This window comes from Thalia democratica, chromosome 1 (assembly GCF_965202585.1).
Source record: "Thalia democratica chromosome 1, ktThaDemo2.hap1.1, whole genome shotgun sequence".
NCBI classification, from domain to species: domain Eukaryota; kingdom Metazoa; phylum Chordata; class Thaliacea; order Salpida; family Salpidae; genus Thalia; species Thalia democratica.
The window spans coordinates 42,912,831-42,984,919 of record NC_139165.1 but is presented as its reverse complement, the minus strand read 5'-3'; the positions used below and the strand labels follow the sequence as shown (position 1 = coordinate 42,984,919).

General features: G+C 25.5%; 1 protein-coding gene across 1 annotated transcript; it reads right to left on the bottom strand.

The window, feature by feature from the left end:
* Window positions 1-36,854: 36,854 nt before the first annotated feature.
* LOC145848276 (speckle-type POZ protein B-like) lies at window positions 36,855-63,383 on the bottom strand. Its single transcript, XM_082953856.1, has 9 exons — window positions 63,225-63,383; window positions 62,297-62,418; window positions 61,684-61,835; window positions 58,944-59,071; window positions 55,611-55,788; window positions 46,504-46,682; window positions 43,288-43,430; window positions 38,325-38,405; window positions 36,855-37,600 (listed from the first exon to the last, which is right to left on the bottom strand). Exons 1-9 carry the CDS (start codon window positions 63,351-63,353, stop codon window positions 37,480-37,482), a joined length of 1,233 nt encoding a protein of 410 aa, XP_082809982.1. The 5' UTR covers window positions 63,354-63,383; the 3' UTR covers window positions 36,855-37,479.
* Window positions 63,384-72,089: the final 8,706 nt, after the last annotated feature.

The window sequence follows — 72,089 nt, the reverse complement described above, 5'->3', positions numbered from 1 at the left end:
TACTACTAATGAACTGACTGATTAAAGATAGATTTTAACATTGTTTTGATATAACATTTCAAATATATTAAATTTGAAGATATGTACAAATATTTTTTATATAAATCATTATCACTGTAAAAATTAGAGATTTTAAATTTCATCAGGTTTTATCTAAACCATGGATCGGCAAACAGGGGCCCACGGGCCGTGTTAAAATATTTTATTCACCTTGTTTTATTATATTCCAGTGAACTAGTTTCACTAGGATCTTTTGTTAACAAACACTTGGACTTATATTTTGAATAGTTTAATATATTCAAATTATCAAAAAACTAAAATAAAGTTTGAGTGTTATCTTTAAAGGATAACCCATTGCCTAAACTTTTTTTGTTCAAATAAATTATCTTTAAATATAGTTTTTAAAGCACATAAAAAATGTTCCTTTTTTGACCTGCCAACCCCTGATCTAAACTGTCTAAACATTAAAACAAAAAACTATAAACAAAAACTAAGCAAACATTCACTTAAACATACAATTCTTCTAAGTTTTAACTTAATCAATTAAAAATAACCATATAACTATGTATTAAGGAGATACCAAACCAGGTATTTTATCTAGCTAGGTGAGTTTTTTTAATTAAGTTATACAAAATCTAACATTATTTGCTTCATAAAGTAAAAAATTTCAAATAAGTTATAAACATATTGTTTAAGGGCATAGGGGAGGTAAATATTTTTTTTTTCATAATTTAATATTATTTTAAAGAGTTTTTACTAAGCTGCAAGATGCTTTTTACATATTTTTAAAATTCAAAACAGTTTTCAAGATATAGCCGGTCAAAGTCAGAGGCAGCAATAGGTTGCTTAAAACAGCAAAAAAAGACTATTTCTTTAAAAATCTATCTTCTCCTTTGTTTTTTGAGATAAACACTTCAAACTTTCAGGAAACATTCCTTGCAATATTTAGAAAACTCTGTTGGAAGAAATTTAAAAAAAAAACTAAAAACTATAATTTTATTAAAAAAAATAAAGAAAATAAACAGTTTTTGTTTTTGTTTTTTTTTTTTATTTTTTTTTTGTTGTTGTTCCAATAGAATTTTCTAAATATTTCAAGGAAAATTTCCTGAAAGTTTGAGGTAGTTATCTCAAAAAACCTAGGAGGAGATATACTTTTAGTGATTTCTAGTTATTTTAGTTTGCGCCTCCCATAAGGAACCTATTGTAGTCCCCAACTTTGACCGACTATATCTCAAGAATTGTAAATTTTAAAGTTCTGTAAAAAGTAACTTTTACATAAACTAAAAACTAAGTTAAAAATAAACAATAGACTAAATTGTGAAAAAGGTGATTTGTCCCCCTATGCCCTTAATACTATTTCAAATATTTGATCTCATGTTTCATCATGTACAGGTAAAGATTTATTTTATCAATTTAGGTTCTACCATCATGATATTTACAACTCGAACTAGTAAAAAAATTTAATTTATTGTTTATCAAACTCAACTAAAAACAAAACCTAAAACTCAGACAATCTCATTTAGTTCAACTTTTAAAAAGGTAGTAAAGCAGCTGTTACTTTCCCTCTACAATGTATGGCCTAATGGCGCAAATGACCTAATTACAGCTTTGTAAACTCTCTATGACCCAAACCTATGGTTGAAACATATACAATAAAGCAAGCTGCATTTAACATCTACTTAACAACAATTGATAACTTGAAAAATAAAAGTTAGTCATAAATGATCTAACTTTTTTGAAAATATACCAAATTGTAAAAAAAAACCATTTAGTTTACAAAATTTCAATTTCATTTAAAATTTATTTAACTTATGTAGTTTTTATTCAATAACTAGAACAGTATAAGAAACTTTTTTTTGTAAGTTATAAATTGCAGAATTTTATTAATTTATTTTTGTTTTTAAGGTAGAAAATATTTTGCTAAAAGTAATAGTTTTTCATACAAGTGAAAATTTAAAAACTTTTTTATCTTAACAGTGTTTAGTTAAGTAAATATTCATATAATTGTTTTAATAAATGTAATGCTTGTTGTCATGCTATTAACAATTTTTAAATATCATTTGTAAGTGATCTTATGAATCTTTAGCATTGTTTTGAATTACAAGTTTCTAATCGTTGAACCGTAACCTGTATTGTGTAATAAAAACAAATCCAATATTCGTCTCTGACTTCTAGCTCTTTTTATATCATTTCGTATTTTCAACTTTATAGTTTGTTTGACCACAATTTGTGTTTGGTGATATTTAGAAATATAACTTAAACGAAATTATTGTAAAAAAAGACTGCGAAAAAAAACTACCTCATGATTTAATTATGATAATTAATGATAGTCTTCAAAATAAAAAAACTAATTGTTAAATTTTCTTTTTTTATTAACTTATTGAAAAAAAAGTAATGATTTTGTTTTAAGTTTATGTGATGAAATTCACGATAATCAATCAATACGATTAGAAAACATAAAAATCTCAATTTATCCCAAAAAAAGTAAAATTAAAATTAGAATCAACCAATTTAGGAAAATAAAAAGTATTTAAATTTTTTCCTTTTAAATCTTACTAAGACTTTTGTTGTTTTTTAGACTGCTTTTTTACCTTAATTGTCGACAAAGCTAAATATATATGCTATAAATACAAAATAGCAAAAAACAAATTTTCAATTGGCTAAATTTAAGCTTAAATTAGAAACTTTAAGTAGAGGCATTATAAAATGACAAATTTAATTACTTCAGTTTTGTAATTATATTTTTTCTCTTCTTAAGGCGTGTTTTGACTGGTATCCTGTTTTTTTATTTTTGCGACCTCAAAAAAAGTCTTAAAAAAAAAACGTTATATATATGCGAATTAATATGGTTTAAGTGTGAAAAAAAAGCTCCTATTTAGGAGTTAGACCTATTTCATAATACCGTAAAATATTATTTTGTTTTAATGATAATCGATTAACCTTGTTATCAAAGTCCTAACTTAAAGTTTTTAAATAAAAAAATAAATTTCCTAATACTGGATGTACGTTAATAAGTTAAAATTTTTCCTATACAGTAATTAGTATTATAAATATTTATAAAAAAAAGTAGAATATAGCATTTCGTATCAATTTACAACAAGTTTATAACTAAGCTAAGCCTTTATAGTATCATTTGTTTCATAATCGTAAAATTTTTTTTAAATCTTAAGCAAACACTTTATCCAAATAACAATCCATTAAATATGAAATAATTTTTGGTGTATCTAAAAAATAAACTTTTATCAAAATCTTTATAATGCTGGTACTAATAATTGCAAGTTCCGAAAATTATAACTTTCACCCAAAAAAATAAATCATATATTTCGTTTAGTTATTTTTTATACTATGTTGACAAAATGAGTTTTAAACTAGATAAGTCTGATTAATATGAGAAAAAAAGAACAAAACCTTTAGTTCATAATTATGAATGCTTGCTTGTACAGTATAATAAATATTAACTGAAGTTATACATTTTATTATTCAATAAGTTAAACTTAACGCCATGCATGACTGTCCATTTCATGTCTTATACCAGTGATCTTCTTTTACCGGACCCTTATAAACTTTAATAAACAAAGTTTTATTTTTTTGTAACATTACTTACCAAGAATGAAAACAAGATGAACTTGATAAATAGTACACGATGATAAATTAGACGTAAAATTTTAATAAAATTTTATGTTAAAATAATTTAAAATGTAAAACATATTTTCTCTTGTCCTGGACAAGACATTAAAAGGTATCCAAGTGGTGTGCGACTCGATAACCGAAAGGTTTTCGTGAATTAGGTTCTAGAATCAAATACTTTAAGCGATTTTATTTTTGTCAAACCATAAATAATATATTCTAACTAATGGTCTAAATGTAGTGAATACGAGATAGTTTAAAAAAAATTCTTTTAATATATTCATGTCGGTATTGTGTAAAGTTAGTTTATATAGGTTAGCTTTTGCGACGCCTGTGAACTTAAATGTTTAAAAAGAAGTGGTTTTACTAAATCTGTAAGTTATGAAAACTTTATTTTATTAAGACTTAGTTTGAATTTAACTGCTAAATTAACTGTTTAGTTTTGTTTATTATGAAATAAAAAGTATGTGCAGGTTTTCCATACCAAAGCATTTTATAAATCTACAACTAACTTATTTTTGGTAGTAAATTTAAGATGTATAAAACACATCAATACTTCATAAAACCAGTAGTTACAATTTATCAATCTACTTATTAAAAAATGAACGACTATTTGTAACGTGAAAGTAAAAAATCTAAATAAGGTTTATTTTAAAACATTGTAAAGTTTAAACTAATCGTAAAAATAGAAATAAATAAGAATAACATTTTTACTTTTTATAAAAAAATTATACCTTTACTTAAGCATTTAAACAAGTACCGCCATAGTCTAGCAGTCCGATGCTGTGGTACCAATTTCTTATTTGTTTTTGTTGTTTTCTCAAAAAATAATGTTTAAAATAACTAAACCTTATCTTTATTAAAACTATTCAGAAAATACACAAAAAAAATATAGAAAAAAATAAACGAGTACATGTGTTAATCAAAAAGTCAAAATAAAAATTAAATTTGAAAGCAAGGCCCGTGTGGCTACTTTTTATCAACTTTCAGAATGAAAAAAAGCGTGGACTAGAACTATTAGTTTATTAGGATGTGGTAAATCTGTTTTGCGACCTTCTATAAACTGTAGTACAATATGCTTGCTTTCCTCGGCGTCAACTGGTAATGCGCCGTCACGTATAACGTGAAAATGTACGCTGTAGGCGTAGGGTCAACAAGTGTACGAATCTCTTCCCCTGGTGCACAAAATGTTAACTGAATGAAACCGTTTATAGCTGTGACTATACTCATTTGCAGTTGTTGATCTAACAACAAATAAATTTCTCTTTTTACAAAAATCATCTTGTCATTTAGGTTGAGGAGATGTAGTTTTACATAAACTTCCACACGAAAATTTTGTGAAGTGTTTTTGGGACTGGGGTCAACAGCAAAAGTATTAAGCAACATGACTAGTGTGTTATCCTGTGAACAATGTTCTCTTTTTTCCTGGATAAAACAAGACACTGATTCATTCCAGTCGCCGCTATCAAGTGTAATAACCGAAAGGTATTTAGCGTCTAATAATTGAGGTAGGCAAGAAACAGGACCAGATAAATGTAGATTTTCTTCTGCAAAAAGCTGAAGAAGTTTTTTATAGAATGCGGATCTTCTGATGCGTTCACAAGCAATACTGTTCCGTGTTTAAAACTCTGAACGAAAGATTGAGTTGTAGAAAAATTCTAGCGAAAAACGTGGAGCCTTATTTTGATGGCAGTCATGGTATAAAACTAATCAAAAACCTAAAGTTACAACTGTATTATAACTGGTTATTTTTCTTATTCTATTATTATAACATTAGAATTATGACTATATCTTAAGCTAAGTTAAAAAAGAACGAACTGAAGTTTAGTTACATACCAAAGTAAAAGTCAAAAAGATATTTATTTTGTTTTAGAATTAAAAAGAACTTTTACTATTAAAATGTATAAACTTTTTAAAATCAGTATATTTTATAGCTTAGTATTAAAGTAGACTTTAAATGAAAATCTAAACTTATAGCACTTAATTTTAAAAGTGATAACTTTTAATTTTGTTGACGATATAAGTATACAAAGTTCAGTTAATAAAAGTGATAAAAATTTGTTGTTTGCTATACATCAAATTTAAAATGGTGTTTTTGAATTGTAAATTTTTATTGAACATACTGTAGCTCGTGTATTTTAATTAACTTACAAAAGTGATTATATTTTACAATTAAAAAATAACTAATACTTTTAAAAGTTTTTTTCCAGGGACAGTCAGTTTAATTTAGTTTTCTACTTAGTTAACAAAAATTTAATTTTCAAATTTATATAAGTTTTCCAAATACAATTGTTTAAAATTTATTTTATTGTACTTTAATAAATTTTAAATCTATTAAAGTTCCCAAAAGGTTTATGTTCGTTTTTTCAATTTTAAAACTTTAATTTTTAGCCCAAGTAACGTTCAACTATCTAGGTTGAATTTGATTATTTAATTTCTTATTAGATAGGTTAAAAACCTAGTTTTACTAGTTTTTACGTATGTGGTGTACGACTCGATAACCAAAAGGTTCCTTTGTAAACCAGGTCCTTAGACCAAATTTTTTAAACGCTTTTTTATCGGTCAATAAACAATATGTTTTTTTACTATAAACTTTAAACGTTTTGCTAACTATTTCAACATCATTACTTTTTAAAGTATAAAGATATTTTTAGTGAGTTACTATTATTTGTTTTAAATGATGATACAGAATGATGTTAAAAGATCAAAATAGTTTGCAAAACGTTAAAGATCGAATTTTCATTTAAAAGTGTTAAAACGTTTGCTTAAATAAAACCAAATTAAAAAAATATATTTATAATATTAATTGGTTTAGTTTTTATATACTTAAAATTCTCTATTAATTTTTTTGTGTAAATTAATTGTTTTCTACAAATTGAAAAAAAAGTCTTATTGATTTTTGCTTTACTATGAAAATGTATACTTAAAAAAACAGAATTTTCAAAACTTAACAATTATCGTAAGCATACCATTTATAACAAACACAGAAACCTTTATCAATATTTAATTATGAATGCTTGTGCAGTATATTAAATATTTACTAAATTTTTACACTTATTTTATTCAATAACATGTTAAACTTAACACCACGACATACACTTTACCAAGGATTTTCACAATGTGCATAGTGAAATTTAGTATGGCAAAAAATAAGCCTTAGACCACGTTTGCTTGGCCTCTTTCCATAAAAAAAGATAGTTGTAACTTAAACCCGTTCTTAACAGGTTTTTTTTGTTAGGCACTCAAAACTAGAAAGGCTTATATGAAAATAATTGTTTATAGTTCATTTAGATTAAGATATGATCTTTTTTGCACAGATTTTGTGTTTTTTACTGTTCACAGGTTAATACCACTGTATTACACTACTTTTATCTATTTAAAAGTAAACAATCGACTTAAACAGTTAAAATTCTCAAATGATGACAATATACAAAGCGATGTTTTAAGTTTATATTTTGTACTACATTTTTAATTTACTACGAAATTTTATTGATAACTACTATATTTGTTATAGTACATAAGGGTATTGCTTTATTCAATGTTTTTAATTTTATATATGTGAAAGTATTATTTCGTAAGAAACAAAGTAGGTTGTACTGTATGACTATAATTATATAAATACCTATTTTATAAACATAGAATTAACACTTTTACTAAGTAAAATGCAAGCCTTAATTAAGATAATTTCAAAAGCTTAGTAACATAATACAAGTTATAATCTTAATTTGTATTTTATTGTTTTCGAGGTTTTACTAAAATCTTTAACAAACTTACTAAAAATTATTATAACCTTAATACTTTTGGTAAGCAGTATGCAGAAACATCATTATAGTTAACAATTATTAAAAATGTATTATAAACTTGTGTCAGTTTACTTGTCTTCAGTTTTAATAGCAAATTAATTTTAAGTAAAAGTAGTAGTTTTTAGTTCTTGTTTTCCATAGCATTAAAAGCTGACTACAGACAGACAATTCTTACATGGTGTCATAGAGAGACATGCATGTGTATGCGGTATATGTGTATATCAGGGTTTCCAAAAAATATTTTCAAAAAGCCCCTTTTTAAGAAATTAAAAAAGCTATGTCCCCGTGCAACTAGATTTCTCGAAAAACTACCATTAAAATCGCCTAAAACCTTTTTTTGGAAATTCATTATTAACTCTAGAATATCTAGTGTAAGATGACCTCATTACCCCCCTTTGATGCTCATGGTTTCTGTTACTGCTCCCAAGAAGCCACTTGACCCACTTTGGGATAACTTGGTGTATACACTACTATACATATGTACATTAGTTATATTTTAAACAACATAAAAATTGTTTATTAAGTCTAGCTTATATCAATTTTATGTTAAAATTAAACTGCAAATAAACTAATTAATAAAATTAATATGATAATATAGATAAATAAAGGGATTATAAAAAATACTCAGTCATTATGGTTAAAAAAAGTATTTTTGATCTGTATTGAGGAAACAAATAAGTGAGATAATTTAAATTCTCACATTTTTGCCTGAAAGTATGTTTAAAATTATGTGTTTTATTTAATTAGTGCAGGTTAAATGTTCTAAAACTAATTATGTAGATTTGAATTACTAATTATTGCTGACTTGCTTTAAACCATTTTAATTTAATTTATTTTTTCGAAATAAAAAAAATAAAATTTTTGAAGAATTCAATTAGCCTAAAAGTTAAGATTTCAAAAAAGTTATATAAAAGTTAAAAGCTTTAAATGTTAATATTTTTTTATTTTTATATAAGTTTTTATTCAAATCCTTTAGAAATTATTTCTAAGGTAACAAAGTTAAGCTTGTTAATCATGTCTAAATTTTTATCTTTTTAATTTTTTGTACATCAATAACAGTATTTGTATTTTTTAGCTTTTATTTTCAATGAGAAGGAACTAAAGGAGTTTGTTGAGAAAACTACCAAAACTACAAAAATTATATGTTTATAAGAAGAATTTTTTTTAGAAAAATAAAAAATAAAATAACCAGGTTGAGAACATATTGAAAAAAAATTAAATAAAAAGAGTTGTGTAATAAAAGGAGCTTGTAAAAATAAATAAATAAAATAAAATAAAAATAAAAAGTCTTGTAAAAATTGATAGGCGTTTTTTAATATGTTCTGATTTAAATGGTGAGCATTTAAAATACAATCTCGAGCCTTTACAAGGTTCTGATAAAGATAAGAAAGATTGTGAGCTTTAAGAAAGCTCAATTGAAGCTTATGAATTAAGTACGAATAAAAAATTAAAATATATTAAAATTTAATGGACCAGACGTACCAAATTTTAGTTCAATATTTAATGCCAAAAGGCAGATTTGAAGATTTAGTTCATATTAAAGACTTTTTTTTTACCTTTTATTACTTCAGTTGTAGCTACAGTAACCTTTCGCATCTTTACGTACTCGTGACGTTACGCACTCTCGTTTAGCTACGCATTTTAAAATTCTAAAAAATTCAAAAAATAAAATTTATATTTTTTTTAAATATTGCACACATTAGGTTTATTGTATATTTTTAATTTAAAATATGTTTTTGAATGCTAACTCACCACTCTATATCTTTAGACTTTGTAAACTTATGTTCCTTGACTAATTGATAAAATTTAGTTATACCTCAGTATATCAGAAGTTTTGTTAACTATAAGTGATTAAATTAAAATTCTGAATGAAATATGACTGTGTTAAATAGTGAAAGTATAATGAAATAATGAGAGTTTAAAACACAAATAAAAAACACAGCACTCATGCCTTATATTGGATAAAGCAACAAAAATTTTAATATAGACACGACACCATTTCTTAATTGTAAACAAATGCTTAATTATAAATTGAGTTTGCTAAGTAGAATAGAGTATAAATGTTAAGTATCAAATAAGTCACATTTAGATAAAGATAAAGATAAAATATACTTATTATAAAAATTAGTAAAATTTTATATAAGTATTATTAATTTAAATAGTTTTAAATCCTTTTTTGTTAATATATGTATAGTTTTATCTTTTGTTTTCATATTTTAAACAAAATAAACAAATTGTTAAAAGTAGGAAAGTCCTCAGTCTGCTTTTAATTAAAAGCAATATCAAAAAACAGTCATTATAGTAAGTATATTTGGTATCTCTCGTACCTTTACGATCTCTCGTATCTTTACGCATTTTTTCTGTGGAAACAGTGTGCGTAAATAAGCGAGAGGTTACTGTACTATAAAATCTGTTCATGAACAAAAGTATATTAAACAAAACTAATAGTAACAACAACAAAATAATCAAAGTACATTTAGTGTCGATTCTGACGAAAAAAGTGTTTGGTAGTTTAGTAGATTCTGCTTATCTATATTAATTTTAAGTGAAGTAAGCGTTAATGACTTTATAAATAAAGTGCTATACAGACTTTTACAAGTTGAAAGATTTAAAAGGTCCACACTTGCTTAAAAAGTTCACAAGCCTATTTGAGAAGATTTGGAGATGTTTCTTAGAAAATTAGTTACAGTTAAATATGAATGAAGAAATAGATTAATATATAAAAAGTTTGATAACAAAATGAGATTGAGTTTAGAACAAATTAGTTTTAATCTTTAAATTCTTAACAATTTTATTAACAAAAAAGGAAACAAATACACTAAAGAATCTCTAAAGAAAAACTAACGATGTTTATCAGTTTATTTTACGGTACACGTTTATTTCAGAATTTACTCCTAGGTTCGAGCGCATTTTCAAAACTGATCCCACGGATAAAAATGTATTCGAAGTAATACAAGGCAGCGACCTTTTTCTTCATGGAGTTGAAACCAAGTTCAAAATTCATAAAATATGGACATAGTGATGAGTGTGGGAGCCTGAATAAGATGTACAAAAAAAGATTGCTTCGACTGCATTGGACCAAGTTCTGCTCGATACTCAAGTAAAACTTTGCCGCTAGAACTTGTAAAGAACACCAGGCTTTTTGGTAATTCATATCCAATGGGTTTTGAAAAGAATATTGAAAAGAAAGGACTTTGATTACATTTAAGTTGTTGCTGTAAGACAGTCCGATAAGATAACTGTTACAATAAATAAAAATAGAGATAGTAAAAAAATTTTTGTTAAAAATGTTTGTTTTATAACTTCTATTAAGAAAAGTTGGGTTGTTTTTAAGCCTTGCACAAAAACAGTACTTGTTTGTTGTAAAACGTCCAGGTTTCAGTTGTTAAAATGTTGAATAGTCAAAAATAATAATTTCACAGAAAACTAGTACGTCAGTACATATTCACTTTGGGTAGGTGTCAGAAAAGCACAGCGTCACTTTAGCACGGGGTGACACTTTAGCATGGTGTGACACTTTAGCACGGGGTGACACTTTAGCACGGTGTGACACTTAAGCACGGGGTGACACTTTAGCACGGAGTGACACTTTAACACGGGGTGACACTTTAGCACGGTGTGACACTTTAGCACGGCGTCACTTTAGCACGGAGTGGCACTTTAGCACGGAGTGACACTTTAGCACGGCGTCACTTTAGCACGGAGTGTCACTTTAGCACGGGATGACACTTTAGCACGGCGTCACTTTAGCACGGAGTGTCACTTTAGCACGGGATGACACTTTAGCACGGCGTCACTTTAGCACGGAGTGTCACTTTAGCACGGTGTGACACTTTAGAACGGAGTGTCACTTTAGCACGGCTTCACTTTAGCACGGGGTGATACTTTAACACGGAGTGTAACTTTATCACTGATTGATTCTTTTGCACAAAATGGTTCTTAAGCACCATTCTGATAAATTATCAACTTATTTTTTCATGATAAACTTATTTAACTAAAATTTCACTTATAAATACCTTTTGTTTGATTGTTACAATGTTTGATTGTTTTGGCAGTAACTTGTTGCCGTTGTTATGAGCTCATTTTGGCTGTGCTTTTGCACAGTTAACTTGACGCCATTATTATCTTGCTCAGTTGTTCAAGAATTTAGTTTAAACGAAAATTTTGTGTTCTGTTTCTTTGATTCGGTATTTCGATTAGTTGGCATTCATGTTCTTTAGTTTTTTATCATCTTTATGTTTCGCAGTTTATTAATTGTAAATACACCATTTCCTTGACTCGATTTTATTACAACTAGTCTAAATTTAAATAGTTAACTGTTTTTTAAATCCTTTTTTAATAAACAATAGTTCGTTTAGCACCTATAAAATATTAAGTTAATAGTAAAAGTTTAATTCGGATTTAATACATCGACTTTATTAACATGTTAACTTAATTTAAAAGTAACTTAAGAAACTATCTACGACCTATCTTATAATAACGTGTTAAGTCATTTAAACGCTAAACCCGCATATATAAAAGTAACAATATCGGCAGATGGTAAAATGCAAACATGAGTACAAACACTTTTGAAACAATCGGCTTAAAATAATCAAATAAAAATTTTACTGATCAAACTTCAAATTGTACTATTTCTTAAAATTTAAAAGAATAGAAAACCTAAATAGACAGAGAAAATTGTAAAATAGTTTTATTTACTTTTGTTGCCGTCTATGTATAAATTTTACACATTTACACTTTTATTTAACGTATTTACTAATATACTAGTATTTATTAGTATTTATACTTTACTTACTGAAGTTAAATTAAGCTATATTCTTATTAAATAACGTTATAAAAAACCTTGAGCTCGTATATGTTGCTAGGTTTAAACAAGTAGTTTTACGTTTAAAATATGATAGTAAATATTTAAATACGTTAGTTAAAATATCTTAATAAAATGATTTGATAGAATTCTTAAAATTATTTTTGTATTGTTATTATTAAGTTGAGGTTTGCCATAGAGTAACTAGTGTAATTCTATATTAAATACAAAGTTTTAGTTGAAGCTTTAACTTGAAACATATTAAAAGCTTGTAGTATTATGTTGCATAGTTTATTTTTATATTTTTCAACATAACATATAAGCATAAACAAATGTGTCATTCCATGCTAAAATGACGCCGTGCGAAAGTGTTACTCCGTGCTAAAGTGACGCCGTGCTAAAGTGTCATCCCGTGCTAAAGTGTCACCCCGTGCTTAAGTGATGCCGTGCTAAAGTGTCACCCCGTGCTAAAGTGTTACCCCGTGCTAAAGTGACACCGTGCTAAAGTGTCACCCCGTGCTAAAGTGACACTCCGTGCTAAAGTGACGCCGTGCTAAAGTGTCACCCCGTGCTAAAGTGTCACCCCCTGCTAAAGTGTCACACCGTGCTAAAGTGTCACACCGTGCTAAAGTGTCACACCGTGCTAAAGTGTCACCCCGTGCTAAAGTGTCACACCGTGCTAAAGTGTCATCCCGTGCTAAAGTGTCACACCGTGCTAAAGTGTCACCCGTGCTTTTCTGACCCGTTCCCATTCACTTTATAAAATCACATTAAATTTATATTAAAGTATATGAATTTATAACTGAATTTGTACTGAAGTGCTAGTTTTCTGTGAAATTATTGTTATTGAGTATTCAACATTTTACAAAAATTTTTTTTTTATTAATCAAACAAGTGAAAACTGTACAAAACAGAATAAACAGCTTTAAACAGTAGTAATACTTCGTTAATATAATTTTAGTTACCTTAATACTAGTATAATAGTAATTAAAAAAAAACACTTCACATAAAAAAAAAGATTTAAAAAAATATTAAAGTTTTTATTCAGGTAAAAAAGCATTTCAAATAGTAAAAATACAATCAGTTTTTTACAAATCAATTAAAATTGTTGTTTATTGAACGATAAAAAAGAGCTCAAAAAGTTTGATCTAAGGATCTGGTGTACGTAAAAACCTTTTGGTTATCGAGTCATACACTATGCTTGAACAATTTTTTACGAGCTATAAAACTAAAAATGTTTAATCTGAACTTTTAAATCTAAAAAAATAAAACAATAAATAAAGTGAAAGAATTGAATTAAAACTTAAACGAAAATTAACAAAGTTATTTGTTTACTTAAAAAAGTGTTATTCACAATGTAGCCAAAAACTTGTCTAATAAAATAAAAAAATAAAAATACAGTCTAAGCCTAAAACTCAAAAGAATAAATGTAGAAGTGAACAACATTTCTAAACTTAGATTAAAAACTAAAACTTAGTTTAAAAAATGAGATAAACAATATTGATAGCACGCATGAAAATACTTGAAAAATAGGTCACAAGTCACAACTTTTAAAATAAGGTAAAATTGTAAAAAGCTGAATTACTTTTACGTTGAATTTTATCAGTATTTTACGCTAAAAGTTTAACTTTTTTTCTCATTTTAATTGGTTGAAATACTGAAAGAAGTTAATATTTGAAAAAAAAATACCTACAACATAATTTTCATTACTTTATAAAGAAGTGAATTTGACCAAAAACTCAATACAACTTTTATAAAAATTAATAATAAAATAAGTACTGCTACATTTATACACTTTGCACTTAATGAGATAAAAAACAAAAACAAAAATAAAGCAATAACAATGAATGATAATAACAACATTTTTTTTTTCTTCTATTATTATCTATTTTTCTGAATACTTTTTTAAGCTCAATAATGTAGCTTTAAAGAAGTAAATAATATTTGATTACATAAAAAAAAGGTTTTTATGTTTCCTCAGAAAAATAGATTAGTTGATTGTAAGTTAACTTGAGATAGTAATCTCAGCTTACCATTTATTTATAACTCTCTGTTAAAAAGTACATCTATAACTTAGTTTTTATTTGGGCTTACTAGAGAAATAAATATATAAAAAGAAGTTTGTAAAATTTCTGAAGTGATTTAAAAATAATAATGTTTACAAACAATCTAAAGTATAGCCAGATAGAAAATGCTGTAACTTAGACTGAACCACTGTTACTGTAGCCAAACAAATTAATTTTTAAACTAATTAATTTGTGTAATACATGACAAGTATTATTAACTCTCTAAAAAAAAGTGAATAAACAAGTAGCAATTAATCATTTACGACCTTGGAACTTTCCAAAAAGACTTTGATTTTATTAACAAAATAGTTGCTCAGTCCATAGTTTACTACCTTGGTAAGCTAGCATTTTGTGACCGATCTTGTTGTTGAATCTAGGTAGGAAACAATTTGTTTCTGAAGACTTCGTATGATAATTATTGATACTTTAAATACTTTTAAAATAATCTTTTTAATGAATAAAAGAACACTCAAATTTTTTCATTCCAATATATTTCGTCAAGTTCTCTTCAGGGAAACTACAATTGAAACAATAAAATAAAACACAACACGTATATATACAAAATGATATTTTTTTTACAAACTAATTAACTGATCAATTAAGTAAACATAAATGTAATCAACGAAAATGTAATCAACAAAGCTTTAAAAATCAACACAAAGTGGTCTTAACTAATCAAAGTGGCTAGGGTGTAATCAAATTCTTTATTTTTGCATAAATTTGGTTTGTTTAAGTGTATTAAAATGGCTTCAAGTCTGATTAATTCCAATGTATTTGAACATTGTCGCATTACACTGAAATTAGATAATGCAAACTTTTTTCCACAACTTGGATTATTCACAAGGTGTTCTGCTATCGCAGATTTTTTTATTGCATTTTTGACTGCAATACTCTTTTCGTCTTTTTCACCTTTAATATATGAAGTGATACACTTGGGAACATGTTCTTTTATTCTAGTTGTGAGGTGTCGAGAAGTTTGACCAATGTAGCTGCTGTCACAGCAGCATTTAAACTTAAACTACAAGGCTCTTTTCTTGAGGTGTCATTAGGTCTTTTCCCGAACGTTGAAGTATTGGTTTTGACATGAACAGAACCCTAGGGTTTACCGCATGGTATGTTTTACTTGTTATATCCACTATTTTCTTCTCAATTAGTTTCGATTCGACACCAATATATGGAAGTTTTAACAAAATTGGGCATTTATCCGGTCCATAAGGTTTGGCTATATTTGAATTGGTAGATTGTGACTTAATTACTCGGTTTACCAGCATTTCGGGATAACCATTGAGTTTAAGAATTGACTTTATATTGTTAACTTCATCGGATAAGTATTCTGGTGAGCAGATTTTTTGTGCTCTACTGTATAGAGTCTTAATCAAACCAATTTTTCTACGTTTACTACAAAATGATTGGAAGTTTAAATAGTTGTTGTTGAAGGTAGGCTTTCTGTACACTTTAGTTGTGAATTTTCTATCTTTCTTAACAATCAGAACATCGAGAAAAGCTAATTGGTTACTTGTTTCAGATTCTTTGGTAAACTTAATGGATTGATGTGCTTTGTTTAGTTCTAGGAATAAAAGATTGTTTTCTTCTTCACTGGTTCATAATAACAACCAGTGAAGAAGAAAACAATCTTTTATTCCTAGAACTAAACAAAGCACATCAATCCATTAAGTTTACCAAAGAATCTGAAACAAGTAACCAATTAGCTTTTCTCGATGTTCTGATTGTTAAGAAAGATAGAAAATTCACAACTAAAGTGTACAGAAAGCCTACCTTCAACAACAACTACTTAAACTTCCAATCATTTTGTAGTAAACGTAGAAAAATTGGTTTGATTAAGACTCTATACAGTAGAGCACAAAAAATCTGCTCACCAGAATACTTATCCGATGAAGTTAACAATATAAAGTCAATTCTTAAACTCAATGGTTATCCCGAAATGCTGGTAAACCGAGTAATTAAGTCACAATCTACCAATTCAAATATAGCCAAACCTTATGGACCGGATAAATGCCCAATTTTGTTAAAACTTCCATATATTGGTGTCGAATCGAAACTAATTGAGAAGAAAATAGTGGATATAACAAGTAAAACATACCATGCGGTAAACCCTAGGGTTCTGTTCATGTCAAAACCAATACTTCAACGTTCGGGAAAAGACCTAATGACACCTCAAGAAAAGAGCCTTGTAGTTTAAGTTTAAATGCTGCTGTGACAGCAGCTACATTGGTCAAACTTCTCGACACCTCACAACTAGAATAAAAGAACATGTTCCCAAGTGTATCACTTCATATATTAAAGGTGAAAAAGACGAAAAGAGTATTGCAGTCAAAAATGCAATAAAAAAATCTGCGATAGCAGAACACCTTGTGAATAATCCAAGTTGTGGAAAAAAGTTTGCATTATCTAATTTCAGTGTAATGCGACAATGTTCAAATACATTGGAATTAATCAGACTTGAAGCCATTTTAATACACTTAAACAAACCAAATTTATGCAAAAATAAAGAATTTGATTACACCCTAGCCACTTTGATTAGTTAAGACCACTTTGTGTTGATTTTTAAAGCTTTGTTGATTACATTTTCGTTGATTACATTTATGTTTACTTAATTGATCAGTTAGTTAGTTTGTAAAAAAAAAACATCATTTTGTATATATACGTGTTGTGTTTTATTTTATTGTTTCAATTGTAGTTTCCCTGAAGAGAACTTGACGAAATATATTGGAATGAAAAAATTTGAGTGTTCTTTTATTCATTAAAAAGTTATAAAATAAAGTCTGATATTTAAAATAATCATTAAAGCTAGCTGGTAGCAAATTATTGTTGAATTAAAACCAAATAAGACCTACTTTGTATAAATATAGACTTTTAACATTTAGTAGTTTTTTTCGGTTTTTGATTTTCTAACACTATCATCATATTTCTTACAATGTTTACATCTAAATGATCTGTTTATAAAAACACTGATATCATTTATACATTTTTTATTTGCTCTTCCCCAGCACAACAAATCATATCTAATGTGCTCATAAACAATGAATAAAAAATTAAATATAATGCTTTTTCATTTAAGAAATGTCTTGTTTTATATAATATACCCAATGTTATTTGTAATTTTGTTTTTTTAGTTTCAATATGTTGTGACCAATTTAAATTTCGGTCTATAAATACTCCCAAATATTTATAAATACTTGTCTTTTTTATAACTGTTTTACCTATATTTACATTAAGATCTATATTTTTCCAAAAACTATTTTTTGATTGATGTAGAAGCATACTTCTGGTTTTATCAAAGTTTAGTTTGAGTTTGTTGACTATAAGCCAATGTAATATCTTACTAAGTTTTGCGTTAAAACTTTTAATGTCGTTTAGGTAACTGTGTCTTTTGTGAACGTTTTGTATAACATTGTATTATCTGCAAAGTTGAGGACGTTAAGACTAGTATTATTATGTCAGTCATTTACATGTATTACGAATAACAACGGCCCTAATACCGAGCCTTGTGGTACTCCAACTTCACATTTTCACAGGTTGACTGATATCCTTTAAAGCTAACAAACTGTTTGTCTTCCATCTAGATATGAACTATTTAGTAGATGCATATTTCCTCTTACACCATAACATTCCAATTTCCTTAGTAAAATATTTCTATCCAAACTATCAAATAATTTACTTAAATCCAAAAAGACTGCACAAACTCCCCTATCAAAATTGGACAATACCTTATCAACAATATCTTACACAGCCAAGGTGGTGGAATGATTCTGTCGAAAGGTTATAAGTTTCTTATAAACTTATAAGTATATTCTGTGGAAAGAAATAAAAGTATCGAAAGAGTTATAAGATAAAAACAAACAGTAAAAAAATATACATGTTTACTGAAATTTTTTTTTTTAATTTTTAAATTATTTCATTTAACATATAAAAACTAAGCCAAAAGTACTTAGTCTCAATACACATTAGGAAAATACTATTAATAGATCTACGTTATATATAAAATGTAATAAGTTAAACATTTTCACACATTGAAGCAAAAGCATCATATAAAAAATAGTTAAAAGTTTGAAGTAATTATTAGTATACAAGCCAGGGATGATTGTAGGATTAAAAATTTGAGGTAACACAAACGTAAGTAGTGCTGGGTTAAAATAACTTTTATATTAAACTCTAAATAATCGTTTAAAAAAATATTTGCTAGTTTTTTCGCGACGTATTTTGTATTTGAAAAAAAAAGTTTCACTCTAAATTATCAAGAGATCATCAAATGTTAATTTAATCTCATTACATTAAGTTTAGATTGATGATCTCTTTAAAAATTAGAGGAAAATTGCTTTGTTTTGATAATTTATTAAATAAAAATGTTATAGTTTCTCCCTTTTTTGTTAATATTTCGATAATTTTTTGTTTTTTAATTTAGAAATCAATTACAATATCTTAACCTGAAACGATTGAGTAAAAGATAAAAACTTTAGTTTTTTTCAATAACTATCTTTACAAAATAAACATTGGATTGTAATAGCATTGACCAAACTCTATACATTATCAGACTTTTATCTATTCTTGTATTACAATTTAAATACTTAGTGCTTGTGGTCTTACCTTATGATTTAAAATGTAAATTAAAATATTTTAACTTTATTTTTCACGGCATGTAAAAGACCAAGCTTCGGCACTGACAAGTTTTTATATTTTGCTGCTTTTGTTAGTATCACATTATAACAAACTTTTTTATGGTTAAAAATGTTCATACAAAAACCACAAAGTTTATATTAAAGTAAATTTATCTGATTAGACATCTAACAAGATACGTGAGGTATGAAGCACCTGATACAGGTATATGACTGCCTATTTGTTAAAACAAACAACGTCGATCTAAAAATTTAAAGTAATCTTCAGAAGTTTGTTTGAAAACAGTACGGTGTTTTTATCCTACAGTTGGTTTAAACTATTTTTTGGTAACAAATTTATTTTAAACAACAACATTATTCAAAGCTACAAAAAAAATATATATATAGTTTACATTTAAAAACTTTTATTTTTAGTTAGATTTGTTTTGATTAGGCAAAAATACTTCTAAAATTTTCTTTTTTTTTACAATACTAAAATATGTATGATAGCGCTGTTATTTTGTCTGTTTATATATTTTCTACTACCTTATTGGTAGTTAAGTATGAAAATTATACCATAAAAACGCGTATATGACTGAACTTAATTAGGTTTTAAATACCATTTGCAACTCAATAAAAATTTTCATTTCATTTTCAAAAAAAATTTTAAGCTTGGAGCATTTCAAATCTAATTGTTTCCTTTTCAAAAATGGGTATTCTTCCTCTTAAATTGGTACTTTTATCAAAAAGAAAGTGTTCAAAATTATCGTTTAAATAAACTTACAAAAATTCCTAAATAAATTGAATAAAATTTAAAAGTATAGTTTTGTTGTTTTTATGCTTTTTTAGCTTTAAAATATGCGTCTTCTAGTGCAGTAATTCTACCATAACACATACCAACTTATTGGATATTTGAGGAAACATTAAAATCTTGAAAAGTCAATGCTATAAACGTTTTTATCGAAATTCAGCATAAAAGCTCACTTAAACTCAAAACTAAGGTTTTTTTTTCTTAAAACGCCAATATTTAATGTATGCAAATAAATGCCAATATAAATAAATCTTTAGACTTTGTTTAAACAATAAAGAACTATATGTAAATTTAGGAAAAAAATATTTTACGAAACATTCTAAAAATTTTTAAATTTTATCTAAATAGTTCAATAAAGCTTTGATACAAAGAATGTTCAAAATTATGTTGAGTTTGAGAAAAATTTTTAGATGAATTTAACACGTCGATGTATTTCAACATAACTAAATACCCTATCTGTAAACAAAGTTAGACCAGGAGTTCACATTTATAGGCTCTGTTAAAAGTGCCTACTTAAGAGGAGCAGTTCTGTACTTGTTAATATTTACATTGTTGTATCTTTAAAAATAACTAAATTAATTACAAATGTCTATTTTTATTAAGATAAAAACTTTACCACTTTAACACTATGAAAATATAGTTTTTCAAACTTCTCATCTGTTCATAAAAATATAATGTTGTAGCTTATACCATTATTTTGCTGTTTATTTTTGACAACAGCGAACTTTGAAAGCTTATAAACAGTCAAGAAGTTTGTTTAATTTTGTCAGTAGTGAAAAATTTACATGGCGTTTCACTTTATTTAATCATGATAAGTTTTGCAACTTATTTACAATTTAAAACAAAAAGAATAATTTTACAATTTTTTATTGTATTGATAATTTTTGGTTAAAAAAACTTAAACTTGTCTATTAGTAATTGTAACTATATTTTGAAGAAGCCTCATCACAAAGTTTGTTTGACTCAAAGTATCTTTAAAATTTCAAAAATATGCGCTACCGAAGTGCCGCGTTTGTTTTAAAATTGTAGTTTTTAAATGTTTCAGACCTAAATATAAGTAATAAAAAAATTTAAAACATCAGTTTAAAAATAAATAATTTATTCCCATTTTTAAAAACACTTGAAAAGGGCAAAGTGTGCAGCATAAAGTTAAGCCTAAAGTTAACATCAAAATTAATTTTATTAAAAGTTTCACATAATTATGTAAACTAAACATTATCTACTGTATAATTAATCACTAAATAAAAATAATATATGTCCCAAATTAAAAATCTATACTAAATATACTTCATCTTATCATTTTTAACAGTACAACTCATTATTTTAAAGCAAGAATTCAAACTTTAAGCGAAACAAGTAATGGCAATAATAAAATAAACTTGGTATAAAAAGAATAAATAACCTAAACCAACTGGAGGTAGTAAAGTAAATGTGAAAACGATAAAACAAGCATGATCCTAATCAATCGGAAAAAACTGATCATTAGAAAATATTTGTTAAAATTTTTATGTAAGTGAGTGTGTATGTAAAACCTAAGCAGTTTTTACTACTTAATTAAAAAGCTTTTACTTAAGTTTTAAATATGTTTTTAAAAGACCGTGTTTACCATTCTATCAAAGCGATGTTTCAAAAAATTGTACAAGTCAAGGCTGTATCTCTTTTAAATGTCTTGCATACTTGTCAGTGGAACTTAAATGACTTTATAAACAAATTACCTAACAAAGTCAAAAATTACAAGTAAGTCACAAACTCGACGAGGTAGGCGGGCACGACCAAGCTCGGGTCCTTGACCACGTACTCATCGTACTCGTCATGGTAGAAAGTCCCGTCCAGCTTCCGTCGGACGAACCCTCCCTTATTGATCTTGTTGCCGCAGCTGTCCACCCCGAAGTTCTTTTCGTCGACGCCGTACTTTCCCGCGTAGTTCACCAGATCCTTCGACCCGTTCACTTCCGAGCTCTCCTTGGTCGGGACGCTCTCAGGGAAGTCCTCGGAGCCCTTCACCTTGCAAACGAGCATGACTCCCTTCTTGTAGAACATGGTGGCGGGGATCATGCCGCGCATCCTGTTGCTGAACTTGGCGGCGAAACCGCTACACGCGCTCAGGTAGATCCCGTCCCCGAACTTTCTTCCGTTCATGGCATCTTCCCTGACCTTGAAGCCGTCCTTGAGGATGTTCTCGACGTTCTGGTCGTCGGTGCCATGGAAGAGCATGAAGGTTTCCTTTTCTTTTGCTGGGTCGCCGCGATCGTTGGGAACTATTTTCTTGGCTCCCAGAAAGCTAACGCTCTCGGTGGTGGTACCTTTGACGCCCTCAGAAGCGTTGAAAGCGTCTCTTATCAGTTGTAGGTCTTCGTCGTCATGTTGCATATCCAGTAAGTCATACTTCTGTTTCTTGTTTGAAATTAACTCGGTGTTTTTGGTTGAAAAGAGTGCTTTGTACAGCCTTCTCAATGGATTGGCAAACATGGTTTAGTACATAATTTTAAAACTGTAAAAGTTATACACATTTGTTGACTACATTAAATAACTGTATCTTATGATATTTTACACAATGTGTGTATTCAAATAATATTTTAAACGTGAAACTTTTAAATTAACTTATAAATATAATGTATTAAAAATGGACTGTTAGAGACTGAATAAATAAACAATGTAGTGTATTCAAAATATAAGAGCAACAACTTTTTATATAATGATTAGTATCAAAAGGGGTTTTATTATTTACCAGTTTTTTTTTCAGTTTACATGCATTATTTAACAGCAAGCACAATTGTAACTTGCTAAGCCTAGAAGTTAATAATTTAAGAAGACGAACTACAAAATGCCACCAACTATCTCCTAAGATTAAATATTTGAACTTTCAATACAACAAACTTATTTGTGAGGATTTAGGTTACCATTAAAATGTCCATATAAAAATATTTCTATTTTAAAGAAATAAACTTTTCAATTTTTAGATTTCAAGTGTAACATTTTCAATAGATTTTATTTTTCATGTTCACAGTTCAATAAAGATTAACAAAAAGCATACTTAAATAACAACTGATTAATTTTTATTTTTAAATTTGATATCTTTCAATTTAAAATGTTTCTTAAAATTATAACATTAAATTTTTCTAATTTATCATTATTTGCATTTCAATACTTTAAAAATAATTTAGTAGAATTATTTTTTAGAGTTAGTGTTCAAAAAACATTTTTAAGTCATAAGAATATAACTGACATTTTAGAAAATTATCATGACTTAAAAATAATTAAATACAAACCTGTTTTAACAGCGTTGCCACTTTTTAAGTCAAAAAAAAACTGCCACTGTAACCCCACTTATAAATCGCATAAAAAATAATTTACAACAGGGTTGCCTGTCTTTAAGTCAAAAATAAAACTGTCAAGTCATTCTGAGTTCTTTCAAATTATTTATAAACACATTTAAAGTAACTTAACAGCATCTTTTAAATATGTTTGTACTAATTAACACAGTTTCTTTTATAGAAGTTAACTTAAAACTAAAAATAGACCCAAAAATGTTTACTTTTGAAAACCTGGAAGAAATTTGGAAAACCTGGAAAATTTTTTGAAAAAACAAGTGGCAACCCTGTGATAGTGAAAAGTAGATAAGATTTAAATTGAAAAAACGCACAAAAAGAAATTATTAAATAAAGAAAATTAAAATAAAAAATTGGTGGATTTTCATCCTATACTATCATCAGGGTTGCCACTTTACCTGAAAAAAACTGGAATTCGAAAATTTAGGCAAAAATAACCTGGAAAAACCTGGAATTTTTAATATTTTAACATTTTCAGTAGTAAAATTTCGATTTGACACAAAAAATCTATCATATAAATAAGATTTTTTGTCATCATCAAAAAATTTTTTTTATTAAAAAACACATTTAAAGTAAATTTACAGTATCTTTTCAATGCTTTTATTCTATTTAACACAGTTTCTTTAATAGAAATTAACTTAAAACTAAAAATAGACCTAAATATGTGTAATTTTAAAAACCTGGATGAAATTTTGAACACCCGGAAAAAATTTTGAAAAAACGAGTGGCAACCCTGTATCATGGACTAGCTTTAACTTTTTTGAGGTGTTTTGAATACCACGGGCTTGCCTGAAGTTTGTATTTTTTGCAGACCACATGCTAGTTAACTATTTTATTGCTGAAACTTTTTTTATTGAAATTATTTTTTTAAGTTTCAATCATTGTTTTAAGTTGTTTGTAATACTGAAAAAAAATTATTTTTATTTTTTAGTCAACAGCTTTAAGAAAATATAGTAGTAGGCTGATTTTAATTGAGAAAACTCAAGCAAGTTTATATAACTTTCTAAAATCTCAGACTAAAATTTTTGATTAATAATTTTACTTTTTCTTGAAAGTATGTTTTCATTAAGTAAATTTTTATCTCTGTTTTATATTTAGGTGTTTAAGATTAATAAACAAAACTTTTAATCTTTCCACTTTCTCATGAACTCAGGATAGTTTTTTATAAGTAGAGGCTGGATTTTTGATTAAATTTTAAATCATTACTTAAGACTCTCTGTTTTACCATTTATTTTTTGCTTTTGTAACAGGGTTGCCACACACATAATACTCAGGATGTTTGCAAGGAATAAAAAATCTCAGGATGGCTCAGGACAACTTAAGATAATTCAGAATGTTTCAAATTTTTAATGCTGACTCAGGGTAGTATTGTTCTTTATCAAAAACTTCGGAAACTTTTAAGATGTTTTTAAATTTTAGGACAGTTTTTTTTATAGATGTTTAGTTAGTTTATAACCAATTTTGTAAATGAACTTAAACATTTATTAAAATATTAATAAAAAAAAACTTCTGATGATGACAAAAAAATTTTATTTATATGAAAGATTTTTTGTGTCAAATTGAAATTTTAATACTGAAAATGTTAAAATTATTAAAAATTCCAGTTTTTTCCAGGTTTTTTGATAAAAATTCCAGGTTTTTCCAAGTTAATTTCAAAATTTCTCAAATTCCAGGTTTTTCCAGGTTATTTTGCCTAAATTGTGGAATTCCAGGTTTTTTCAGGTTTCCAGGTAAAGTGGCAACCCTGCTATCACTGTTACCCCTAACCGTTACCCTCAATCAGTAAGCGGTTCTCGAATTTGACTTGGTGGATTTTGATCGGGTGGATTGTGAACATGTCCTGTCCATGATAACCTAAGTGACAACAGTACTGCTTAATGTTAATCATTAAAGTATAAATTTTAAGGGTTGCCTTTCCAAAACTCAATGAAAAAAAAAATGTAATGAGTGACCTTAAACTGTCCTAGGTCATCCTGAGTTATTTTTTTTTTTTTAATTAATAAAAAATAATTTATTCTACAAAATTAGTTATAAAAGAACAAAACATTGAAACTAAATCAATTAAATCTAATTTAAAATCTAAAAATTATCTTTCCTGTTTTTTTTTTCAAAATTTTCATGTTTTCTGTATATAATAAAAAAACAAAACTAACCTAAGTCAGCCTGAGTGTCCTAGTGAGTTTTCTGAATCTTAATAAAACAACTCTTTAATTTTAGCAAAAATCAGTAAAAAAGACTGAATATTTAGAAATGCTTATAAATTTCAATCCATTAAGTGTTTAATGAGAATGAATATTTAACTAAATTAAAACCTTTTTAATATATTTGACCCAAAACCATTTTGTCTATTTTATTTTACTCATTATACATAAGTCAAATTACCAACACACTTAACAAGAATTAATTTGTGTTGAAAAGCATTAAAATCACTCAGTAAAAGTAAAAAAGTGAGTGTTATGTTTGTAAATACAATACTTTATATTAATAACACTTTAATATAATTAATAATAGTTTATAATACTTTAACATTAATAAAACTTTAATACCTACTTTACAATCGTTAATACTTAGAGATGAATTCTGTTAAAAACTGTTGAGGGCTTTGTACTTAATGTAGGGGTAGGGAGTACAGCACATTTTGTTGGTCTTATTGTAATAATCATTTAAGTCCGTATGATTTGGATCTGTTTTTGCTTCATTAAGAAAAATCTGAAAAAAAAATTCAAAAAAAAAGTATGCTTGCAGCCCAAAAAACTAATTTCAACCCCAAAAATCACATACTTTTCGATTTTTTGACTTGAACAGTAATAAAATCACTTATACATGTCCTAGATTTATAATTTATGTCTTAAATGAAAGTTTATACTTATTGACGTGTATTTAGAGACATGTTTACTACTTTTAATTTATTATGAATTTATAATCATCCTATATGTGCAAAATTTGTCTGTAAAGTATAGGGGTAGGGAGTACAGCACATTTTTTTGGTCAAATTGTAAAACTTAAATAAGTAAATATAAATCGGATGTGTTTTAGCTTAGTTAAAAAGAATCAAAAAAAAACTATAATTTTCGAAAAAAAAGTCGCTGCCCAAAAAACTGGTTTCAACCCGAAAAAACACAAACTTTTGGTTTTTTCGGCAGTGACATTTTTTTTACAAAGTTAGAAATTTTTAAAATTCCCTTTAACCAAGCAAAAACACATCCGAATCATATTTACTTATTTGAATTTTACAATATGACCAAACAAATATGCTAAACTCCATACCCTAAATTTTACAGACAAATTTCGCACTTTTAGGGTGATTGTGAAATCATAATACATCAAAAGCAGTAAACATGTCATTAAATATATATCAAAAAGTAAAAGCTTTCATTTAAGACATAAATTATAAGTCTAGGACATGTATAAGTGATTTTAGTTTTTTTAGGGTGTAAGCATACTTTTTTTTCAGATTCTTCTTAATGAAGCAAAAAAACATCCAAATCATATGGACTAATAAGTCCAGCAAACATTACCCAAGTACTCCCTACCCCCTACTTAGTGAAATACTGTTTTTATAATTTACAGTTTTTTAACAAACTATTTGTTTCAAAGTAACAATTATAAAAAACAACAACAACGAAATTCTGAACATAAATAAAACGTGTGGCCTGGTTGTGTAGGGGTCCTAACGACTAATTTAGAAACTTTGAGTTAAAAGTTGAACTTGCAAGATCAAACCTCCAGTGTTTGACACATATACAAAAAAATCTTACTCTTGCTTATTTAACTTCACAATTTCAATTAAAAACAAATGCTAATTTTCCCAAGTAAAATGTTTTCAAGTTGATTTTGCTAACAAACAATTAAAATACAAACTTTTTTTTGGTAAAGATACTTTTTAGACAAACTTGATTTTTTAATTTTTTTTTTAATAGTGAGATTAACATAGTAAGTAGAACTAAACTATAATTTTAGTTATAACAAACAGGGTTGCCACTCGTTTTTTAAAAAGTTTTTCCAGGTTTTCCAAATATCTTCTAGGTTTTTAAAAGTACACATTTTTGGGTCTATCTTTAGCTTTAAGTTAATTTCTATAAAAGAAACTGTGTTAAATAGTACAAAAATATTTATAAGATGCTTTAAAGTTATTTTGAATATGTTTTTTAATAAAAAAATGTTTTGATGATGACAAAAAAATCTTATTTATATGATAGATTTTTTGTGTCAGATTGAAATTTTAGTACTGAAAATGTTAAAGTTATTAAAAATTCCAGGTTTTTCCAGGTTATTTTTGCCTAAATTGTCGAATTCCAGGTTTTTCAGGGTTTCCAGATAAAGTGGCAACCCTGTAAATAGTATAAAAACATTGAAAATATACTGTAAAGTTACTCTAAATATGTTTTTTAATAAACATTTTTATTAATGATGAAAAAAATATCTTTTTTGTATCAAATCAAAATTTTACTACTGAAAATGTTAAAATTATTAAAAATTCTAGGTTTTTTGATCAAAATTCCAGGTTTTTCCAGGTTGTTTATGCCTAAATTGTCGAATTTCAGGTTTTTCCAGGTTAAGTTGCAACCCTGAACAAACTATTCACTTAATTATTTGCCAAAATAATTGGAAATTAAACACTTAAAGTATTTTTTTCAGTTTTAAGACTAATAAAGTTTTCCATTTAATTCTGATATTCAAGTTTATAACAGTCCTTATAACCATGCTTTTTGAGCTATTTTGTACTTTTTATTTTTTGGATAAAAAATAAATTGGCTTCAAAAATAGTTGTAACAAGTCTAAATTAACAACAAAAAACAGTTAAAACTTGTTATTAAAATAATCGAAAAACTGTTAAAACATTGTGATAAAAGAAGCTTTGTTATAAATAAAGCAATTTGCAAATAACAAAAATAACTTTTTTATCCATTTTACAATTATAATTACAGAAATAAATAAACTTTTCAAAGTAGTTAGTTGTCGCTTGAAATCGACCAAACCACTAATTCTATCAATTATCAAACTATAGTTGCACTTAGCTTAAATTTAGGTTACAAGCATGTTATACTTGATAATCAATTAATTTAATACCCTTTTTATTTACCAATTTATTATAGTTTTACAAGCAAGACTTTAATTATAACGATTTTTTTTTCTTATATTTTGCCAAGAAGAGAATTTTTTAATTCTAGCGGCTACAATTAGTTTTCTTTTTTACACTTAGACTGTCGTGCATTAAGATTTAACAAATTACTTAAAACAAAATACTATACATTTATTATCTCTAATTTTAAATGAATAGTTATTATAATTAATATACTTTAAAATAAAAATATGCTATTTTTAACACTGCATACTTCTTCGGAATTCATTCGGAAAATTTCAATAAAATATGAGGTAAAGTAAATGTGGTAACGACAAAGCTAGCATGATTATAATTAATCAGAAAAATACTGATCATTAGAAAATACTTGTTAAAAATTTTTGTGTATGTGTGTGTTAATAAAAGATAAAGTAGTTTTTACTACTCAATTTAATAAACTTCTATTTGTGAATAAAAACTATATTTAAAACAAGACCGTGTTTATCGCTCTTTCAAAATATCTTTTTAAATGATTTTCTTTCAACTTTAAATATAGGGCTGTGTTTCTTTCAAGCTTTAATGCGTACTTTTCAGTTAAAAATAAATTAACATAAAAACAAATTACTTAATAATAAAAAAATCCCTACAAATAAGAAACAAACTCGATGAGGTAGGCGGGCACGACCTACGCAAAACAGTAAGTTAAGGTGTTACAGGCGTTTTAAAAACGTTTAAAGACCTAATTTAGTATCTAGTAACTTAATTTACAAAATTATTAAATTAACAAAAAAATGCTCATATTTCTTACGTAAATTATTTTAAGTTGATTTAGAGAAAAAAACATTTTTTTTTTGGTAAAGACTAGCTTTTACCCTTTAGAGTTTAGACAAACTTTATTTTTTTTTTCCAATAGTTTGATTAAGTTTTAAAACTAACTAAAATAGTAAGTAGAACTAAAACTAAAAGTTTTGGTTATATCAAACTAAAGACTTAATATTTTTTTTAAATAATTGGCAAATTCATGCTTAAGGTATTTATTTTCATTTTCAGACTAATAAAGATTTCCATTTAATTCTGATAAATAAATTGATTAAAAACAACACAATACAAAAAAAAAACATTAAACTTAGACAAACAGCCAGGTTACCTTAAACAACCAATAATATAAACCTTCTAAATTAGTTTATGAAAGTCATTTTAACCATGCTTTTTAAGATATTTTGTACGTTTATTTTTGGAAAAAAATAAGTTTGCTTCAACAATAGTTGTAACAAGTCTAAATTAACGACTAAAACTAGTACAACTTAAGCTTCTAATTAAATTAATCCAAAAGCTGTAAAAATATTTTAATAAAACAAACTTTGTTATAAATAAATCAACTTGCAAATAACAAAAAAAAAACTCTTTTATCCATTTTAGATTATAAAACAGACACAAATAAACTTTTCAAATTAGTTAGTTGTTGCTTGAAAATGACTTAACCACTAATTTTAATAATCTTCAAACTATAGTTGTATTTAGCTTAAATTTAGGTTACAATCATGTGATAGTTGATAATCAATTAATTTAATACCCTTTTTATTTACCAACTTGTTATAGTTTTACAAGCAAGGCTTTAATAAAGCGATTTTTTATTATATTTTTCCAAGAAAAGAATTTTGTAATTCTAGCGACTACAACTAGTTTTCTTTTTTACACTTAGACTGTCGTGCATTCTGTTTAGCAATGTACATAAAAGAACATATATCTTAGCTGTAATTTTATATAATTATTATCAAAACAGAGTATTATTTAAAACTGCATACTTGTTCTTAATTAACTCGGAAAAATTTCAATAAACAAAGTTTATTGTGTGCATGTGTTGCTATTGTTTATTGGACGACAAAATATACGCTCAAAAAATTTGGTCCTAGGACCTGGTGTACGAAGACGTTTTGTCCAGGACTAGTTGAATGCAACTTATTTTTGATCAAACTATTTTTTAAAAGATTGCAAGGTAGTTTATACTTATAGAAACATTACACTAATTTAAAAAACTAATAAAATGGAAATAACAATTTCAGTTAAATTCCTATTTTTTTCTCAAGATATATTATAAGTTTAACCGACTTCCTAAAAAAGCCATTTGTATTAATTAATGAATTACTGTATTTTCAGAAAAACTTTTTGACGTACTGTACAGTCCTGGACGTTAAAATGTTCTGGTGCATGACTCGATAACCGAAAGGTTTTTTTCGTGCACCAGGTCCTTGGATCAAACGTTTTGAGTGTTTTTTGTCGTTCAATAAACAATATACTGTATAATTTGTTGTTTTTGGTAATAAGCATTAGTAATAGCTCTTGATTTGTTGGTTTTTAAACAAGTGATAGTTTACTGAACGGCAAAAAAATGCTTTAGAAAAATTTGGTCAAAGACCAAGTGAACGAAAAAATCTTATGGTTATATATTATAAGTATGAGATTAAAACATCTTGTAAAGGAAGTTTGGTTTAATTTTGTTTACAATATACAAGTAAAACTATTCGTTTATTAGTAGTTTTAAAAAGTGATATTCTTTTAACTCAAATAATTTACTATCAATTAGACTTTAGTACATGGTTAGTTGCTAGATAAAAAATATTATACATTCTTCAAATAAGTACCAAAATTTTATTACTTGTCGCTGCAAAAAAGTTTAGCTGTAAGCATTTATGAACAGTTTAAGTAGCTTTAAAGTGTTAAACTGCACTTAGAAATTTCAACTGCAGAATAAATCTCAAGTAGTTTTAAATTCAATCATATTTTTGGAACTTCAATGCACTCTAATGCAATTAAGTGTTATTATACTTTTTAAGCACAAAAATTTATTTTTTTCACATTGAACTTTTAATCGAAACTATCACATGTAGACATAAATAATAAAAATGTTAATTATCACATGTAGACATATTACGATCCAAATATTCTATGTAAGCTATATAATTAAAAGCAATAAAAGTTTTAATATGTTTAATTACAACAAAAAAAAAATGTTTTCTGGTTACAAGATATATATTACTTTTGAGTAGAATGACTAGAAAAGTATAAATTTATTTTTACAGTTATACAAGTTTACATATTCAAACAATTAAACTTTGTTTACTTTGTTTCACACTTGTTTCTTCAAATTTAAAGAAATTATGTTATTGTTGATAAATTGTTTTTAAATTTAAGCTAGTTGTATTTAAATAAAGAAACTGTATCTCTTTCTAAATTTAAGTTGTAAGCAATTAACAGCAAATTGATGACGATAATTTTAAAGAGAAAAATTTTCTAACCAAAACCAAAACAAGAGCATATTTGAAAATAATAATTATAAAAAGCTCAGTTTTGGTTATTATGCATTTAAGCTGTTTCAAAATTAAAATACCTCGTTTGTCGAAAATTTCTGCTTGATTAGCCGGATCTAGCCCGCGGGCCGTAACTTGCCAATGCTTGATACAAAACTTAAGTTTTTATATAAATATTTAAAGAAAATATAGAATAATATAGAATAATATAAAATATTCTTTGTGTACTAAACTGAATTTTTAACTTGTAAAAAATTAAATCACTACCCTCTGATCACAAGAAATAAGTTGGACCAATCAAAATAAAAAATTAAACATTTATTACACATCCTATATAAACTTTTGTACAAAAGTTTTAAATTTGTTAAATTTTACGTTGAATTTGTTGAAAGAGTATTCAAAACATAAGGTTAATTTTGATTTTTCTGTTTATTTTTAAACTTGTATATCTTGATTCGAAACTTCATGTTCAAAATTACATTCTTTTATCTTACTCACAATATATGTATAAACAAAATGTAACTATGTAACTTAAAAAAGTTTTTTCAGTAAACAGTCCTCAGAAAAATTCATTATAATTTTCAACTGACAATTAAAGTTTTTTAGTAAATTTACACATTGTCTAAGTAATGTATTTGTGTACTAAAAACGAATAAACCCACTTAAATTTACATGAAGTCAACTGACAAATATTTTTTGACTCGAGCAATCTTCGACAAAAGAAAATAAAGAATTTATTAGAATAAAAAAATTGGTTTCAAAGATCATCTTTAATTTGAAAAGCAAAATTATTGGGCATTTAAGAATTATTTTTTACTTAAATGTGTTGTTACTTTTAACAACTAATTACTCACTTTTATAAAAAATTGAGCTTTTTAAAAGTTTTTTCAAGTTTGATAAGTTGTAGAAGAATTTAACTGGTTTTTTAAAAGGTTTGCAAAAGTTAGCATTGAATGATTCCTACTAAACAGTTAACTTAATTTTTGAAACTTGGTTAACCTAAACAATTATTTTTCAATTAATTATAAAAACGAATTTAGTTGTTACTTAATAAAATCAAAATACAAAATACAAGTTTAAAAACAAAGATTTAATACAAAATTAAAAAAGTTAATATCAGTTAGTAATTGTTAAAAGCTTTAAAAGTTGTTATTTTATGTAAGTCTGTTAACTTTAGTTGTTATTTTGCTTAAACTCAGTAGAAATACTCTAAATGATTTTAAACTTTTATTTTTAAGTTTGCTCGTGTCAAAACTCAACAACCTATTTTTTAACAAAATTTTTATGAAAAAAATAAGTAATTTTGAAAATATGTAGAAATAGTAAAATATAAACACTTTTATGAGTTAAATTAAATACACAGGCTAAAGTATTTTTATGAAAAATTTACAATTAAAAAACACAATTTCAAATTTGATATTTAGCAAACAGCAAATTTAAAAATTTTTTATTAACTGCACTTTGCATATTTATTTCGTCAACAACAGTAAAAGTTATCAGTTTTAAAACAAAAAGCTATAAGTTTAGATTTGCATCTAAAATTTATTTTTAGATTAAGCCATAAAAGTATTCAGATTAATTTTTTTTAACACTTTAATAGTAAAAAGCTCCTTTTTAGTTCTAAAACATAAAAAATAAACTCATTTAGACTTACTATTTGGTATTTAACTAAACTTCAGCTAGCTGATCCAGCCGGATCTTAACTTGGAAAATAAGATCCGGAACTGGATCCGGCCGGATCCTAAATAGTAGATCCGGTAGGTCACTATTAAAAATATACTTCATTCGAAGAGTGAAAATAACGATTTGAAAAGATTACTGGAAGTTTATTAAAGAACAGTAATACCTTGAAAGTAATAAACAATACAAGAACTGTACTTTCAAAACACGTATGAAAAATACGTGTTTTGCTAATTAAAAAACACGACTAGTAACGACTTAAACTTGGTAATAAAAGCACTATAGTTACTTAAACAAGCATAAATGCGTTTCAGCAAATGTAAGTTACTAGTTAAACGATTGTATCTTAAATAGTTGTTGAAAAAATCTAGTTTTGATGGCTGTATCACATTTATTTTACATTTGCTAAAGGAATATCAAAATGCCTAGTAAAAATAAAAAACTTCTTAAATTATGATATTCATCATTTTACAATTTAAAGTTTTTTTCAAATTCTTATACAAGAAAAAACTATACGTGTCGTAAAATACAAGTAAGGTAAATAAAATACCTAATAAACAGTTGAACCAATTAAAGTTGAAGTATATTTATTAAAAGTTCAACAAACAAAAATTTCAAAAACATAAGAAAATCTTTTTTAAAAGTATAGATATTTAACTAGGTAAAAGTAAATTTAAGCAGCAGCTGAACTTGTTTTAACAGAGACACTTAAAGCAAAGTACAAGATAATAAAACATTATCTATAAACATTTATAGTGAGTTTTACAGTTTTAGAACGTTCTACACCAATCAAGTATGCCGGAACTGTTTCTGTCAAAGGTTTAATACCAGTCACATAATGTTTGTTTTTGTTTAAAAATCTTAATTTTCAATATAACATTTTTTACTATCTGTGATTTTATCTGCTGCAACAATGTTTTTGTTGGTTTGTTTTTCAGCAACAACAAAAACGTAAGCAAAATTTCCTTTTTCAAATGTTTTTTTTTTCGTTTGATGCGCATCATTAAAAAACTCGATGCTCTTAAGAAGTTCGAGAAATGATCAGTTGCGCATCGAGCACAGCGTAATCCTCCGCTACAACCTTCTTTGCACATGTTGGCTTGGTTACCTGCCATAGCATCCACACCTAACAACATCTTGAATTTTGCTTTACTTAACTGCGTGAAAATGCCTGCCACCTTGAAGTTTATCCATCTAATTTTCTTTTGTGGGATTTGTTTCGAAAGTTCGCACAAATTCAGATTTTTAGACAGAACTAAATGGTAATTTAAATTTAACTCATAACCATCGTCTTTGTCTTATAAAAGTTCTATAGTATACTAGTGGCTATTTTCAGATTTAATAGTTTTGTGATGATCAAAAGTAATTTTTTCTTAAGTCGATCTCGATTTAGTACGATATTGGAGTTTGCTTTATTTGTACTTGGAGCCTTTTAGTTCTGATTAATAAAAAATCGAACCAACAGTACTTAAATCGAATACACATTTAGAGAACAAAAGTAACAGATGTAAGTTATTTAAGTGTAAATCGCAATAATTTACAAATTTTCACTCATTGATGCAAAAAGCATTATATTAGAAAAAGTGCAAAGTAATTATTAGTGTACCAGCCAAAATTTATTCTAGGGTTTGAAATTCGAGTTAGCACAACCGTAAGTAGTACTGGGTTGAAATAACTTTTATAATAAACTTAAAATATGCGTTATACAAAACATAGTTGTTTTGAGCTTTGTTAAATTTTTTCGCGACGTTTCTTTTAGTTCAAAAAATAACTTAAAGTTTTTTTATAGAAAAAAATTAACCTTTTTTTTTTAGTATATAAGTAAATTTTATCATAACAACTTTACTTTTAATCGGTTTACAGTAAAGTTTTTGATTGACTTTAAAAGATATTACCTAAATACTTACAAAGCCTGTTATTTATAAAAAGCTGTCGACGCCTGTTCTAAACATCAACGCTAAAATTGAGTTTGTAAATAATAATTTTACCGAGCACAAAAGATCAATAAAGTTCGCTTTAAGGAACTGGTGTTCAAATAGATATCTTGGTCATCGAGCCACTAGGTTGTTAGTACTTTTGCTCAAGTTTAGTCATTTAAGTTTATCTGTAAAAATAAATTTAATTCTATTGCTTAATATTTAAATAAATAAAATATTATGGTAGTAAAAACTATTGAAACAGTGTGAGAAAAATATCTAAAAGATTAAAACTGGAAATAAACACAAAAACTAATTTTGAACGGATGTTAATGCTACTGTAGAAGTGGGAAAAATTTACAAGCAAAGTTGTTCGCGTGGCGCGGATAATTCAATTAAGAGTAGTATTAGATTTCACAATTATAAAAGATTGTATTAAAAAAAAACAATGTAAAGCTACAGTTAAACAACTATTTACTAAAAAAAAAGAATTCAGTTCAAAGTTTTTGTTTTATCGTCAACTTCATTTGAAATTAACAAGATAATTTTGAGTTAAACATATGTTAGGGGGCCTTATTTCACCACTGTGCTGGAAGAAAACTTTACAAAAATATCTTATTACTAATAATATTTTTCTACGTAAGTAAATAAGAAGTAAAAAAAATATTAACTAAGTGGCTTTTGGTACACTTAATAATAGTCGTATATTACTTTTATTGTGATACAGTAAATATAGCAGTAGTTTTATTTTCAAATTAAGTAAATTTAAACTAAACCTAAAAAAATAGTTTTTAGAGTAAAGTGGAAACTAAAAAAAATAATAAAAGGTATATAACAATAGCTTGTACTAATTAATTTATGACAGTTTCACGTTAAAAAAAGTAATGCACTTTTTTTTAATTTTAATACTAAGTCTAATACCTAAACGACAAATTTTTGATATTTGATCAAAAGAGATACAGAGTTATCAAGCATAACTGTAGTAGCATTACTGTAGTAATTAGAAGTTACTAATTTTTAGTTATTTTACAGAAAAAAAAAAGTTTTAAAGTTTATCATTTTTGGTAATGGTGGAACATGTAAGTTTTAAAATAATGAAATAAATGATCTCTTCCCCCAAAAATGTTGATTAACACGTATTTAAACAAGTCTCTACGACATTAACTAATTTAGCCACATGTATCAAATTTAAACTATAAAACTAAAGGTATTTGCTTTAAACCTATATGTTTTTTCCAAACGCTATCAAAAATCAAGCAGAGTTTTAAGTAATGCTTTTCGTGTTATGGTCAAATTAGATAACAAACTACAAAATTCATATTGTGGTATATTTTGAACGTTTGAACAATTAACAAAGAAACAAAACAACCGAAACTCCTAGTTTAAACAAGTACTTTTAATGTTAATTTGAGAACTCTTAATAATATCTGTTGTATCAACTGTGTCAAAGCAATATCTATTTAGTTTTTGTGGTAAACCATTTTTTTTTTACTTTATAAAAACAAAGAACATTATCCGTTAATTTAATTTATCAAAATATGTACAAGAAAAGATTCATTATTAGAAAACTATAGTTGTAAAAAAAATGTTTAAAAAAACAATAGAGAGTCCAAAAAAAAAGCTAAAACATTTAGAAAATTTTTTACTCTCTAACAAAACAAGAAACTTTGAAGTAAACTCTAATAAAAAATATGGTTCCTATAAAATTCTTACAATCAAATTTTTAACTTATTAATACAAACAAAAATATTTGAAGATATAAGATTCAAATTTAATAGTGTTTGAAAATAAAACTATTGGAACATATTTATATAACACAAAAGTTTAAACCATATTAAAACTTTTTAAAAACTACACAAAATTTCAAATAATATCTAAACACTTACAAAAGGTAAGTTATTGTAGTTTTTTTTTATAATGACTACATATTTATAGACAAAAATTTTAGTGATAATGTTTAACGGCATTTTAGTATTTCTCAAGAAAAAAAAACTATAGCTTTTGTTAAACTGTAAAAAGTGAAATTTATCTTCATTTGTCTAATAAATGAGCTTTTGTATATAAACCTTGTTTAAAAGGTATATAAACACAGTAAAAAAAAGCGATAATAAAACAGATATAAAACTAAAAAATATTTTTTTTTTCTAATTAATTTAACAAAGTTGTTAAATTTTTTACAGATACGAAATTCAAATTAATCATACACAACAATGTATAATTCAATTAATAAGTGGGGTATAAAAGAGTAAAATGATTTTTAAAAGAAATAAAACAACAAAACACGTTTGGTAAAACACCCAACCCTTGTATAAGAATCTTTTACAACCATAAAACTGGTGTGTTAATATAACCAAATAAAAAACTAGTGAACAAAAATACATCATACTTTTCTATATAACCCTCTTAAAAACAACGTATCTGAACTTCTTTTAGACTTCAAATAATAGCGATATTCGCGCGTCACTGGTTGGTGGACGAGACGCTGATTCTGGATTTTTTCCGCGCAGGGGCGCCCTCGTTTGACGAAGATGACACGGATTGCTGTTGGAAGTGGAGTGGGGACTGCTCTTTCGCTAGTTGCCTTCGAAATATTAAGATTTGAAAATCAGATTAAATGAAGCATTTTATTGAAACCGTAACGCCAATAAAGTACAAAGAAATTTTTAACAAAATGCAGCTTTATTAAAACTAAAATTTTTTAAAGTTCAAGTGTTTGTTGAGTTATTGTTGCTAAATAATGTCAAAGTTTGAAAATAATTTTAAGTTCTTTATGCAATTAAGGCATTCTGATAAACTATGTTCAAGTACTGAACTACGATAAAATACAAGAAGAAGGTTTTTTACAAGTTGCAATAATATTGATACAAGTTTTTTTTAAAGTTTATGAGTTTGTTATGTTATTGTTGCCAAATAATGTTAGCTTTATTGAGAAAATGTAATCCAATTTTGAAAAATAAAAGCTTTGAACTTTATTTACTATCAAAACCATGATGGTGTGACAAAGAAAAACCATAGTTTTTATTTTGAGTTTTTATAAAATATTATAGTTATAGTTTTTTATTCTAAAAAGATTAAAGATGTTTTTATAACTAGTAAATTAAAGTGTTGAAAATAAATTACAGAAGTTTTGTTTTGCTGTAAACATAGTTTTTTATTTGCAAGGTAGAAAATTTTTAAACTGCCTAACTTTGTTTTAAAAATTGAACAAAGCTAAAAACTTACTTTTAACAATATAAAAGTTATAAAAGTTTAAACTAAAGAATTATGTTTGAAAAGTATATAAACCTATTTACTATATAACTTACATAAAACATTCATTTATCAAATTTGGATGAATTTTTACAATTTCCTTCCATGAATCCGTTGATGTTACTTCCATTGGGTGACTGAAATAAATTAAATTAATGAAAAAAAAATACAACATTAGTTTAAAACAATAAACAAGTTATTAAGTTGTAAAAAACTGTTAGCAACAAAGTTAAAACAAATTTGACATTAGTTATGAGAACTTACTTTATAGTTTAAAAACATATTAAACAGTTAAAAAACCTTTTCAAAACTCTTAATTAAACTTATTTACAGAACTTTAGAACATCTATTAACTTTGATATGTTTATTTCAAAACAATAAACTAAGTATATTCACTAAATTTTTTTGAGTAGCTTGGTAAATATTATAAGAAAGTTCTGTGAGTGTCACAGTTTTTTAAAAAAACTTGAAATTATAATAAACTGCACTTGTGGTGGCTTTGAAAAGAAACTAACTAATTGCAAATTTAATTAAAAAAATTTTGTGTTTACACCAGTTTAAAACTTATCAAATTTTTAATTACAAAATTTTAAAGTTTAATTTCTATTTTATATGATTATTTACAAACAGAAAACAACTAGACGTTTTTTTCTATTATGAAAGATTTCAACTCAAACTTAATTAAAAATCAAAGTCGTTAAAATATGTTTTTATTATATAATTCGCAAACTAGTATACCACTGAAACATATTAGATCTGTTTGTGTTCGAATGTCAACTTTAACTACATTGTGCTTGTTTTCAAAACACTTTCGATAAAATTTTAATAAATTATTATATCAAAAAATCAGATTAATTTTACGATAAAAATTAATTTAATTATGTGTTTTATAAGCGAGACTAAGCTAGGTTTTTTATATGATTAATCTTAGAGACAAAATGTACATATTTATTGTTAAGAAAAAGCAAAACTTTAAAATCAAATGATAATATGCTTAAACTTTAAAGTACTGTACACTTTTCAATTTAATTCATAATTTTTTTTTGTTAACGATTATTTAATACACTCATAAACTTTGATTTGTATATCATGTCCTTTTTTACAACTCTAAATCAAAACTAGAACAAAAACCTGAATACTAGGTTGTTTACCTATAATGAAACAAGTGTTATATAATTTTTCTAAAAACTAAAATAATTATTTGAATTTTTTATGATAAATAGGCGCTTTCTATTTGCTTAAAAATGTTTACTCGTATGGATAATTGACAGTCTCTAATAAAATATTTTTATCTTGATTTGCTTGATACGTAACTTTTTCGTAGATTAAAAATGCTAGAAAAATAATACAGGAAAAAACCAGTTTTATTATTTAAAATAGATATTAAAATAAAGTAGTGAAAATTTGGCGAAAGATTATTTAAGAACCTAGCGCAGTATTGATATTTAATTCATAAACAGAAAATAAAAAATTTAGGCTATTACGAAAGTTGAGCTTATGTAAAACTAGATTTTCCATAAATAACTAAGACTTTAATAAAACGAGTTTTGTTACTTTACTTAATTTCACCACACTGGTGATAGAAATCAGAAACTTACAAAAACCCACTTCAAGCTACGTAAAAAGACGCAACGAAATAAAACAAGTTCTACTTGCATGTTCCAACCATAACTAGAGAAACTTGTTTTGTTTTAAGTCGTATTGTGAATTACAACATTTTTTGTTTTAACCTTAAACAAGGTCTCATGAAAATTTAACGTGACACTATTTACCGCCGATGAACATTTTGCACTGTTTTTAAACAAAAATAAAAACACCAAATTATTATAAATCAGAGCAAATAAATAAGCCTATTTGCTGTTTTATGCGCTATTTGATTTGAAAACTTTTTTTTTTGAAGTCAAAAATGTTTGAACCTAGAAGTTTACTGATTGATTTCCTGGTTTAATTTAACTAAAACAAAAAGATTTAAATAAAAACAGCTATGACGTTGTATACATCAAAGATGCTTAAAATGTTTTTATATACAGTATACAGGAGATCTCCTGTGTAATTTGTTTTAAAAAGCATTTACACTGAAAAAACTTCAAAAAACACAAAGTGATTTACTTTTCAGTTGTAAAGCTTAGTGTAAATTAATCAAAATAAAAAGGTATTTTGATCATTGAAGCAATATATCAAGAGAAACAAAAGTTTTTAAATATGTTCAACGTGTTGATGAAATATATTTAGATAAATTCTTTTATAAAGTACTAATAAAAACTTTTTCTGTAATAAGACTAGCTTTGTTGTGAAACAACACGTAGTTTTTAATCAGTTTTTCTAACAATTAAAAAATTCATTTAACCTTAAAAATTATTTGCAAAACTTCTTTCTTATTTAAAATGAAAAAAAGTTAGTACATTAATTCTTATCCTGTGCTAAAACGACAGTACTTGAAAATTATATGACTACATACTAAAAAAAAAAACTTTTTCAGTTTTAATGTTATAACTTTAATTAAATTTTAAATAATTTATAAATTACAGACAAAGTTTTTTTTTTATTCAATGAGTAATAACACAATTTAAATTTAAGTCAAACTTTTATTAACCAACTTAGATTTATAAGTTAAGCACTATTAAAAAAAAACTTTAACAAAATTTAACACCGTAAATTAACCTTTTAAAAATGGTATACTGAATAACACTACAAATCTAAATATTCATTTGAGCTTATAATGTTTATATAACATAAAACAATCAAACTTGGCATACTTAATGTTTGTAAGAGAAACTAGAACTAACAGAAAAACTATTAATATAGTTATACTTAATAAACTATACTCTGCAACAAATACAACTTACGAACTACTTATACACGAAATAGTTGAAATTCATAATTAAATTTGAGGAGCTAGTGTGCTAAACAAAACTTTAAGAACTCAATAAAAAGTATGGAGCGTAGAAACAATGATATTTCTGTTAAAACAAAAGCTTTCACATGATTTTGAACATGCCTAACTATTATTTCACAACCGAGTACTTACAGCATTTCACATTAAATATACATTAAGTCATACAAGAGTGTATATTAAGTTGGAAAGTTTTAAGTAACTTTGAGGAAATATAATTACTGAATAAGTGGACAAGAAAAACAAATCTGTAGCTGTTTTTAATGGCTGACTGTAGTGATTAAAAGCACTTATTATGTTTGATAATGTAAAATTAGTTACATAAATTATGACTAGCTGAACATAAATTATATTTTAAACATATATTTTTCTATAAGTTACCTTGAAATTTTCGGAAATAAAATAAGTTCACTGACATCTGAATTTACAACTTTATGTAAAATTTATACTTCAAATGCTTACGTTTTAATTCCAACTTAATATCAAATCTTAGTTTACACTTTTATTTATAAAAACTAATTATTATAAGCTGTTACGCTAAATGAAACTATGTTTTACAATTAGTTTTTTTAAAGAATATTTTGTGCTTGAATAACGTTTATAACACTTGTTCAAGTAAGTTTTATAAATAAAGATAAAACTGAGTTGAGTGCAAACTTTTATGAAAACTGTTAAAACTCGTTACCGTTCGACTTTTAAATATTCTTTCAACAGCTTTTAGTTTAAAAACACCAATTTTAAGATAAACCTTTGTCTATTCAAAGATAAGATTTTTATCTGATCCATTAACAACAAATTTATTATAAATTTTAATTTTAAAATAAAAGACAGAACAAAACTTAGAGATTACAGTAAAAAAAAAGAAGTTATACTTAAATGTAAAATTTAAACTAACGCATTTTTAAAGATGGTTAACGGAGATTTACTTTTCAAAAGCAAAAAAAAAAGAGCTGTTAAAGTTTTAAACTTCAGTTTAAAATTGTGGTGTATGAAAAACTGCTTTCATAAATAAAAGCTCACTAAGTTTACACAAATAGGTTTTACAAACTTGAATGTTTTTCTTTTTTTAAGTTTCATTAAAAGCACAGCAAATTTGTTAATACAACGGCTATCAACGTAAAAGAAATAAATTAACTTGGTTAAAGAATAAATTGAAGAATATTTAAGAGAAAAAAAAAATTTGAGCAAATTTTCAATAACTGTGTACATCATGAATTTTTATCTACACAATTTAAGAAGGGAGTACAACTATTATGCATTATTTTATTAAAGGTTATTGTAACTATATTGTTACACGAAAACAACTTGATTAAAAACCTATATATTTTTACTACATACAAAATGGGAGTTCAATTTACACTATATAATTAAGTGGTCATCAAATGACATTTGTAAAACTCAAACAAGCCTAGTGTTGTTTTTACTGGTTTTTGAAGAAATTGCATTAAACTTGTATTTTGAATACTTACTAAACTTTTTCTAGATCATAGATGATTTTAATCTTAATGATAAGAAAACACTTTTTCTAAAACAATGGAAAATATTATTACCCAGTTCGATTTTACATTTTGCTGAACTTTTGGCTTTACTTAGATTGAAAACCTTAAAAAAATCAAGTATATTTTTTGCTTACGTAAATAACTTAATCTAGAGGTTTTGTAAACCAATATTTATAGTGTCTGATCATAAACAAAGACCAAAGTAAAAATAACTTAAATATGAGCCATAATTCTTAAATTACCTACCTAACTATGCAAAGTTGGTTTTCATTTAGAAAATGATCACATTTTATAATAGCAAAAGAAAAAGTCAACAAAAAACTTCATTTTGAAAAATTTTTTCCACCCTACTAAACTTTCTGTGGACAGTAAAATAGTTTGTGTGCACACTGGTGTGCACTGGTGCACGCCGTTAACACCCTTGATCTCGAAACTAACAAAACCAAAGCTAGTAATGCCATTTTCAAGAAACCACGTTATCAAAAACTATTCAATCATAACTCACCTTAACTCAACCATAACTTAGCTTGCAAAATGAATTTTTGAAAAAAATTAAGCACTGACGAGGTCTTTGACCGAAACTTAGTTTGCAAAATAAATTTTTGAAAGAATAAATATATAACTGACCTTTTTATGAAATCGAGGGCGATTTGTTTGAGCATGGAGGCGGAGTAGAGGTCGCTGAGGACGATGATGTCGGCGGCGTTGTCGGTGGTCAGGTTCCAGCTCAGGCACTCCTCGCACATCACCTTCAGCCGCAGCAGCTCGTACTGTTTGAAACGAACAACTTTAAAGTGCTGACAAAAATTGCGATTTAGTAAAACTATCTATGCTTGAAAAATTATGTACTATGCAACAAACGTGGAGCGTAGATTTGCAAGATGATGGCCTGTACATAAATATAAAGTCGTACTGTTTGAAACGAACAACTTTAAAGTGTTGACAAAAATTGCGATTTAGTAAAACTATCTATGCTTGAAAAATTATGTACTATGCAACAAACGTGGAGCGTAGATTTGCGAGATGATGGTCTGTACATAAATATAAAGTCGTACTGTTTGAAATGTTGGTGTTTAAATAACCTTGAACTATGAAAAAACGCAGCTTGTAGGCGTTCATAATATATGGATTGAAATTAGCTAGAAGATTACTAGAAAGTATACACGAAAATTTTTAGTAATTCATAAATTAAAAAAAAGCTTGTAGTCGTACTGTTTGATGTAAAATGTTGGTATTTAAATTGTTTTGAGTTACGACATTATCAAAAAGCGTTGCTCAAAGTTATACATGATGATTTTTATATAGTTAAATATATTTTTAGAAACAAAAAAATACAATCAAAAAAAGCTGGTAGATACTTAAAAAACTCAGCTTGAAAGTTTGTTCTTTATTTCAAATAAATGATAAATCTTATCTTTTAAATCATTTGTTATTATTAAAGAGTTAGAATTTAAAAAATATTTATTAGGATAAAAAATCATCAAAACTTTAGGTATTATATTATTTAATAGTAATAATTATTACTATTAATTTCAACTATACAAAAAAATCTTATATACATATTTACTACAAAAATTAAAACCTGCAAGCTTTTTAAACTAAATGGCAAAAATAGTTAGACCTAAAAACAAAATTATGGATTAAGCTAAGTTTAAATCTTTCAAATATTTCTTTATTATAAAAAAGTTGTATATTTGTGTATTTAAGTCTAAAAAATATAGAACAGTCTAATATTAATTTTCATACTATTTTACAACTAAAAATGTAAGGCACGAACATTATAAGCAAAAAGTTTCTGAAAAATATCAATAGTCTAAACATATAGACAAATAATAAGTTCTTATATACGCTAAAAGTAAGAGGGTTGAAATCGTTTTTTTTCTATTCATTGAATTTTTTCATCAAGTACTCTCATTAGCAAAATTTTGTACTTTATTCTAATCGAACTGTTAAATAACCTATAAAAGGAGGATTAGTAAACTAATTTATTTTAAAGCCTCCATGCTAATTTTTATAGCTCTATGATAACAACTGTTTCTAATAGTATTTAACAAAAGCTTTATATACAACGTTGCCAATTTTCATAAACATGACTTTATTTGACATTTTAACAATATTTTGTATATGATGTTATTTTTAGTATAATAGTTAATAGCAGTAAAATATATCTTTACATATCATTTATAAGGAAACTTATAGAAATAATGAAATAAATGCAATATTTAAAAAACAATTTTTGAATCAATCAACAGTATAGTTATAAGAATTAACAGTATTGCTTTTACTTTGAAATTTTAATAAGTATATGTTTTTTGCTAGGAATAATTAAAACAAGGTATTTCATTAGAAAAATATTCAATTCAAAGATAGGGTGAAAAATGTATTGAGATTCTGAGAACATTTTTTTTTTTAATTATATATAATTCTTTTCCAATTAATATAAAACTTGGTTCAAAAAAAACAAAAAGCACAAAATAATTCATATTTAAAGCGCCGGTAAGTTAACTTTTTTTTTAATTGGCACGAGTAATAGTAACATAACAGGATTTATTCAAATTCTGAATAATTTTAATGAGATATATATGCTTTAAAGCCTGAATGACATAACTTAATACTGTAAAAGATTAAGCTAAAAATGTTTGATTTTAGAGAACTATAATTTAAAGTGTCGGTTAAATACATTACAAAATATTATTTCAGTATTTTCTAATAAATAAAACATAAATGATTAAAAAAAGTAACAACAAACTACTTATTTATCGTTGCCAGTTTAAAACGGCTAAGCTTAACATGAGCTTAAGCTTTCTCTAACGAGGTTCAAGCAGTAAAGTGGTGTTTTAAGTGAGATTAAATTGAGTTGAACAGCAAATTTTAGCTAATAAAACTAACTGATAACTACTAAATTGACTGAGAGGCTCGCTTTTAACCTTTTGGGGCGTCATTGATTTAAGTAAAGACTAATAAAAAAAAGCTTATAACTTTAACTTGTTCGAAAGCACAGTCCTTGGCTTTTATAAACAACAATTAATAAGAATTTTGTTTAAACGCAAATGTAAAATGTAAACATATAAATAGTATCGTGCTTTCTATTGCTCCTTAATAAACTAATAATAACATACTATACGCATATATTGGGAGTAAAATTTAAAGCTTTTTTATTCAAATGGTATAGACCTAAAATTCATAAGCTACATTTATAATTTTAGTATAATTTAGATTAGTATAAGTTTGTAAACTAAACATTTTTAACGCTTCAACTGTACTTGTAATTATAAGATCGATTGTAAACAGAACAGTTTTGAAATTATTATGGTAATATAACAAAATTACGACTTGAACTTTTCAAGAAGAAACAACTATTTTAAAATTATTACCTGATTAAACTTCTGCTGGAAATTTCGCTTATATAAATTACGAAAAAATAAATATAATCTATCCTATAAAATAGCTATAAATAAAGTTTTGAAGTTTTAAGTAACTGTTATTTGAAAGAAATAGTTGAAGAGCATACTTTTTTGTTGTTATAAATAGTAAAAACATATTTAAGATATTTTTGGTTAATAATACATAACACTTTTAAAAACTTATTTAACTAATTGCAACTGTAACAAGAACTTCTAGCAATTAAACATCTTCAAAATAGATAGTTCAAAATAAACTATTCATAAACTTAGTCTTATATTATTAATTTCATAATTAAAATTAAACAAATCTAACAAAACAAAATTTATCAGCAGCGGCGAGCAATTAAACATTTTTAAAATAACTCAGAAAGACTAATACAAATAATAAATTTCACATCTACCATTATTTTCTTATTTAAAATTAAAAGTGAAAACAAACTTTATCGGCGGCGGCGAGGAGCGTGTCGGCGTGCTCCTGTATGTCCTCGCACTTGCCCGTGTAGATGAAGTTGAGCAGCTGCCTGAACACGTCAGAGGTCACGTCCGGCACCTTTATCTGGTTCGTCTCGCTCTCCATCATGCCGTGCTTGAACATGGCCCTGAACACCGGCGATCTGGCTGTTTGAAATTTGTATCGTTTATTTTTCAATGTTTTTAATTTTTATCGTTTTTATTGATTTTTGGCTTAGTGAAGGTTTTAAAACTATTTTTAATAAGAACTGTTACAAAATTTGTTTATTTTTGTATAGTACAATTTGAAACGTAAATCATCAATGCAACAACTGGGATTTTATTTTGAGAAGCAAAAACACTTGTTTGAATTTAGTTGACATAAAGGATTTTGTTCGTTAAACTTCAATTTAAGTTCTGAGTACCTCGCTGTTATAACGCATAAATTATCTTATCTAGTTTTGATAATTTTGCATAAATAAAAATGCAACTCATCAATATAACAACTAGGAAAAGTGTTAAGTAGTAACAATTGTTATTTGTATGTGGTTACCACGGAGCAGTTTGTTCAGCAAACCTGAACATCGATTCCTCGTTTTGGTTTGAAAATAAATGTTTTATTTATATTAATCTTTATCTATAATGTTTGGACTACATTGAAATTAATTCAACAATAAGTTTTTTTTGTCGCTGTTAAGGTGCACATTGTTGCTTAAACTAGTATATTAATATAACAATATATAATATGCACATTTCACATACAATTTTTTTAATTTTGTATAAGTATAAAACAAAAAAGAATTTATCTACAAGGAAGTGAAAGTGAATTTTGAAAAATGGAAAAATTTATTGAAACCTGGTAGAAACAAAACTTTTTATTCAACTTTTTTTTATCAATTTAATACTACGTGTAATTTCAAAAGTTTTATTGCAACAAATAAAACATTGAAAAGTGTGCAGCCATATTAAAGAAGTTTTTGTATATGTAAATTAAAACCTAAAAATAATACAAATAAAGAGATCACTTTGTTTAACGAAACTAAACACTTTTGTTTTGTTTAACTCAAGATCTAACTAAAAAAACAAACAAATGTTTTGTTTAGCTTAACGGAAACATTCTTAATCATCTTTTTTCTTTCATAATATCAAAAAAATCAAACAATTTGTCAAAAATAAAAGTAATTAACTTGAGCTCATGAACAGTTTCAAAGACGATAAATAATTTTTGTTTCAGTACATTTATCGGTAAACTACTTCAAATATTTACAAAACTATTAAACAAATCTTAAGTTTTGAAGTACTCAGAACTCTAGAAAACTTGAAAATTTTTGTTTACTTTTGCGAGTAAAATTTCAAGTTAAACTTTAAATAAAACCTTGTATGTACGCTCTTAAAAAGTTTTCTTAACAAAACTAAAATAAAAACCACTAAATGTTTTTTTATTGAAATTTTTTGCAGTCTGGCTAGTATAATTAACGGTGTACTAAAAAGTTTAGAATAATTACTTATTGACATAAGCGACCTAATGCATAAAATACTGCATAATTAAAGTTAACTTTAAATAAAAAATAAAACTTTAAAACATTCTCGTTAATTTCCAAATAAAAATACATTTAATTAACATATCGTAAAAAATTAACTGAGTCATTTTGAATATAAGATATAAACTTCTGAATAAACCACATCTAACAAAAAATTAAATTGGCATATAACCATCCGATTTTATATTAGCTTATATATTATTTTACTTAAAAAGTTGATCTAAAACAAACTGATTTATCTTAATTTTCAATTAGAATTAAAGAACTTTATACTTGAAAATGAACATATATTTAGCTATAGTTCGTAAACAACAGACTATCATATAAATTTAGGTTAAATTATTTGTAATAAATTCTAAACCGAATGTACGTAACTTGCTTGTTTTAACTATTCTACTTACAAATAAAAAAAATTATTTAAAAATAGAAAATTTAAAAATATTTTTTAAACTTGACACAATTTAGTAAAACACAAAAACTTGTTTTCATACCCATGATATTTAACTCACGAGTTGTCGTTCGGAACAAAAAGTATTAAAATACCATTATGACGTAGAATGCTTTTTGCGGTTCAATCTGATTTACGAATTTTAAATTCTACACTGTGCGTTAACACTCAACATAACCATAAAACTTTATTTATAGAGCACTTGTTTATTTGCTTTGAGCTAAAGTAAAACTACACTTTATGATTGAAACAAACTAAGTCAGCTTGCATTTTAAATTGCATATAAGATATATTTACTTATAACTTTTAAGAAGGAAAGGTTATTTTAACAATTTTTGTTTTTTTAATTGCTTAACTAGTGCATAAAAATTACAAGTACATAAAATCAAGTTGTTGTGAATAAAATTTAAATTTATGAAGGTAGTAAATATATGTACATTGTTTTTAAAATAGATGTACAGTGTATACTTTAATAAGATATATGCAAAACAAAACAAAAAATGAATGCAACAATTTTTAAATTGTAATTTATTCATATTTAAGCCGAGTCAGTTTGTTTGTAACATCTTTTAGAGTTAGTTTGAATTTTAACTTAAATATTTTTGTTTTTTACTTTTTATATCTATAATTATTATTATAAATTTATAAAAAAAATATTTTAGTCTATGAACAGTATAAATACAAGTTTAAAAAAAAAAAGTAACTAAAATGCTAATAAAAGTAGCTAAATTCAATTTAATTAAAACATGGCTTATCAACTAAAAATATTTCTAATTGTAAGAATTAAACAATTAATTAATTGAAAACAATTCAGTTATGTCATTTAGTTTGATGATTCTTACATTTATTTACCTTTGAAAATAGTATTAAGAAAAACCTATAATTTAAATACTATAATAATTCATACAACTGAAAAAAATATATAAACATAACAAAATATTCTTGAAAACTATCAAGATCTACGAACACTTATAGAAGTTAGCACGTTAAAATATTTGATTTGAAATTAAATTCAAAATCAAACGTGATTAAAGCTGTTTGAACTAAAGTTTACAAAACAAAATTCGTTTTTAAGCAGAAACAAACATAAATTATTTTATTTTGAGACTACTTCAAAATTTATTTGCTCAATAAGTTAATCACATACATCTACCTACGCTAATTGTTATGTACATATATTAAGTTAAATTGCTAAAAATTTTTCAAATTTGATTTCAATCTCAGCCTACTTAAAAATTTATCAGAAAAACTTTGGTTTCTCAGTTAAGTACAGCCAGAAAAAAATTAAGTTACAAATACTAGAAATAGCATTTAGTTTCTACGAAAAAATAACAATGGATAAAACTTGAGTTAGAAGTTTAGTCATAAAGTTATGCATTTTTTTAAATATTTAGTAATATAAAAAATCGACTTAATGTTTGTTTTCAACACTCAACTATTATACAAATAAAACTATCAAAGGCATGCCTTTGAATATTTTAAATTACATTTATTTAAGACGTTTACTCTGAAACGTTCTTAAAATTATCCACAACAAGTGAACGTTAGTCTTTTTAATATATTATATCAAAAAAACCTAAGAGAATTACAGTGATAAACTTTCAAGCAAACAAATGTTCAACAAGCACCTATCTAATTTTCACTCAATATTTTTTTTTGAAAAGTGAACTTAAAGAAAGTTTTTTTGGAGTTTTTGAGTTAATTTGTTTATAAACTTACCTATGACTTTTACTCGAAAATTGTTTAAAACTCTTAACTAGTTTCATACAACATATACTTTTATAATGTATTAAGCTTTTTAATTAAATGCAACAAATTACAATTGAATTATTTTATTCAAATACTGTAAATACAAGAAATACACATTACTTGTTTCAGGGTTGCCACTCGTTTTTTGAAAAAATTTTCCAGGTTTTCCAAATTTCTTCCAGATTTTAAAAGTACACATTTTAGGGTTTATTTTTAGTTTAAAGTTAAGTTTAATGTAAGAAACTGTGTTAAATAGTATAAAAACATTGAAAAGATACTGTAAAGCTACTTTAAAAAAGTTTTTTAATAAAAAAAATTGATGATGACAAAAATTTTATACTAATATGATAAATTTTTTGAGTCAAATCGAAATTTTACTACTGAACATGTGAAAATTGTTAAAATTCCAGGTTTTTCCAGATTTTTTTTTGCCTAATTTGTCAAATTCCTGGTTTTTTCAGGTTTCTAGGTTAAGTGACAACCTTGTTGTTTAAAAAAAAATTATTGAATCAAAATTATTTTTTAGCTATTTTCTATCAGACTATGTACTAAACTTTACCAAAGTAAATAAAAATATTTGCTTAGAATTATTTGTACAAACAAAAAAACACTAGTTATCAAAAAATAAAAACAACATTTATTGCTGCATTGGCAGTGACCACGTTATGCATAGCAACAAAAACAAAATTCTCAATCAAATGTTTTATTTTTAAGTATTTTGTATGAGTTTTATATCAAATCCCAAGTTGTTTATGGTTTCAAGTATATACCGAATCTGTTTGTCTGTTTAAAATACTCAAGACTTATATTTTAAATCCATTGGTCAACTAAGCTCAAAAAGGCTAAGTCATAAGTGAGCAACAACGTATTTAACATCAGCTTTATATAACAATTATATTATTTTTGTGAAAATATTCTAAATACTTATGTGAAACTTGTTTTTAAAAATTTAACAAAAAAATCATACTTTTGTAGTAAAAAAATTTTTAAATATAGTAAATTTATATAGCTTTATTTTTATTCCAGTAGTCATGAAAAAAACTCAGGAATAAAAAATTGTAATATTTATAAAAATCATCCAAGTCCTAAATCAATAAACGTTTTAAATTTTAATTTTTGTCACGTCTATATAATTCATAATGTCAACTGTTTAAAAAAAAGAAAATTTAACTTAACAATAAAGTTTTATGATCTTTTATCGTAGCTGTATAAACATATAAATATATCACAACATATGTGTTGACCTTATTATTCATAAGTAAACTTTAAGTTAACGTTATTACACTTCCTATAATTCAAAAGTTTATTTATTATAATCTTAAAATTTTACAGTTAAGTATAATTTTCATGTTGTACGATTTATAAATTTGAATTAGTTCAAGAATAAGACTTTAACAACTAAACTTACACAAAATCTATTATTGACAACATTTGTTACTTGATCTAGAAAATAGTGATACAATTACTTTCATAATAACAACATCGATAAAAAAGGACATTTATTTTATTGATAAGTTTGTAATCGAAAACTTATTCTTTAAAACTACGGAAAAAAACTTAAAGCTCTTATAGGTATTGAAACAATTCAAATTGAAAACGTTCGCGAAACAGGAACTGTTACAATTTCAAGTTTTTCCTGATTTTTTTTTCTATATATAACAATACCTTGAACAATGGGTTTTGTTATTCAGCGCTGTATAACGTGTAAACAATAATTTAAACCACTGGTTTCCTTCTAATTTCACAGGGGAAGTAAAACAGAAAAGCACAAAATATTATGTGAATAAATATTTGACTTCAAGTAAGCACTACCTTCATTACAAGCCAATTAACCTTTGATATTACTGCTTTAAGCAGAAAAATAAAAATTTCAAATATTTCGTTAATTGATCCAGTTTATTGAAGTGGTTTGATAATATTTATCTTTAAATCTTCCATTTGTTTTTAATATTTTAACACTACTTTTACAAAAGCCTAAGCTGTAAAGCATTTATTTCATGAAACAATGCAAAGTTATAACATTAAGGAGTGTACAAAATAACAAGTCTATAAAGGTTATGAAGGTGTAATTTCGTAGATGTGTTTAACAAACAAAAGTTTACATAGAGGATATTTTACGGTTGTCAGTAATGATAAAAAGTATAGTTGTTTTAATAGATATCATGGGTTTAAAGTTTTTCCAAATCTCTCTATATACATATAAATACGATGAAAACATACAGTAACTTTGAAATTTCAAATATAGTTCCATAAAAAATACAATTATTAGGATTTAAGTAAAAGCTAACAAAAACTTTATTTAAGATTGATAAAAGTAGTACTAAACTAACATGTTGTATATATACACCTGCTAGGTTGTCTTTTTTATTTACCTTAAACTTTATTTCTATACATTCATATTTTCATTTATAAATATTTTCATTTTAAACTAAACTTACTCTAATACACAATTACTCTTAAAACTTTCAAAATTAGTTTTGTAGTTATCAAGTTAAAAACAAATTACTTTAAGAATAAAACACTAAACTTGTGATCAAAGTAAACTTAATGCTAATTAAAAACAGCAACAACTTTATTATTCATATCTTTTTTTTTAATATTAGTAATTAATTTCATCTTAAAATTTAATTTTAAAAGTCTTAAAAAATAAATGCAAATGTTTTAAGTGCAGCTTTTTACGCTTAAATACAGTGTAACGATAGTTTTAATTTAATTTACAACTGTTAAATTTACTGACAGTTTGATGACAGTCTTAAATAAATCTAACTGTATAACAAGCTAGATAAATTATTAACAAGACACAATTAAACTTCCCATATGTATTAAACAAAAGACGATAAAAAGCTTTTTTTTGTTAAATACATATGTGGATTATTGATATTGATTATGTGAAGTCAATAATTTCTTTAGTTTGTAAAAATTATACACAGCTATTTTTTGTTAGGCTAAAATTCGCAGTAAAAACGTATATTTAAGATATAATAAAATAAAACAATTTATGAAACCTGCCATAAACCTAATTAAAATATTGACTACAATTTAAAACACATATTAAAGTTAATAGCTTAATTAATCTTAAAAAATTAAACACAATATAGTACAAAGTTTTTTCTAAGGGTTTTATAAAAGTTCAGTCTGAAATTTAAACTATAAGTTTATATCTAAACTATTATAAGCTAGGAATTTTTTTAAGGATATAACAATATTTCATAGTATCGAATATTTGATTTGTACTATAGTTTTGTTTCTTCAATATATTGTTTTGTTATAGCATCATAAAAACTATTAAAATTTGAGGTAAAATTGTTTAGTGGACTTCTTTAGCTGATTATTAAATGTAAAAAACGCAATTACATGCAATAAAATACAAAGGTATATGTTGGGAGTCGACAAACTTAGTCTGCCAACAAAAAGTTTTTTGCTCGTAACTTGCTTTTTTGCTAAAAACCAAATAATTCTGAAGAAGCAAGTTTTTATGACAAAATTTAAAAATTGACCTTTTGCATATTTTACTAAACATTTGTACTTATATTTATTTTACTTTTAAAACTATGGCCCATGATTTTTATTTTCCTTTCAACGTGGCCCGCAAAAACTTTTTTCAATTAATCTGGCCGTTGTCCATAAAAAGCTGCCAACCCTTCTAGTAATGTTATTATTTACTAGTATTTTTCATGAGGTTTGGACGGAAAGTTAAAATCAAAAAATAAATTATGTCTTTTTACCATGTTGTTCTCTTTTAATTTTTTTGACTGTTTCAAAAATATCAATTCTTCAAATAATTATCTACGAGAAATACCTATTAAAATATCTATTTATAAATACAAAAATAGAGTATAGCATTTTTTTTGAAAACTATAAATTTTGTATTTATCAAAGCTAATAAAAATTGTAGAAGTAAATACTTATAAACAAAAGTGTATTGAAAAGTTACATACTCTTAAATTAGTAAAGTTTTAAGTTGTAATTTAGAATCATATTCAAACTGTTGTCATCTCATAGGCTCATACGTATTGAAGGTTACTATTCATGTAGCATAACATTTTCTTTTTAATTTTTGTTTTACTTCAACAGACAAACACAAATACGGCAACAACTTTTACACAAAACAACAAGTTAAAAATCGCATCATACTTTTATATGCTGTTGTTTATAGCTTTCATGGACATATATGAAAGTATACGATGCATTGATAAATGTAAATTAAACTTTGTACAATTTAACAACTAGACACTTGTAAACAACTTCATTTCATGCCAAATTAAAGCATTATGACATCACAACACCTTGTTAAACTGTTGTCTTGTATTACGATAAGTTCATTTATCGTATTTAAAAATATGCGTGTCATTTTTAGTTCTGTATTGCTTTATTTTTTTTTTCAGTATTTTAACTAATATTTAAAAATTAAATTAAAGTCTTAAACACAGAGCTTCTGCTGTGACTAAAAATTTCACAACTATAAGTACTATTTAAAATTGATTTTTTTGAATTACTGATAAAGAGTACCATAAAACTTAAAATTTGACAAAATTTTCTTCATAACTTTTTTAAATTCAAACAGAACACCATAAAACTTGTAGATAAAGATGAAATTAAAAGTATAGATGTTTAAAATAAACTTTAAATTATTAGCAATTTTTATAAATACATATTTGAAGTCAATTTTCTTAGATTATCTTATTAGTTTTATCAAAAATCAACGAATTAAGTTTACGTTCATAGTATTATAGTCTAAATTAGTTTGATACAATTATAATGCTTGTAATATATTTTATCTATATGATCTCCTTTTGTGAGTACTTTTTAATTTTGCAGACTCTGCAAGGCTGATTTTATTTCGGGAGTAAATAAGGTAAGAAAATTCGTCAGCTATAATTGGAGTGTTATCAAAAATCTGTAATGATATGTATATATATATATATATATATATATATAGAATGACACAGAAGCTTACAATCGCACATTTTTAAAATTCTATAATCAAGCCAACTAACCAGCAACGATGTAATCAATTAAACATCACAATAGCTTACATTTTTAAAAGGTTATTGCGCAATACTAACAACCCATTTTTAAAAAATTAACAAGGCAAACAAACCACATTAAAATAATAAACTTTGTTAAGTAATTTTTCTATCAACTATATTAATTCTCTATTAGTTATTAATTATATAATTCCAACCAACCAGTAACTACTGCCTTGTGCGCGTTGAACTTATGGTAAAGAACAAATTTTGTAAATTTATTGTTTCTATTAATTCTATAGTTCATTCTAATTCTATAATAAACTTTGTAAAGTAGCTTTTCTATCGATTATATTAATTCTTTATTAAAACTATACTCAACCCAACCAACCGGCAACTATCGCCTTGTGCGCGTTGAACTGCTGCCCGTCCACGATGAACGTGATGTCGGTGAACTCCTCCTGCCGCAGCAGAGACGAGAAGTCCTCGCTCAGCTTGCACTCCGGCACCTTCAGCTGCACGTTGTTCGACTGGCCGCTGATGTTCACGCTGTCCTGCACCACCGACACCTGGCAACATTAATATTAACACTTTTAGTACCAATTTGAAATGCTGTAATGATTTTGAAAGGATTGTTCGGTTGCATTTCGTATGACGGGGGTTTTCAAGCTTTCATAAGCACATGATGTTTTTTTAATAAAAAAATAATATAAAAGCTGTCCTGCACCACCGACACCTGGCAAAAATATTGAAGATAAACAATAAAATAATTGAGTTCATTGGTAAGCTTAGAGTCTGTTTATTTGTTTTCAAGCTTTTGTAAGCGTTTGCTAAGTTTATTGATAAAAGAAATTGAATTAAGATAACTTGTCCTGCCGATACCGATACGTAAGAATTAAAAACTTTGTAACTTTAATTTTCATATAAAATTTAAAGCTTTCCACGATTTGTGTGTCTTATGGTCTACTGAAAAGTAAAAAAGAGTTCAGACTTTATTCTAATCAGCATGTTTGCTTAATTTTGCATTAAATCTTAAGTCCTGCACCACTGACACCATGGAATTACATTATTTTTTTAAAGATTTTTTTATTGATTTATTTTGGATAAGTTTCAAGGTTTCTACGGTACGATCAGTGTTTCTTGTGGACTACTGAAAATAAACGCGATTTTTTTTCCAAACATTTTTAACAGCAAAACTTTTAGTTTATTTCAAGTTATCTAGTTCTACTTATAACAGTTTGGTTATTTAAATCAAATTTTAATACCACCAACACTTGAAAAAAATAAGATAAATTCTACACAGTCGTATGACAGTCGTATGACACATGATATTTTTTTAGTAAAAAATTAATAAAATTAGTTTGTATAAAATTTGTTTTGAACTACCAACACCTGAATACAAATTAAGTTTATTTTTTATTATATACAAAAATTATTTTTTTGTACTATTATTATATCAATTATATTTTTTATATAAAATTTAAAGCTTTCCACTATCTGTGTGTCTTATGGTCTACTGAAAAGTAAAAAAGAGTTCAGACTTTATTCTAATCAGCATGTTTGCTTAATTTTGCATTAAATTTTAAGTCCTGCACCACTGAGACCATAGAATTACATTATTTTTTAAAGAATTTTTTACTTTATTTATTTTGGATAAGTTTTAAGGTTTCTACGGTACGATCAGTGTTTCTTGTGGACTACTAAAAATAAACGCAATTTTTTTTTTTCAAAGAATTCTTAACAGCAAAACTTTTAGTCTATTTTAAGTTATCTAGTTCTACCTATAACAGTTTGGTTACTTTTTTATTAATCTAATTTTAATACCAACGACACTTGAAAAAAAAAATTCTACACAGTCGTACTTTATTAAAAATATTGCATTAAACAAAAGCTTTAACAGAATTTTTTTTTTGTTTGACAGTATGTTTTCATGCTTTTATAAGCATTTGCTATTTTTGATAAAAAACATATTATAAAAAAATTATCTTAAACCACCGACACCTGAGATTTAAGTTGTTCTTTTAAGAACTTTTTTAGTTAATTTATTGACCAGTTCTAAAGCTTCCTCTGTTAAGATTTAAGTTGATTTTGCACTACTGAAAATTGAAAAACAAATTGAAGTTTACAAAAAAATCTTAACATTACGGTTGCTTTTATTGGTTTTTCATATCTTTTTATTTACTTTTTATTGTACAGTTTTTTTAAAGCAAAAATAAAAATTTAAACGATTAAAAATATGTAGACTGTTCAAAGAAAGTTTTTCAAAACGTATCTTCAGTAAACGATAAAGATATATAAGAATAATAATAAATATATTATTTTTTAAGTAAATTATGAACAAAACTAAAAATATATCAAAATTCTAAAAGTTCAACATAAAATTTTCAATGGTTTAAATCACAACAAGCTATAAAAAATTATTCAAAAAAAAAATAAACAAAAATTAAAATACATAAATAAAGCATTTCTTAATACTTATAACACTTTCGCCAAAAGAAATGTTATGTTTTTTGGTAAATATATTAAAAAAATAACTTTTAAGCTCAATACAAAAAGTAACAAAACCAAGGTTTTGTTTTTGTACTTTAATATTTCAACATTGTAAAAGAATATTTTTTCATTATGTCGGATAAATTAGTAACCACAAGAGAAAATTCAGAAAACACAAAAAAAAAAACAATAGTTAAATCGTTCGATTGTGTTTCTTATTCACGAAAGCTTTTAAACATATCGGACTGGCATTTTCATATTTTTATGGAGTACTCACAATAAATTTAAAATTCAACTAAAAACTTGAAAATTTGTTTGTTGATAAACTGACTTTTTGCAGTTGTCTAGTTTTAAACTTTTTTTGTTATTGTTTATTAAAAAACAACAAGTTTCAAGAGTACTGTAATTATCATGACATATGCGTAACTGGATGACAACAACATTCAGCAAATCAATAGTGAAACTTTCAAACTTTACCAAAAAGTTGATTTTGCTCACTCTCTCAGCAAACTAATTAGGCAAAACTCAATTCTTACAACAATTAGTGGTATTAAAAGAAAATTAAACAAGGAAAGTATGACGGAATTGTTCATAAAACGTCTCAAAACAACAACGTTAACTTAAAACTATTTTTTAACAAGAACAAGAAGCAGCATATGCTGTTTTAACAAATCAATATGAAAGTACGAGTTTTTAATCTGCAAAAACTTAAAATAATCAAACATAAATTTCAAGCGAGCGAACCAAACACAGAAATGTTTAAATATATACTTTGCGTTAGGTTTTTATTTAATTTTAATAGTAAACAGACTCGACTAAAATATAATATTTTAATTTTATAAATCTTCAATTCATAGATTTTTTATTTGACTTGTACTTTTTAAAAGTAGTATATTTTAGCAGAATTTTTAAATTTCAAAACTCATTGTGGAGCTTAACTTACATAACTTCTGAATTATAAGTAAATTTCAAAATAATTGTAATCTTTCTAAAGATCACTATTTAAAAATTATCAGCAATTTTTAAAGTTTAAACAATTAATAGAAACATTAACTACTTATAAAACGCAGATTAAAATAAAATATTCAAATTATAGTACCGTAGCTGTAAACAAGCATACACTTAATTAAGTAAATGTTTATAACATTAAAACTGAAAAAAACATTATCCAAGTTTAAATATTTTCTAAAACCTTTCAGTAGAAAACAAATGATGTTGATTTACAAGTTCTAACCTCGCAGAAGAGTGTCAGCTTGTCTTCTGGCAACAACCCGTTTGTTTCGTCCATGAGGAAATCTCTCCTTATGAACTTTTTGAAGCCCCAGTCCTTGCCTTGCACGAACCTGTATGCTCTTTGCGATTCTGTATAAAAAATAAGTTTAATACAAACACTAATGAAATCTGATTCAGACTATGTAAAACTGAGCATTTCTGGTTAAAATTTTGGTATAAAAAAGCAAAATATGTAGAATTAAAAAAAAAACGGTTTTCACATTTATTATATAATATTTATTTCATACGTATTCATAATGCTCTCAAATTCTTATCAAAATGTTTAAAGGGTCACAATTCAAAAATTAACATATTTAAGATAAATAAAAAAGAGCGTTGTAGGTCTAACTAACTAACAAGATTATGATGAAAAAAAGTTAAATTTATTAAAAAACATTCATAAAAGGATTTTATTTACTTAATCAAATTCACTACATTTTAAAACTTATTTTAGCCGTATATCAAAAAATTATTATAACTTTGAAAAATTAATAAAAGTGCTTGTAGGTATTACTTAGACCTTCTTTTTTTTTCTACAAAATATGTGAAACTTTTAAAGTTGTTTCCCCTTGAATGTTCTTTTTTATTTGATTAGTAAGAATTTCAATTGTCAAAACTTGAATAGTCGTGCACCCATTTACCTATTAGGACTTTTGTTTTCTTTTAATAAAACTAAGAAAGTTATGTTTATAAATAACTGCAATTTTGTCACACATAAAATCTTTAAAAGCATTTGTTACGCAATTCTGTTATGTGAGATCACAGTTTGACCATGTAAATTTAATTGAAATGATAAATAAAAAATTGATGACAAATGCAATTTTGTTTTACATAACTACCAACTTAAATACTGTTTGAATATCAATTATGTAATTTTTAAGTTTTTTTTTTACCATTTGACTCTTTGAAATCAATCAAAAGGCTATCCAAACTATTTAATTGTCAAACTAGTAATAACAATTTAGTGGAATTTCTATTTTCAAAATTAAGAAAAAATAACTCATACACTTCAAAGTGTTTCAAAATCTTACAATCTAAAACAACATTTTATCTTAGTGTATGTTAAAAACGATTACTTTATCAAAAAAAAAAAGATTTCATTTTAAATTTCATTAGCATTGTGACCTTTCTAACCTATTTTTTAACCAATTTAACTACTCAAACAGGATTTGAAAGATATTTTTAATGACAATTTAAATATAAAAAATAGAAATTTTAATAGAACTAACTTTGTAATAGTAAGTAAAAGATAAGCATTAATTACTTTTTTGAAACATTTCCTTATTAAATTAGTTTTACAAATTATACAAAAGATAGATATATAATTGAGAAGATAATAAATTTAGAGATTTATATATTCGAACTAAAAAGTAATGTTTGTAAATAAAAAATATTTCGAAAACGTGTCTATTATAGAGATTCACTAGATTTTACAACTTGAAAAGTACTTATAAAAGTACTTATAACTTATTATTTGTTAACATTAAATAACTAAATTCAACAAAAATTTTATTTGTATCAAAAGTTTTTATTATCCACGTTACACAGCAAGAAGCATTTAATAAAAAATTAAACATATATTATCACAACTTTTTTTTTTGGAGTTTCTTAATATTTTAACTTAAGAACTTGGATAAATATATGCTTTCACAGATTGACTCTATTTGAAAACTAAAATAAAATTGCTGAAAAGTTTTAATAAAATTATAAAATATTGGAACGTAAGTGACCAGTAATTATACAATAAGATATACAAGACACACAATTTCAATAAAACTAAGTATATTTCGAGCAATTCTCATCAGCATAAATCTTATTACTTGTTAGCTTTGTACTCTACTGATGAGAATTGCTCGAAATATATTTAGTTTTATTGAAATTGTGTGTCTTGTTTATCTTATTGTAAAATTATAAAAACCAAAGTTTTGAGATTTATACAATGACAATAGAATTTTAAGAAATACTAGTATGAATTGATGTACTTAGAAAAAGCAGACAAACGGTTCACACTTTCTAAAAAAGTAGTGTTCAATCAACCACATGCAAAAACCACAAATAAAACTTTTCAAGCAAAACATAAAACCATTACATAAATGGAAATATTCTAAAAGATGTATATCAACATAATTACTCAGTATTACAAAACGTATAAAGCTATACAATACAAACTAAATGTAATTAAATTGCTCTAAATAAAGTAAAAATTGATTTATTTGGATACTTAACATGAAAATAATCTAATGTTTACTAATATGAATGTACTAGAGCAAATAAAAAGTTTTAATTTTTTCTTTAGATTTTGAAATCAGGTTAAAAATAGTATACTTAAACAAGCCTTTAGTATTTAATTCTGTTTAAAAACCTTTAGATCAACTTGAAAACTTTTTCTTTTAATATAGGACATTTTTTGTTGATTTAAAAAAATACTTTTAATAATTTGATTTTAACAAAGTTAATTTCTAATTGCATAGTCAAATTTTTCAGTAAAACTAATATTACTAATGGCTAAAATTAATCTGCTGTAAATTTTTTAAAGGATTTATTACAATATAAAGAACAACTTAATCAGTTTTCAGTAGGCTACAGCAAGAGTAAATAACTAAAAAATACAGATGGTATAAAAGTTTAGATACTTGAAAAATAACTTACTCGAAATACTGTACAGAGATAAATTTAATACTTTTTGCCATTACTACACTTACCCATTGCTTTGGTTTCTTCCCGTTTACTGTTGAGAATGGAAAACTTGAACTTTGCTCTCACTTCGTTTTTGTGGCAACTTACAAGAAGCAGGTATAAGGACAAATACTCTTTTGATTCCTCGTCTAAACCTTTCGGGTTCACTCTCAGGCACCTGAAAATGTTTGCAATTGATTTTTTGTTTTTGTTAGAAGTTTTCCATCTTAGGACTTAACTGTGAGTTTTAATAAACTTAAAACTAACAACTTTTTTGTAAAAAGTAAAAGCTTTAGTAAAAACTTTGGAAAATATAAACAGTATAAAAAAATTAAAAACATTTAAAAATTAGAAGTTCTTTGTTTCATAGTATTGTCTTTAGGTAATAATTGCAAAGTAAGTTCTTTATAGCTTTTATTCTTACAAAAACAGTTTAGCTTAATTTTCAGTACAGGATATAAAGTCGAACTATAGAACAAGACTAACCAAAGTCTTACAACAAAAAACTTAACTATTCATAATTATTTATGAAAATCTTTCCTGCAACTCTAAACCATTAATACCATACTATACTATATTTTTTAGCTTTTGAGTGGCCTTAACTATTACTTTAAATTTAAAAAAAATCTATCAACAAACCATTTCATTTTATCATTTCCATCAGTAGAAAAAGTAGAACTTTTCAGCACTTCACCCATTTCTTCTTTGCAAAAACTGAAGTTGTTTATTGTCCACATGTAAGAAAACTTCACAACTTTTACCTGAAATTATAATGCAAACATAAACATAAATAAATAATTTGAACTTTGTAACAACATTAGGGCTTCTTTAAGAAAAATACAATAAAATTGAAATGTTTCAAATCTTTTTATTACACTTCATAAACTTTTAAACAGTACAAAAAATACTCTTTAGATGCATACGTTTAACTTTTATATATCTAAAATGTAGATTAAGTAACAAGTTCTAGGAACAACTTTAAATAAAATAATTAGATGAAAACCATTTTGACTATTATTTTAGAAAATAAAAAACAAATTTACTACAATAGAAATTTAGTTTTTTATTATTTCTAGTATCAAATTTGAAGCAAGCCTTTAAACCAGATTTAATTTAATCAAATAACTAAAAACAATTAAAATGTATTTTTGAAATGTTTTAACACCGTAGATCATATTAATTACTTTGAACTATAATAAGTTAGGTTAAATAAAAAAACATCTTTAGCTTGCTTACTTTATATGAAAGTACTTATGTCTTTAAATTACATAAAATAATAAACTTACTTTACGTTTACGTTTTTTCATTTTGAAAAACTTTTATGAACAATGTTACAATTAATTAAAACGTTTTAACCTTTAATATACGCAATTTCTAAAATAAAACTACAAAGTCTTAAGACAATCTTTTGACTAACTTGTATAATTAGCTAAGCTACCTTTTTAATTTCCTGATTTACATAATAAATTAGCTCAGTAAATTGCTTTGAATTACCCAAAACTTTCTTAAAACATACCTGTGTCAATTTTTCATAGTATTTAAATATAAAATTAACAATTCAACAAACATGTGTGTAGCACCAGTTTTCGGCAACGGGGGTTCCCGGGTTGTGAGAATCCCTTCCAGAGGAGTAGGGCGGGGGTGGGGTGGACACCCTTGATGAAGAAGTAACCTGTCTGCTGCTCGATGAAGACATGTTAAATATTTTTTAATGTATGTACTGTAAACTTTTAGCTGTTAAAACATAAATCAAAATTTATTTAGTAGAGTTCTTAAAAGTTTATCTAAATTTTTCTCAGTTGCATTTTTACAGCTTACATATGGTATTTTTTTGTGAATAGTCAACTATGAAAACAAAATCAAAATTTCTAATTAAATTGTAAAATATCTTACGATTCATATCTTATTTCAAAAAGTATTATTAGTGTATATATTTGTAGACATCTATTTTGATAAATAAATATGGTAACTTTGCTTGACCAGTTAAAAAAATTTCTTGGATTAAATTTATCTGTATGTTTTTTCAAAGTTTAGTTTTAAGGAATAGATGATCATTTAAAAAAAACTTAAATAATTTTTTTTAAACAGTTTGAGGTAAATTTTTAAACTTTGTATGAAGTTAAATGTTTCTGAAAATATATAAATAAAGGAAGTGTTTTAGAAAATTTGCTTTAAAAATATGTTTTTTTTTTTTCAAATTTCATGACACCTATTTCTATACACTTTTTATTGCTTTAGTTAGTATTTTAGTTACATAAATTTTGTAAAACTCATTTAAACTTTTCTATTGAAAAGTAAAATCAATTAGTAAAAGAAGTTTCTAAACTTTATCACACTAACTAAGACTTAAAAAATTCATATATAAACTCTTTTTGGTAAAAAATTTAACAAAAGTTGTGTTAACTAACTCTTTTAACTAAAGTTATAAAATTATTAACTCAAAAATAAATCTTATACTTTGTTTTGGAGAACAAAACTTAAATAAAGAGTTAAAATAATACTGACTAAATAACTGATACTAATGTAGTACAAATTCTTTAAACACACACTTGTAATAACAAATAATAACTTGTAAAAGTAGTCTTAAGCTATATTTAAAATACAGTTCAAATAGCTTTGTAAAGCTTGAGTACAAAATGTAACACAAATTAAACAGTATTTCATGTGAGAAGTTTCTATATAAAACTTCCCATCATATAGTATTCTTCAACCATAGCAAGCCCAGTAAGAATCAAAGTCACAGTCAACATTATAAGGCCAATCTTATGAAGAGCTGTAAACTTTTTTAACTCAGCATGTTTTATTTCATTAGCAAGCACTGGATTGTAAGTAGTTACTGGCCTATAAAATGCTGGGAAGCTTTCATTCTTGGTTGGAACTGATCTACAATGAGAATTACTTTTGCTTTTAATATGAGCATTGAGTATATCATTGAAAACTGGCCTCTTGGATTTGTTTTGACTTTTTTCTTTATCATTGAGAAGAACATTATACATGGTGCTAGGTGATTGGTACAAAACTTTCAGATTTCCTCTATAGCGTTTCTAAAAACAATGTGTTGTGTAATATATTAACTCTAATCAACAAATATCTTCCAACAATTAAAAGTAAATTTAAATAAAACTACAAGAAAAAAGTTCTTCAAAATGTTTCATAATTACAAATACTATATAAAATACTACTTTTTGCTACGTTACTTAAAAAAATTTAAGTAACTTTCTCAAAGTATTTTAAAAACTACAAAAATATAAACTTGTATTTATTTCTTTAAGAAACAAGACTACTACCAAATGTGGAATAAACAAGTACATCTACTTACTTTTAGTTGTATTGGATCAAAATCATCTTCACTACAAGAGTCTATCAAATTATTATATTTTGAATCTTCCATTAGTCTCTCTAATAAAGAGGGCATTTTCACATTAACTAACAAACAAAACTTTAAAAATAGTAATAAAATATCTAACTAAAAAAAAATGAAAAAGTCTGTTTCATTTAAATTAAACTAACTGGGTTCAAACATATTTATTTATAATTAACTGGATTGCCAAATATTTTTGGAAAATTTTATCCAGATTTTTATAATTTTTTCCAGGTATTTAAAATTACACAGTTTAGGGTCTATTTTAGTTTAAAAGTTTAAGGTAAAAAACTGTTTAAATAGTATAACAACATTGAATAGATATCATAAAGCTTTTTGAAATATGATTATTAATAAAAAACAATTTGAGGATGAGTAATTTTTTTATCTATATGATATACTTTTTGTCTCAAATAGAAATTTTAGTACTTAACATGTAAATGTTGTTTAGAATTCCAGTTTTTTTTTTTCAAAATTTCTCAAACTCCAGGTTTTTTTCAAAATTTCTTAAATTCTAGGTTTTTACAGGTTTTTTTAGGATTCCAAGTTTTTTGGCAACCCTGAATTGACCAGCTACAAATGCTTTCTTTTTCAAACTAACTATTAACTAGCTTTTAATAAACAAACAACTTTTTTCAGTATAAATACCAAATGAAAAATAATTTAACAAAATACTGAAAGTTCAAAATAAAAATAATATTTATTTGTGATATAAAACCAAGTAAGACTATAAAAATTACATGAAAAACTATAAAAGTATATTACATAATTATGTTTTTTTACTATCAAAAAAAGATTATTTTCAACTTCTAAAACATAGAGGATACTCTATGAAATTTATAAAACCAATTCTAAGTTATATAGTGATAATAATATTTTTGGTAAGTTGAAGTTAAGCTATAAGTTTTTTTGTATATGCGTTGGCCATGGGTTTTGATTATCAAGCAATCAACTTAGATAGTTTTTAAAGCCATAATTAGGACCTCTATGCCATCAGGCCACACAGTTTTAGTTTAGATCATGAAAACTTGCATTAGAAATATAACAATGTACCACATAGCTTTTATTTTAAGACTTGTAAGTTATCACTTGTCTACATTATTTTTTCAAAACAACATGTTTGCATCAAAAGTGATATATGTGTAAACAGTAATAACCAGCCATAATTTGGCAGGAAAAATGTTTAATGTAAAGGTAAAAAATTGTTCACATGTATCTGAAGAAGTTGTTTATTTACTTTAGCTGAGTATGCAGATTTACATTTTGATGATGTATGAAAAAGAGAAAAAAAATAAGTAGTGCATTATATATAATGCTAATTTTATGTTAGTGCTGCAGAATGGCGCAATTTTTACTAAAATAATATTTTCTTATAAAAAGATGATTAAGTATGACAGATTTTGGAAGCAGAAGATATTTAGTTATTTGTCTTTAACTAAAAAAATTCCTTTGAAGCAGTAGCGGAAGATAAAAACTAATAAAATGGTTACACTGTGATAAATACAAAATAAAACTATATAAAACTCAGATCAAAAAAATTGTGTTAGATGTGATCAACTGAGGTATATCAATGATGAGCTGAAAAATGTTCATATATTATTAAAAGTACAATAACCTGCCGCTTAGTTACGCAACGTAGACCAAACGTGCGTACCCAACCGGCAGTGCGTACTTAAAAAAACGTTTTTTTTTACCTACATTACTTCTCATTTTCATTAATATAGTTTATTTATTCACTTTTTACATTTGTATTTAATCATGGGATATTTCAATTGCAATGTTCTTTGTTTTAGTTTTTTTTTACATTTTTGTTTCAATAATGGGGTATGCACTTTTCATTATTTTTGTTTGTATTTTTTTTTTTGTCGTTCTGCCACAGAGACTCGCAATACATAAATATAAACTTATATTAAAGACTATATAAGCTTTTCATGATCTTTTAATTTTTTTTATTCCTTTGTTTTAATCATGGGGTATACAAATTTCAATTGCACTGTTCGTTATTTTTGTTAAATAAATAAACTCTAATTTTTTTTTTGAAGTATTGGATTTGATATACAATTTGTAAGGTCAAAAATAATTTGTGGTTCCTTTAAATCTAATAATTTTAAATTTAATACAATATGATTAATTTCAAAATGTAATACTTTTGTAAGCAGTGCGTACCTAAGTGACAGGTTACAGTATCTTTAAAATTTGTTTATGTACAATAATATAACGAAAACGTAATTTAGGTCAAAGCATAAGTAAATGTTTATCTGTTCTAATTAGTTATGCACCAGCTTCTAAAAGTCTACTAACAGTAACTTCAAATTAGTTATTGTTTTCATAAAAAATAGTACTAAAACATTAGAAAAACAAATTAGTACTAAATAATTCAATACACTAAATTTCAAAACAAGTTTTATACATTGAGGTTTCTTTACAACAGATCATATAACTGTTTTTACTAAAAGATGACACTAAAAAAAAGGGCAATCGTATTAACTGGTAATGTCTATTATAAAATTAGTCAAAACTGATTGAGAAATTTGATACTTATGAAGTGTTTAAGTATAAATAGTTTTTTTAGTACTTATTTTATAAAAAGCTAACTTTTAACCTAGTTCCATTGTAATTATTTTAGGGATGCATGATAAAAACAAATTTTGTACTATGCTTTTTTATTGATAACATTAAAACATTTTCCAAATAAATAAGAGTAATTGTCTTAATCAAGTTAAGTGTGACGCACACATAATTTCTTTAAGATACTTACGTAAGAACATATTAAATTCTTACTTATACATTCATTTTTATTACTTTTAATTTCTATTTTGTCAAAAACGTTGTGGCATACGATTAATCAGCTCAACATAGGGCCTTCCAAAAATCAATAGGTAAGTCAATTTATAGCTAAATACCTTAAAAAGCAAGAGTATTTACTGTTTAGTATTAGTAATGCAATTCCGGCTTGCATATCAATCTTGATATCAAACTGAGTAATGTTACATTAGTGAAACAAGGATTGCCAAAAAGTATATTCAGTTGTAAAAAAGAGATTAACTTTAAGTTTAGGATTTAGAAAATATTAAGTATATCGAGTAAGGTAGTAACTAATTTTTTAAACATACTGTTCAAAACCCATTTTATTTATTTATGAAATAAAAGTATAAAAAACCTTTCTTAATAGTTATTATATGAAAATCATGTCAAAATTTTATTTAAGAGAAATTAAAACTTTTAAAGCACATTTATTGACTACATTGTTCATTTCCAATATATTAAAAGCACTCAATCAAAGAACAAAATGTCTTAAACATGAAAAAAATTCAAGTTATAAAATGTAATAAAAGTACTATGGTGTAGAAAATAAGAAACTTAAAAAAATCAAGTATGAATAAACAAAACATCTAGATTCATACATAACAGCATTTTGCCTTATGAAATAAAATAGTTCAAAAAGCATTATCATAATGTAATTTATATTTGTTTAAGTAGATTAGGAAAACTTTTTTATATTTGTTCATATGCTTTAAACAACATTTGAACAACATTGTTTTAGTTTCAGCGTCGTACTTTTTGAATTTTAAGCAATCATGATTTTTAGTGAAGTGTTAGGAAAATATTCGTTTTTTTGCAGAAAAAAATAGATTATTTTAAATTTCAACCACTCAGTTTCTTTCTCATTTCTAGCTAAATTTGATGACATTACAAATATTGAAAGAATTAATAAGTTGGGCTTTAATTCTAGGACAGGGTTGTAGAAAATAAAAACTATAAGTTATATTTTGATAGTTGCTTATTAGATATAACAGAAAAATTACTTTAGTTCACTTATTGGAACTTAAGCACTATTTTTAGTGTTTTAGATAAAAGTTGTGTTAATACAGATTGGGTTTTTGTAAAACTTTTTTTTTTAATCTACCAAACATTTTGTAAGAGCTTTTGATACTTTGTTTATCTCAGCAAGTTCATCAAAAATTTTATCAAAATATTTAACAGTCTACTAATGAACACTGTTTTTTCGCATAAAATTTTAAGAATGATTAACACAAATTAGTTTTTCAGTTTTGACCTTTATATTGTAACCCATATATGTAGGTAACTTAAATATTAAACTTGTATGGTTATAGTGTAGTGTACAATCATAATAAAAACCATAACTAAATTTATATTAGCTTATGCTAAATAATACTAAGGGCTACTCTATATAAAACTAGGTATGACATGAATGAACATATTGTATTAAAGAACATTTGCAAACACTAACAAATATATAAAGCACATCATACTTTAAAAAATACTTAACACAAGATTTTTCAAACAGGAATATACTTTAAAACTGTATAAAACAAAATAATATTTAATAACTTAAATTTAAATAAAAAATACTTATAAAAAGTAGCACTACTAAAAAAGTACTTAAAAAAACTAAGGAAAACAATAAAAATGTATATCCTAAAATATTATGTTTACTGCAGCAGACTGTGGCTAGAATGCCCCACAACTTTTTGTGACTGGTTTATATAGCAATGTTTATATAACTTTATTCAACATTACATCAGTAATTTCTTGTCTTCTCTTTATTTTCTCCTTATCGTAACTGTATTAAACTTGCATCAGTAAAACACATGACCTTGCGAGCTCTCTCTTAAACGCTCGGATGAACAAGGACTTTAACTCCAAACTTCCATTTAATTTATACAGTTATCAAATGCAGTTTTATACACTGTTACAATATTATTAGATCCTGTATTTATCCTTATTTATAACATAAAACCTGTAGAAAGTAATTTTTGTGTTGCAAGCGGCTAAATGCTTAAAAAAATTAAAACACAGTTTTGGTTGCAGCATTGTTTGGTTATAATTGATTAAAGTTTATTTTTTTCTTAAATATACGAAGTGTAAAGTTATCAATAATTATTATTTTAGTTTTAGCAAAATACTTACTTTTTTTTATTTCTTCTGCCAATCGTGTTTCTACAAACTAAAGTTTGCTTTATTTCTATATAATTTAAATAACTTTCTACTAAACTTATCAATTATTATTGCTTATTGAACGACAAAAAAGCGCTCAAAATATTTGGTCCTAGGACCTGGTGCACGAAGAACCTTTTGGTTGTCGAGTCGCACACCACTTGGATACTTTTTAACGTCATGTCCAGCACCAAAGTAAAGGACTAATGGCATCAGATATACTTGAATTTTCAAGTTTACGACAAATTTTGCTAATCTCTTTACTTCTTGTGATAAAATTTCACGCAAAAAAATGTTGACTTTCTGTTCCAGTCGCGGCAAAAGCAGAACAATCAATTACTGTCGTAAATTGATTTTTATATACTTTTGTTTTTCCTTACCTGTTATTAACTACTTTCATCCTATGTGTACTTGATAACTTATCATCACTATTAACATAATTCAACAACGACTCTTTATCTTTGCCTTTGTATGAGCACTGAAAAATAAAATACTTTAAAATAAGCTGTATTCAGATTTAAGGAGTGTTTGATCGAGAATACATCTTGATCCTATGTTATCTCAATAAAGAGTTGTTAACAGCTTAGCTTTACTTTTTTAGTTTGTTGCTTTACGTTTTTACTTGCGACCTAAATCAAAAGGTCAAAAAAAAACATTTAACATGTAAGCAGAAGATAGACATGTTTTATAAAGAGCACAAGATATTTTTAAGTTACTCATAGTTAAATTTAAATTTTCCCATCTAAAATCTTAACATAGAACTAATTACTTTTACCTAAAAGATGGTGTAAAAGAAACACTCTTTTTCATAGAATTTCTTTTTAGCTGTTAATTTTTTTTATTTTTAAAAACTGAGTTGAACCAATAACACTGTATTTACTTTTAAGCTGTAAACGATGCTAAGAAACTATACTTTGTTTTATTAGAATCGAGGAAAATTTTATTGAAAACTAGTTTTCAAGGTACTTAATGTTAATTCTCAGTTTTTTCATCATACTGCTTTATTTAGCTGCTCAAGTTAACTCAATTTTGAAAGCAACTTTTTTATAAGTTACAGCTCAAGCTTCTTAAAGTATCAAAGTTAAGCTACTTATAAAGATTAATACTTTAAAAAACGCTTTATACTTGATCAAAAAAACTTGTTGTTAAGTTTTCATAGAAAGAACAAATATAAACGTAAATAAATATTGGAGTAAGTATTTGGAAATATATTATGACGTATTAATTAAACTTTTATTTTTACTTCAAAACTTATCATGCAAGCAGAAAGTATTTGAAACTGTTTATAAAGAATATGTTTTTTTTGTTCTGTATTTTTCTTGAAAACTGGAAAAATTTTGAAGCTTCCACTGCAAAAGAAATAAATCAGGAAAGAAAAACTTGTGTATACTATAATTATGTTAGCACTTTACACTTAGCTTAGGTTAAAAGTTAATTTAAGCATTAGATATAGTCTATATAATTGAAGTTAATTACTTTGTTAGATGTATTTTTATAAAAATAAGTCATAACGTTGATTTTTATGCTGAAAATGTTATAGAAAACTATAGATTTGATTGCTTAAAACTAGTGATAATTGGTGTATAAAGTTAAATGTAACTACTGTTCAAAATATAAAATTTTATTTTTATTTATAGTTTATGAAAAAAGTAAAACACATACTTAATTCTATAATTTTTTAATAATTCATACAAATTAGAGACATAAATGTAATTACTATATAAAATACAAACTAAGTAGTCTCGAAATAATAACTACTCACTGTTTAAAAAGTACGCTAAATTTATACTTTTTAGAACTACAAACCAATTAATGGTTTGCTATCAGAAATAAACTTATTTGAAAGAAATATCTGGTATAAAAATTTAACTAGTAGTTTTTTAGTATAAAGCTTTAATACTTTTCATACTCCTTAATAATTTTCAATCAAAACTCTACTACAAGTAGATTAAACACAACAGTTGTCATAGATAACATTCCATGTGAAATGTCTCTATAAGGATTAAGATAAACTATATATACGTTTAAGCTAATAATAAAAAAATCAAACAGTATTCTTTCTTCATTATACTAACACATGTTTCTGTGTATTAACGGGTTAACAGAAACATG

Bases quoted from the DNA above. Each gene is read 5' to 3' on its own strand.
- LOC145848276 (XM_082953856.1), bottom strand. From the start codon at position 63,353: ATGTCTTCATCGAGCAGCAGACAGGTTACTTCTTCATCAAGGGTGTCC. The intron at 61,836-62,296 runs GTTTGTTGATAG...AAACATTTTCAG, and splicing joins GGAAATGATAAAATGAAATG to GTGCCTGAGAGTGAACCCGA. The intron at 43,431-46,503 runs GTTTGTTTTCAC...CGTTTCAAACAG, and splicing joins TCCTCGCCGCCGCCGATAAA to TACGAGCTGCTGCGGCTGAA.